General features: G+C 38.4%; 1 protein-coding gene and 1 long non-coding RNA gene across 6 annotated transcripts; both read right to left on the reverse strand.

Moving 5' to 3' along the window:
- Positions 1 to 3,891: 3,891 nt before the first annotated feature.
- On the reverse strand, positions 3,892 to 13,779 carry LOC107767537 (uncharacterized). Of its 5 annotated transcripts, none has more exons than XR_001643933.2 (6): positions 13,660 to 13,759; positions 13,477 to 13,513; positions 12,325 to 12,422; positions 12,065 to 12,173; positions 11,874 to 11,936; positions 3,892 to 5,233 (listed from the first exon to the last, which is right to left on the reverse strand). It is a non-coding gene; the product is annotated as an uncharacterized LOC107767537 (long non-coding RNA). The 5 variants fall into 5 exon arrangements; XR_012710245.1 differs by having other exon boundaries at positions 3,892 to 5,034; positions 5,101 to 5,233; positions 11,874 to 12,173; XR_012710246.1 differs by having other exon boundaries at positions 3,892 to 4,360; positions 4,449 to 5,233; positions 11,874 to 12,173.
- A 1,549-nt stretch (positions 13,780 to 15,328) lies between these two features.
- On the reverse strand, positions 15,329 to 16,300 carry LOC142181717 (uncharacterized). Its single transcript, XM_075255163.1, has 3 exons — positions 16,035 to 16,300; positions 15,762 to 15,945; positions 15,329 to 15,670 (listed from the first exon to the last, which is right to left on the reverse strand). The coding sequence occupies exons 1-3, from the start codon at positions 16,298 to 16,300 to the stop codon at positions 15,329 to 15,331; spliced, it is 792 nt and encodes a 263-aa protein (XP_075111264.1).
- Between the last annotated feature and the right edge of the window lie 55,789 nt (positions 16,301 to 72,089).

Genomic DNA, 72,089 nt, shown 5'->3' on the forward strand with positions numbered 1-72,089 from the left:
TCGATGATATGGTTTTGCATACTACGCGACCCATCAAACTTCATGGTCATGAGTTCAGCCATTAGTGTACCAGCGAGAGACTTATCTGCAGAACAAAAACGTTCTTCCACAAACGTCAGGTATTCTCTGTCACTTTCTGTTTGTGGAATAGTACTCTTAATGTTGTTGGCAATATTCATTCGCATAAACATAAGGCTTAGCATGTTATAGCGTTCTCATGCTTTATAGAAAGACTTCTCATCCGCACTGCTCGAATCAGTAATGATAGCGGGCTTATCATTCAGCAGAGCCAAGTCAAGATCCATCACACCTAAGTGGAACTGGACTTGTTCACGCCATTCAGAGAAGTTCAATCCATTGAACATAGTAACAGACGAAGCAAGCGAATGAAAAGGAATAGCTGCAAAATAGATAATACATGCTCACAAATCAATATGGATTCAACAAAACAGTTAAAGCATATCGCAATTCTCCTTTGGGTAGATACTACGACACACTATCATAATTTAAATGTCATTTAGTCTATAATAGGTAATTAAATATTTTTAACCAAATATATATGCCATCTTTGGACAGACAATATATATTTGATTAAGAATATTAATTTACCTCATCATATTCACTATTCATAGAATAATTGATTCACCTTTGGGTAAATCTTTAAGTTCTAGCAATAGTGAAAATTAATTTATCCACTATTTTTTTATTATAGGCATTTCATTAATTTCATGGATAAACTACAATTTTATGTATGCGTATTTTCATAAACAAACTAGTTTGGTTACTTTGGTGACTAACAAACTATATAACATAAGTGCACACACAAAAAAGAGATCATAAGTTTATATGCATGTGAATACTTTAAACAATCTAGTTTGGTCACTTTGGTGACTAACAAACTATATACACATTGATCACATACATAAAATAAACAATAAATCGTTTCACCAACCTAATAGCCCAAAACAGATTACTATACTGTCCAAGAATTTTAAAAAAAAGTTTCAAATCAATTTATGGCATTAAGGCATCATTAACGTTACTCCCGTATCATCAAATTCTTGCGTATCAGTATAATCGTTATCTTCTAATATCATAACCTATATAATACAAAATTTATTCAAGTACAGAGAAACAATTTTGTTTCTCTCGGTCAATAAAGAAGATGTTGCCCAAGGTCTTTAATGACTCAGGCGTTGAAGAATTATTTCACTGGTTGCACCGATGATTTAAAGCATGATTTCATAATTACCGTAGGTATACATAATTTCAAAACAGCAACTCATTCGCGAAGGTTTATTATTTTTAATGAAGATTATCAATTCAAGTAATCCAGGCTCATGATACCACATGTAAGCATAAACTTTAATTTATACCAGGATCTTGAATATGATAATCTTACATGTAATTGCCATAGAAAACATACCTGAAGCGGAATCCATTATCTTGAAGCGGAAGCGTTAATTCAAAACTGGTTTCTCGCCCCTTGCCCTAACTTTATGTTACCGCCGCCTTTAGAGATGGAAGAGAGAATAAAAATACGGTAACCCTAATGGGTGGGGAGAGGACCAATTTATAGAGGTTCTCACTTAATCCGGTACGTCCATCAAGTAACCGATCGGACGGATGAGATTTGCTCATTAATTAATATTAATTATGGGCCTAATCTTATTGGGCCACATACACGTAAGAAAATAGTTTACAGCCTTATGCTGCACTTGGTGCACTTTGATGTCCTAGCCAATTGATGTGTTGCTTAAGTTTAGTTGTTTTACGTCGGAACAAATTGAAAAGCTGCATGCTTCAAAGACTTACTATTAACACTCGATATTCAGATGGGGAGCAAGAACCTAAGACAATGCTGCATTGAGAAACAGAACCATATTGGTCTCATCTGAAAAGGTCTTTCGGCATAAAGGGGAAATCTGAAAGGTTCTCTAAATCATCACACAGGCTGCTCACCTGTACCATATTATTATTTTCAAGCTTCAAACCCTGAATCAACCTCTAGTCATCCACAGAAAAAGGAAAAAAAAAATTCACCCGCTCCATAACATTTCTATCCCCAAAAACATCGTTTATGTTCCTTCATCTGTTGAATGTTGATGAAGAGCAAAGCTCTCTTCAATGCCTATTTTCTATCACAACAAAAACCAAAACCATAGTAAACAAACAAAAGTGACCAATACTAAGGAGTCCAGTAAATGACAACCACATGATACCTAAATAAATTAAAATAGAAAGACAGAAAGTTCCTCATCTAAAAATGGTTAAGAGAATTTAAGAACCAAGGAGTAGTTAAACAAAATGAGTAGAACTCATTCTACTGTCAATTATTTCCTGTTTCTAATGATATGGAAAATCCTTCCTCTTTTGAGAAAAAGAAATTATGTTAAAACAGCACGATTCCACGTCTCAGCCAACTGGCCCAATCCAAAAGACACAAGACAGAATGAGTACTCAATGCACCAAAAATGCTTGGTCAAGTTAAACTTTAGCCGGGAAGAAGCATCAGAAATATTCTTATAGTTCACAACAACTTCAGTACATACCTGCCTTGCAACCATCAGTAATTTGAACCTCGTAAAATTAGATTAAGCCTGCAATTGATGGTTTTAAGCCATTTGATAACATGAGCACATCTTATAGTATGTGACCTGTCATTTTAGTTTCTTATATCTTCCTTCTTGAAATAATTTTGTGGCATTTTATGATAATTGTTTAACCCTTAAAATACTTTTTAGGGTCAAAGCAATTAATTTTATATTTTGGGGCACTATAACAACATATTTAACTCACTTTTCCAAATATAGACAAGATAAAAAGGAATAACAATTGAACAAAATAATTGAGAGATAAAAGGAAAGAGAAATCTTATTGAGGTTAGTAGCACTTCTTCCGTGTAACAATATTGAATTGCCAGAAATAGAACAACGAGATTCAATAATGTGATTGAGTAGTTTTTGGATGGGGATACAATGTAAGGAATAGGGGTATAGTATTTCTATCCATAACTGATTGCCTTGTCCAGCTCCTGTTTGTTACTGTCATTTATTACATTTATTATACGTTATATAACTGATGCTAAATCGATGGCGCAATAATAGCAAATCCCGTGCAATCCGGGATTAAATGATTCTTTCCTTATTCGTGTTCATGAACGACCTTCCATAACATGCTCAAGGCTTTTCCTTCATGGTCAGTTCCGGAACTAATAGTTACGGTACTAATATACATTAGCTTTGAATGTGTTTTACATGTCATTCTTCAATAACTTTACTGCCAAGTGTTGCAATCTAATTGATCCACGTGGTGAAGTTATTTTCCACTAATATCTCAACTGAATATTAGAGAAGTGGTAAGTTATTTATGGCGAGAATATTTGCCGCCTCTTCCCGAGATCATAATGACGTGCTGCAAAAGTGAAGAGACATGTGCCGCCTCCATTTAATGCTCGAAACACGTGGCAATATGATTGGTTCTAAGATTTGTAGCGGTTTTCTAGGCACTGACGGCTCTGTGACAGTCCAACGATGTAACTCTTTTCTATAAATATGAAATCATAAACCCTCAAAACCTTTTTCTACTTTCTTTGCCTTTGCCTTCCTAGAAATATTTTCTACTTTTTCGTTCTTCGCTTTCAACCACTTTCTTTATCTTTGCAATGACTTCCAAATCTTCTACTTCTTCTAACCCTACTACATCTCCACGCCGTGATGTCATAGTTAACGTACTTCCTAACGTGGTAGCTCCAGTTAGGTCTAGGAGAAGAGAAGGAAAACTCCATAGCCTTTGCTCCATAGCGAGTAGAGACGGTACTACTTCCACTAAGGAAAGTTCTTCCAAAACTCCTTCAACCTCCAAAACTTCTTCTAAGGGAAAAACCAAATATACCACAAAAACTTCAGTTGAGCCTTTAATCTCTGAAATTATTCTACAAGATTTTTTTTGCAGCCGACTGTGCTGAGCAGAAAAAGAAGACTAGTCAAAAGGATGGTCGTAGTCAGGTCATCTCCCAGTTGTTCGCAAAGAGTGCCATTGGAGATCCAATTTTCCAGTCGAAGCTCCTCGTGAAGACGAATGAATAACTAGCTACTGCGAATGTTATTCATTCGTGTATACTTATTCGTTCACCCTCGGGTTCCAACCTGCATAGATCCGGTGATCATAGAGTTTTGTTGAAACTTCACCTCTGCCTTCGTAATTTCCAGCTCTGAAGTCATCACTTTGACTTGTTGCTGAAGAAATTCCTTTTCTTTATCTGATTCTTCTTTGTCAAGTTGAAGGCTTTCCGATTGTCAGCCTCCACAGACAATTCTTCAACCCGATGCTCATACCAAGCAACTCTCTTCATCAACTCCTTACCAGTCAAGTTAAGTTGTGTTAAAGAAGTTTAAAATATTAAGCAAATTTAAGGAAAGAGATATAAAAAAAAGAAGGAATCATACCTTGAGAGCTGAATGAACCATGTCATTCGCGAGGGGTAATTGAAGAGTAAGACTTCAATCTGTTCTTTTCAATTGGACCAATGAGTAGTAACCAAGGGGCAGCCTGGTCCAGTCTTTTCAAGAGATTGACGTCTTTCGAGATATCTACTACAACCTGCCGCATTTTTCCTTTTCTCGAAGGACCAGCCTCATCATGAACAAGAATGGAAAGGACTGGTACCAAAGCTACGGTATATTGGTTACCGCTAGTAAAACCCGAAAGATGGTCTTCACCATCGTAATCACCAAATTATTGATCAAATACATCCTCAGTTGACACAGGGACTGGTTCAACACCTTCATATCCAATGCCACCACAGAGGTATCCTCAATCGCATCAACTAACTGAAACTGAGTTTCAGAAGGGTGAACTCAAGATTGGTTCGACCACCTTCCGACTCAATTTGTTTTCTACTGGAATGGGGCCTCTTTTTGAGAGGGCTAAAGTCTTCCTCCTCTTCGGAAGCAGGCGCCCCTTTATTTTTTCTTTTCGATGAGAGAATGCTCAAAATACGTTTCTGAGCTACGTTGACATTAAGTCTGATAGCTGGACCAGAAGGAATGGTTACAAAATAAAAATGCAGAAAAATATGCATGATATAGAAGAACTTACCGTGGGTCTTCACTTTCCCACCATTTTATTTTGGAAATGGACTTCCAAGTTTTTTGCTCCATTGGAGCGTAAGATAACATTAAAGCAACATAATCATGGAAACTCTGAACTTCCCCAAATACTTCCATGGTCGCTGCAAAAGGTATATAAAAAAGTAGCATAAATAAAACAAAAGCAATTTAAAGACGGCGAAGGAAACTTACGTCTATAATCCCACTTCTCGAGAAATGGAAGATTATCATGTCCTACCAATTCTTGGGTAGAAACAACTACAAACTTGTTGTCCCACCACCTATCATGCTCGTCCTCGGGATTGACGATAACTCGTTTGCTTCTTGTCGTGAGAGTAAATACAGCGACACGAAAAAGTTTGCGAGCGTATAAATGGAGAAGATGGCAAAGAGTGAAATTTGTCGAAACTAAACTTGACAAAAAGCCAAGGCACACCACTACTCTCCAAATTACCGGGTCTATCTGACCGAAACATACGTTAAAGTTTCGGCAAAACCCTATGATCACTAGATATATTGCAGGTTGGAACCCGAAGGTGAACGAATAAGTATACACGAATGAATAACCTTCGTGATAGCTAGTTATTCGTTCATTTTCACGAGGAGTTTCGACCGGAAAATTGGATCTCTAACATCACTCTTTACGAACAAGTGGGGGATGGCCAAACTGATATGGGAAGGGTAATGGTCAGTTGGATCATTATGGCCATCCTTTTAACTTATCTTCTTATCCCACTCGTCATAATCGGCTGCAAAAAAAAATTCTTGTGGAATAATTTTAGAGACTAAAGGCTCAACCAAAGTTTTTGTGGTATCTTTCGCTTTGGTTTTGCCCTTTAGAAGAAGTTTTGGAGATAAAATGAGTTTTGGAAGAACTTCCCTTAGTGGAAATAGTACTGCCTCTACTCGCCATAGAGCCAAGGCTGCTGAGTCTTCCTCCTCTTCTCCTAGACCTAACTAGAGCTACCACGTTAGGAAGTTCGTCGACTATGACAGCCTGACGAGGAAATATAGAAGGTTAGAAGAAGCAGAAGGTTTAGAAGCCATTACAAAGATAAAAGAAGGTTGAAAGCGAAGAACGAAAAAGCAGAAGAGATTTTTAGGAAGAAGGCAAAGGCAAAAGAAAATAGAAAAAGCCTTGGAACTGACCAAGAAGGAAAAGCCCCGAGTTGAACACAAATAAGGAAAGAATCATTTAATCCTGAATTACACGGGATTCGCTATTATTACACCATTGATTACGCATTAATTATGTAACGTACAATAAATGCAATAAATGATAGTAACGGGTAGGAGCTGAACAAGGTAATCGGTTACGAATTGAATTACTATTTAAACCCATTTTGCCTACACTGTATCACTATCTAAACACTATTCACTTATTCTCGCAATCTGATATTGAATCTCAATATTCTATTTCTGGTAATTCAATATTTTGCTTACATGGAAGAAGTGCTACTAACATCAATAAGATTTCTCTTTCCATTTATCTCTCAATTATTTTGTTCAATTGTATTCCTTTTATATTGTTTATATATGGAAAAATGAGTTAAATCGATTGTTAGTGCCCCAAAATATAAATTAAGTGTTTTAACCGTAAAAACTATTTTTAGGGTTAAAGAATAATGTAATTGCTTATTTCTAGTCCTCAGGCACCTAGAAAAGATAAGGATGTGGTTGATGAATTGAATGAGTTATGGAGTAATGATATAGAGACATTTGGTGCATCAACTATAAAGCACTTCTAGATGCATGACCACAAAAGACTTTCCAACTTACAGTAAGGGCTTAAATTTTTTGCCGTCCATGATGCCTAAATAATACTCCCATTCAGCGTATGAGGGTCAAATTGACTTTTTTTTAAGTCGAACATAGTATTTTCAGAATTTTTGAAATAAAATTAACATATTTAGAAACTACCTAAAAAGTACTTTAGGACACAACAGTTAATAATTCAAAATATTTGCAGAAAACCCGGTCAAACAAAATCTTGTTTGACTCCCCAAATGGTAATAGATTCAGATAAAGTGGAACATATGGAGTAGTAAATTAGAAAATTTTATATTTCATTGGTATAATACTTGCAAGTTGTATATAGTTAAGTTATATAAACTACCTTTTAACATATATTATTTCTTATGAATCATGTAATTCACATGAATGGAGCACTAAAGGATACACGGAATGTATATTTGAAATTAGAATACATTTTTATAAAAGTTGAAAGTAAGATTTGTTACATGGGTCACAGTCGGTATCTTGAACCCAATCACAAGTGAAGTAGTGGAAAATTTGTGAAAAGTAGAAAAAACTTGAAACCAAAAGAGCTATTAGGAAATGATGTCATACAACAATTAGATTTTTTTATAACTAATAGATCATGCAAAACACCCAAATAATAAGAAAAATAAACACCATCCTGAAAGTCAAATCAAGTGAGGAAAGTATTTTGTTTAAGTTACCATACTGGGAGAGTTTGAAGTTACGATATAATTTAGATGTCATGCACATAAAAAAAAATATTTGTGAGAATCCTTTAAGAGCATCATTCAATATTGATGGAAAAATTAAGGACACATATAGAGCAACACAAGACCTTAAGGATATGAATGTAGGAAAAGAACTATGGTTGCACCATAATAGTTCCAATTATACGATGACACTTGTTATTATATGTCAAAAAAAGGAAAAGGAAAAGAATTTTGTGCAATTTTAAAATATGTAAAATTTCCTAATAGTTATGCTTCAAATGTATCGTGGTGTATAAGCATGAATGATGGTAACATGACTGGATTAAAAAGTCATGACCACTATGTCCTTTTACAAATTTCTAAATACAAATAGGCACCATTCGTTACAAGTGGACATGATAGTTTTGCTCAATTATCTTAGCATCATTCACGCTTACACACCGCAACATTTTGAAGCATAACCACTAAGAAACAAATTTAAGAATGCACAAATCTTTTTTTCCCTTTTTTGACATATCATAACAAGCAAATAGTCCAGTACAAATGGAAACATTTTTTGCAACCATAGTTCCTTCTTATGTTCATATCCTTAAGACGGTGTTGTCAAAGGCAAAATCTCTAAAAAACGCTCTAGGTCAATTGGGCTTTAAGAGCAAAGCGCAATTTAATTGCGGGCTTTAGTTAAAAAAGGCACAATGCAAAAAAAAAATATATATGTAATTCAAGAGAAAGTAACAAATTCATTCCTATTGTTTTCCTTAATAACTAATACACTTATTTGTCGATTATATTTGTAGTATAGCATTACCCCATTCAAGATAGAACTCATGAGCAATAAGGGGTACGTCGTGATGCCTTGCCTATGCTGAAGCACAGCTTAAGTGAGGCGAAGCGTCCTCCCTGAGATTTTTTGAGCTTCAGGGCTTAACCGCGCCTTAGATGAGCCTTTGACAACACTGCCTTAAGATCTTTTCTTGCTTTATACGTGTTCTTAATTTTCCAATCAATGTCTCCAGAACCCCCATACAAATATTATTTTCTATGTACATTACATCTTAATTATGTTGCAACTTCAAACTCTTCCGGTATAGTTGTTTCAAATAAAATACTTTTCTCACTTGATTTGACTCTTCAAGATGACGTTTATTCTATTTTAGTGTTTTCTTGATCTATAAGTACCTATAAAGTTTAGTTGTTGTAAGATATTATTCCTAAAAGAACTTTTGGCTTCAATCTATTTTCTATTTCCCCTTTAAATTTCTTACTTCTCTATATTTAATTGAGTTCAAGATACCGATAGTGACCCATGTAACATATTTTACTTCTTAACTTGTGTGAAGACATATCCTTATTGCAAATAGGACATGCCATGTACTCCCTTAGTATTTCATCCAAATAAATTACCTAATGGTTGATTCATATGAAATAATATATGTTAAAAAATAGGTTTATAGTTGCGCTGTATAAAACTTACAAGTATTATACAAGTTAATTATATACACTTTTCTAATGTACTACTCCTTTCTTTCCCGTTTATGCGACCATATTATTTTTTAGTCTGTTTCAGAAAAAATGACCACTTTCTAAATTTGAAAACAATGCAACTTAATTTTCCCATTCACCAATAATGACAAGCTTTCATAGACAAACAAATGTTATAGTATGTTTAATACCAGAAGTTTCAAAATCATTTCTTCCTTAAACTTCGTGTCCAGTCAAACAAGTTACATAAAATAAAACAGCGGGAGTGTTATTTAGACATAACGATAAAGAATTTAAGTAGTTACCATAGGTTAGAAAGTTATTTGCAGTCCAAAAAACAACAGCACGTATCTTGAAGCACATCATGGTTGATGCTTCAAATGTCTTTACACCGTCACTCCATAACTTATTCCATTTATCAACCATAGGATTCAAATAAACATCAATATCCTTTTTAGATACTCGAGGATTAGGAGTAAGCAGTGACATTATTATAAATGGGTCCTTAAAACATTTCCAAGTAGGAAGATTATAAGGAACTAAAATGACTAGCAACATATTATAAGATGTTCTCACGTTACCAAATGGATTTAAACCATCGGGTGCAACGTCAATTCTAATTTTAAGTGGTTCTCGTGCAAACCACAGATAATTCTCGTCAAACTCTTGCCAAGCTTCAGAATCAACAAGATACCTCAACTCATTTGCCTTCTCCAATTTTTTTTTTCATGCCACCTCATGTCCATACTTGTTTTTCCACATGTAAATAACATTTGATGTCTTTGGGCTCTTGGCTTCAAGGGAAAATACTATAAGACTTTATAAGGAATCGTTTTATCCTTTCCCTTAAAAACTTTCCACGCTAAAGTACCACAATGTCGACAGCTTGTCTCCCTAATTAGGGGAAAGGCAATACCCACTTACACCCAAACTTGAGTCAAAATGTCAGTTACACACTTGTTCTTTGGCGGTCCTTACCCCATATATTTGTTTGAAGATCTACAATCTCCGGGAATTTATACAGGAGATACAAATTAGTTAGGCATGTTAGTCTATTTAGTTTATGTCCAATGTTTGCTAAGAGTTTTTTAGTCCTGTTAGAAGTTTATACACCACTAAAAAAAGAAAAGAGCCTCTTCTACTAACAAAAAATTTATAGTATTGGACTAAGAAAAACTTTGTTTTATAAAGTAATACAATTTATTAATGTTTGACCAAAAAACCATGCTCATATATAAGAGTATAGAATTTCTCTTGGATTAAGAAGATTATATGGAGCGATATGAACAATGAGGATTGATACAACTGACTCCAATTTGCTATAGATTGAGGCATAGTTGTGCTGTTGTGCTAATTTGACGAAACTAGTGAAGGAATCAACCACAAGTCAAAATTGTGGAGATTAAGACAAATCAACCACAAGTCAAAGAATAAGGATTTTATGGCTATTAGAATTAAACCAAAATATATGCACTACAAGATTGCAACCATTAAAGAATAAAGGTTAAAGGAGATAGACAACATTGTAGTGCATTAATGCAAACAATTCTTGGATCAATATTCGAATAGATTATAGGATAGACAAAGAAGTAACATATAAAACTATAACATGATGACCGTATAAAAGGAGTTACATTGGAGTGTTGCAGGATAGCAGAATAGAAAGATTACCTAACAAAAAATTAACAGTAGTAAAAGAAAGAAAAGGTCTATAGAACAATTTTGAGACCACTAACACTACATAGAAGTAAATGTTGGACATCCAAGGTCCAACATAATCACAAGAAGAATGCTGTAGAAAATAAGAACGTTAAGATGGACATATGTTTGAGCAAAATCAGAAATGATTACATCCTACGAATGGAGCATATAGCATAGAAAGGATAAAATGTGAGGATCTTAATATGTTTGACTATGTTCTACGCACTCGATATGCATCAATCATTTGGTGCGAGAATATGAAAATCGAAGGTAATAAAATGGATAAGGTAAACCTGAAATTACTTGAAGGAAATTGTTTCAACTAAGACTGCAACACAATGGAAGCAAACAATCATCTAATCGGGTTTAAAGCATAGTTGTTGTCATTACACTTACATAAGGCCAGATATTTGTTAAGGATCTTTTTATTTGGATAGAGACTAGTATTTCCTGGCTGTAGTAATAAGAGTGAGATTTAGATCTAATTCCAGAGAACCACTTAAAAGACAAATTTACTATTAGAATGTAATGGACCTTAATAGAGGTTAATGGCTATGGAAGATTAATATATAACCAAAGTGAACTATTTTAAATTGAGGCGTAGTTGATTGAATGATATGGTATTTGAAAAACTACTTACTATAGGTTAATATATTTGTAATCTGCAAAAGCATTCCTAAAACTTTAAAACCTGCTCAAAACATACCAAAAAGTAACGTAGCTGAAAGACCGGTTTATTATTAAATATAAGAATATGTGGCATGCAAAGGCGAACTACTAGTAAATATTACACATCACATATCGGTTTAGACGGATGCCAATACTATGTCTATTTTCTTAAGCACCGCCCCCATTTTTTCTGATGCAATCAAGATCCAAATAGCTCGTTCAAACTATTCCCTAGTTCAACCAGAAACTCATAGAATTGATATGGAGATTTTGTTATATGAAAATAGTGAATGAAGATACAGATTTTTCCTCAGAAAAGAGGCAGGATAAAAGCTGACAAAAAACACAGCTATCTGTAAGGTTCTCAGAGAGTTCAAACATTCAATCAAAAGGTTAAGCATATAGTGCGCTTCACAGATTCAGAGACATAGTATAAAACCTGATTAGGGTGCAAAACTAGAGTGTTCACAACTGCTCGACTTTCATATTCCCTCTTAATGACCTGGTGCATATACTCAAAAGATTCAAATATATTTTTGATAACCTCAAAAGATTCAAATATATGTTGACTTAAAAGAGAGATGGAAGTTGGAAAGATAGCAAACCATCTGTCTCTGATATCTACAATACCTCAAATCCCAAATTTTTACAGTGCCAACCTCAGATCCTGAATACATCCAATTTTCATCACAATGGAATCTTACTGCCATCACAATGTTAGTGTGTGAATCAAAGCTATCTGGAAAAAGAGGGTGACAAAATCTTTGTTTAGCTTGGGGAACTCAAATCAACACAAAACTAGATATTTCAGAGCCACAACAAAGGAAAGCACTAGGTAAAACAAAAGCGCATTAAGAAAGGAAATAATAAAGAATTAGTCTATAACCTACCGGCTGAGGAATGTTCGAGTTAATGGTAAATAATCGAATGTAAGGATCTCCAGCAGCAGTCAGGAAGTGATTATCCAGAGTAATTTTGAGCAGATTGACTTGTATACAGTTCAAGAAAGGGAAAGGAAGTAAGTAAAGGCAGATGTATCACATAACTGGTCCAATAAAAATAAGTTGATTTAAAATGCAAATATTTTTCCATGCGATTTGACTGTCCATAACACCTTTCCCACCAATATAGTTCGTTTGGGCAGATGAAAAACAACTCAACTATTTTGGGGGTAAAGTTCACATACTTGATAAAAAATGAAGCTTGAGTTGGTTTCCCATTTCGCAAACTTGGCATCAAATTTACCCCGTAATGACATATGTCACATATATGCGAAAAGGCAATTTGGCAAAAACATTTTATATAAAAGCTCATTCATCTTAATTTCATTTTTCCTCCAAAAGAAAAGAAGTTATAGTCTCAGAGCATTATGCCATCTGCTAATGAATAATGATAAAGCACCCACCTCCAATAATGACCATATATAATGAAACTAGAAGTTGGCAAAAAACATCTAGGCAGCAGCAACAACAGTGAAAATAGATTGCTGCTGAATCAGCCATACTTATCCAGACATATAAGAGTCTTAATGTTACTATTTGAACAAAGCTCTTAACACACAGAAATCTCAAATGTTACAAGGATCGACCAGAAATTCTAAGAGTTGATCTATGCTTTAATCATCAACATATTATCTGTGTACATATCCATGTATAGAACAGAGAGGACCACATATAGAGGGGCATTAACAAGAATGAGGGCAAATTCCTGAAAGAAAGCAAAAGCATAACACATGAATGTGAGACCATGTGCTCCGACCTTTGTGTACAAATTTACCCAACATCCGTGCAAATGGAACGTAGTAGGGACTCAGTGGAATAGTCATAGTCAAGGTGCACGCAAGTTAATGGTATAGCATTTATAACCAAAAAAACAAAGAAAATAAAAAAACCAAAGAAACTAAAACGACCAAATATAAACTGAAAGCAAATATCTTACATGATCCTTCTCTCATAGATTAATTAAAGATAACATAAAAAAATATTTTTTACTGTTAAATACAAATAAAAGTGGTAAAAAGAATTGAAGTTAAGGAGACATACTAATACTGGGTACTGGAGGGATCTTTATTCCTTCTTTCTATTCAAATTCACACACAAAACAGAAAAAGAACTTTTCAGGCATTGGTGACCAAAATATTTGGCGTTTTCAACTTTTTTTTTTTTGGGGGGGGGGGGGGCGGGCGGGGGGGGGGGGAGGGGGGATTGTTACATAATATACTGTACCTGAAAAATTAGGGATCAGATTAGATCATTGATTGATATAGCACTAGGGTTTTGCAAGATTTTGTGAGAGATACATACGCAATAAAAGGTTGAGTTGGGTTTGAACTTTGAACTTTGAAACCATTCTAATTTGTAGTGATGACAAATAAATACATAACGGTTATGCCGGTATGGCCCCTTCACTAAGATAAGTGGTACTTTAGTACCTTATGTATACTTTAGTTACACTTCAGCTCCCTAAGCTTTAAGTGGGCTTTGAGTTGCTCGGAGAAAAAGTCCAAAATAGTCCTTAAGGATGCTGGTTCCTTTTCATATGGAGTACTAAGAAAGTATCAACCCTTCAGCTTTTTATAATGGATTTATTTTTAACTGAAATTAGCTATATGATTTTCCTCTGACATGTTTCCAACTTTAATTTATCTAAAAAGAGAAGAGATAACAATAGAAATAAGTTAAACATTGGCACCACTTACTAATTATTAGCCATTAAGTAATGATATCAAAATAGCTAGAATAGAGTTACGAATGATATACAATATTCAAAAAATTTAGACAAAAAAGATCTCTTTAATGGTATAATTGAAATTCAATGAAAACATATAGATGAACCAATATAGAAAATTTGAGTAGGATTGGACATGATCTGGACTGATTTGGAGTCAAAATTCATAACCAATGATATATAACATTCAAAAAAACTAGGAAAAAGAATTTATTTTCAATTGGCATGGTTGAAATTCGTTAAAAATAATAGAGGAGGCAAATTTTAAACTTGAGGAAAATTAGAGGTTATTTGGACTGATTTGGAGTCAAGATTCATAGTTAAAATCGACTAGAAAATTTTCTCTGCGGGACATGTACTCATATTTATCTCACATGCAGATATACTGGATACACATTTGATACATATGGGATACACAGATGATACACGAGATACACATCTCATCTTTTTTAACGTTTGTCTTTGATTTTGATTTTGGCTCAACTTCAATTTAAACCACCTCAAATCTCTATAAGATTGTCCAATAATTGAAATTTAAATTCCTTGAAATGTAACCAATCTATTCAAACAACAGTCACTCGAAATTTCAAAAATCCAAAATTTCAAACTCAAGTTTAAGAGAGTCTCAATGGCTTTTAATAGTAAACTCAGAAATCACACAGGTATGCACATACTAGGAACACAATAAAATGGCATTATCGTAGGAACTTGGGACAAATCTCAGTTCGTAGTGATCAAATCGAGGATAAAACCTCCAATTGTAAATCTCAATTTATGATTTTTCTTGTATTTTTAATCCTACATTGAATAAGTAGTAATATATTTCAGCATTCGGGGTTGTTAGCTAAATTGCAAGAATTCAATCGAGAATTCGAGGACTAAGCAGTTGAATTAGGAGCTTTGCTGAGAAGCTCGAGAGGATCCGCTATGGCGATGGGAAAAGAAGATGAATCTGAGAGAAATGAGAGGATTTGAGAGAGAAATTGTAATATCTGTATATTGATAATTGTAATATGTAAAATACACTAATTTATAGAGAATATAAGTTCCCACAATTCAGTCTCGATTCTCTCCTCTTTCAACTAACAAATTGACTATTTGTTGTAACACTCTAACTAACTTTTAACTAACTCTGCTAACAAATTTTCGGAAGACTATATTTGTTTATCAATACTCCTCCTGTAGAAGATCCTTGACCACAAAGACCAAAGTTGGAAATCTTTTCTTGAGCACGGTAAAGTATTCCCAAGTAGGATGATCTGCTGATAGGCCTGACCATTTGACTAGAACATGTGCAACTGCTTTATTACCCTTCTTCACCATCCTTCTTTGCAGAATAGATTCAGGGTAGGGGCAATGGGGGCTAGCAATATCAATGATAGGAGGGTATGAAATCTGAGCAGGTACCTCATAACACTTCTTCAATAAGGACACATGTATAGTAGGACGTATCTTTACTAAAGAAAGAAAAAGAAGAGTGTAGGGTGTTGATCCCACCTTTCTTATGATCTGAAAAAGGGCCATAATACTTAGTAGCTAGTTTGTGAAATGGCTAAGTGGGTAGGGTAATCTGTCTGTAAGGTTGGACCTTCAAATATACCCATTTTTCCACTTCAAATTGTCTTTCACTCCTATGAGAGTTAGCTTGTTGCTTCATTCTGAGTTGGGCCCTCATTAGGTGATATTTCAGTAGTTGCAATTTGAGTTTTCTGTTCAACAATGTGTTATCAACATCAGCTGATGCAGATTCACCTGGTAAGTAAGGCAAATGTAGAGGAGCTGGCCTTCCATAGAGTGACTCACAGGAAATAGTTTTAATAACAGAATGATAAATGTATTGTACCAATATTTTGCCATAGCTAGATAGGAATACCAGTCAGTAGTTTTATCATTGCAAAAGCAACTCAAATAGGTTTCTAAACACCTATTCAGAACCTCAGTCTGAGCAGATTGAGGATGGTAAGCTGAAGAAGTATGCAGCTGTACACCATGTATGGAAAAGAGTTCATACCAGAAAGAACTCAGAAAAATTGCTTCTCTATCACTAACAATTGATTCTGGAAGACCATGTAATTTGAATATAGTGTCCATGAACACCTTAGCTACAGATTGACTTGTAAAAGGATGTTTAGTGACCATATTTACTAGGTCTATCCACTATCACTAGTATTACTTCATAGCCATGAGATTTTGGAAGCCCATTAATGATGTCACGACTGGAAATCCCAACATCAGGGTCGTGATGGCACCTAATATCTACTTGCTAGACAAGCCAACATGAAATAAGTAACTAACTAATTTTAACAGTTAAAAACAACAACAACAACAACAACAATAACAATGACAACAACAACAACAACATAATACCCAGCATTATCCCACACAGTGGGGTCTGGGGGTAGTGTGTACGCAGACCTTACTCCTACCTAGTGAGGATAGAGAGGATGTTTCTAATAGATCCTCAACTCAGAAAAGCATAACCACCACATTAATGAAAATATAGATAAGAAGGAACAACACCAAAAATCCATATAAAAGTAGAATAAAAATAGCAAGATAGTAAGGTGATAAATAATGAAAGAAAACAACGGTTAGTCATAAAAACCTACTACCAACATAAAACGGGACAAACGTGCCAATACTACTGTTATGAACACTCTAGACTACCTACTTACCTTAATTCTCGACCTTCATACCTTCCTATCAAGGGTCATGTCCTCCGTCAGCTAAAGTTGCACCATGTCTTGCCTAATCACCTCTCCCCACCTCTTCTTTGGCCTACCTTTACCTTTCCGTAAGCCCTCCAATGTCAACCTCTCACACCTCCTCACCGGGGGTTTGTGCTCCTCCTACTCACATGACCAAACCACCTAAGTCGCGTTTCCCACATCTTGTCCTCAATAGGGACCATACCCACCTTACTACGAATAACCTCATTTCTAATCCTATCTACCTGGTGTGCTTGCACATCCATCTCAACATCCTCATCTCTGATATCTTCATCTTCTGGACATGAGAGATCTTGACTGCCTCACCTCCCCTTCCCCTTTTGAGTCTCACCACTGAACTTACACTCCAAGTATTCTATCATAGTCTTGCTCAACTTGAAACCTTTAGACTCCAGGGACTGCCTCTATGTCTCTAACTGCACGTTCACACCGCCTTATGTCTCATCAATCAACACAATATCATCTGCAAATAGCATGCACCATGGCACCTCCCCATGGATGTGGTGCGTCAGTACGTCCATCGACAGGTCAAACAAAAAAAGGCTAAGTGCCGACCCTTGATGCAACCCCATTATAAACGAAAAATGGTCTGATTCCCCAATCACCGTCCTCACTCGAGTTTTTGCTCTATCATACATGTCCTTGATCACCCTAACGTAGGCAACAGGTACGCCCCTAGCCTCCAAACATCTCCACAAAACCTCTCTCGGAACTTTATCGTATGCCTTTTCTAAGTCGATGAACACCATATGCAAGTCCTTCTTCCTCTCCCTATACTGCTCCATCAATCTCCTTATAAAGTGGATGGCTTCTCTAATAGAATGCCCCGACATGAACCCGAACTGGTTCTCGGAAATAAACACTTAACAATTAAAAGAAAAATAATGATATTCAATAAGAAATAAATTCCAAATCTAACACAATGCGAATATAAACAATGTGATACGGGCTACTCCCAGAAATCAGGAGTCACGAGTACACGAGTATCTAGAAGTCTAGAAACATAGTTTGAAATAAATATAATTGTTTGAAAGAGATAGACAGTAAAGGTAGAAAATGGCAGGAGACTTCAAGGTTTGCGAACACCAGCAGATCTACCTTGAGTTTCCGTATGAAAGTAATCCGAGCCGATGCACCTCTAAGCACCACTAGGACCGATACCAGTATCTGCACAAGAAGTACAAAGGTGTAGTATGAGTACAACCGACCCAATGTACTCCGTAAGTGTTGAGCCTAACCTCGACGAGGTAGTGATGAGGCTATGACAAGACACCTACGTAAAAACCTTGTACAATATGAAGCAGCAAAATAACAAGAAGAATGATAAAATATTAACTGGGAGGAGACATGCGATAGGGGAAAATATCATGAAAACAGTAAGTACGATATCCCGACATATTTCCTCGCAAATGTGAGGTTACCCAATCCCAGACCCTGCTCGCAAATGCGAACTCTTATTTGCAAAAGCGAATCTCTCAATTGCGAGTCACACAAGATCTACAGCAGACACTAGAGCTGGTATTGCACCAACAATCTTCACCCTAGAAAAACTCATTTGAAACACGTTCGAAACTCACCCTAGCACCTCAGGCTCCAAACCAAACATGCTCACAAGTGTAATAACATCATATGAACTTGCTCGCACAATCAAATCACTAAAATAACATCAAAATTTACAAATAAATCCTCAAAACAAATGAAATTTCAAAGTAAAACTCAAGAACACTAGATTCACATCTAAGCATCCGAATCATTTCAAATCAACTCTGTTTTGCACTAAATTTTGCAGACAAGTATTAAATAATAAAATGAACCTATACCAAATCGCGAAACCGAAATCCAAACCCGGTAACAACAAGGTCAACCTACGGTCAAACTCAGGAATTCTTTAAACCTTCAAATTACTAGTTTTCAACAAATCATGCCAAAACAAGTTAAGGACTTCCGAATTCAATTTTGGGCATACGCCCAAGTCCAAAATCATGATACGAATCCACTAGAACTGTCAAAATACCGATCCGGGTCCGTTTATACAAAATGTTTACCGTAGTCAACTCAAATCATTTTAAAGGCTAAAATTCATATTTTTTTTCAGGTTTTCACATAAATTTTTTTTGGAATAAGATATAGACTATGTACGTAAATTGAGAAATGCTAAATGGAGCTAATAGATATCTCGAAAAAATAAAAATAAAGGCTAAAATTCAAAATGACCTATCAGGTCATCACATTCTCCACCTCTAAAACAACCATTTGTCCTCGAACCGACGTAAAAAGGTACTTGGACTAGTGAAAAGGTGTGGGTATCTACTTAACATGTTAGACTCGGACTCCCACGCAGCTTCCTCGATCGGCTGACCTCTCCACTGCACTCTAACAAAAGGATAACTCTTAGACCTCAACTTCCGGACCTGCTGTGCTAGAATGGCTACCGACTCCTCCTCGTAAGTCAAATCCTTGTCCAATTGGACTGAACTGAATTCTAACACATGTGACGGATCACTGTGATACCTTCAGAGCATAGAGACATAGAACACCAAGTGAGTTGTTGATATGTTAGGTGGAAATGCAAGCTTGTAGGCCACATTACCAACTCTCTCGAGTATCTCAAAGGGCCAGATATACCTAGGGCTCAACTTGCCCTTCCTTCCGAACCTCGTCACACCCCTCATGGGTAAAACCTAGAGTAAAACCCTCTCTCCAACCATGAATGCAACATCACGAACTCTACGATCGGCATAACTCCTCTGCCTAGACTGAGCTGGCGAAGTCGATCCTGAATTATCTTGACCTTTACTAAGGCATCCTGAACCAAATCGGTACCCAACAACCGAGCCTCTCCCGGCTCAAACCAGCCAAGTGGAGAATGACATCGCCTCCCATATAAGGCCTTATAAGTAGCCATCTGAATACTCGATTGGTAGTTGTTGTTGTAGGCAAAGTCCACAAGTGGTAAAAACTGATCCCATGAACCACAAAATCCATAACACAAGCACAAAGCATATCCTCCAATATCTGAATGGTGCACTCGGATTGTCCGTCCATATGAGGGTGAAATGTTGTAATCAACTCAACATGTGTGCCTAACTCATGCTGTACGACCCTCCAGAAGTGCAATGTTGTTGATACCCAATTTTTCCCTATATATTTTTAATATACATAAATACTTTCAAAATAGCATACATATGCATATATAGGCATGCATGAGGTTTTTATAATTTTCTTATAATTTTAAAGATTTTAAAGTGATTTATTTCCTCCCTTTTTACTCATAAAATCCCCAATAATTATACTTCAAATTATTGTTGGGATAATTTAATCATCTAAATTCTATATTTATGCCAAAATACTGTTAAAATATTTTTAGTACATTTTTATAATTGCATTGTGTATTTTTAAAGCCAATTTGCATATAATTACAATATTAGCTTTATTAATGTATAATTACATTTATATGCATAAAATTGATCTTCTATATTTTTAAAATGTTGAATATCTATTTTAAATCATTTTAGTACATGAAATTATTTTGTAGAAATTATTTACTATTTATTATAAATTATATGGGATTAAATTGGCTATTTAAAATATAGCCAGATTGCATTTCGATTTTAGCCTCAATTTTAACCCAACCCAGCCCAATTCCCAATCGAAATACCCGACCCAAGCTCTAAACCAGCCTACCCGATCCAGAACCAATTAAATCATGGCCGTTGATCTGAGAGATCAACGACCCGTATTAAATCCCAGCAATTCAAACATTGAGCCACATGTGCAACTATATATTTCTTTATTTTTCTCCACCAATAATTTTGTCTCAAATCCTAATACATCTTGGCGGTACCCGGATGAATGGAATACCGTAAACTGTAGGCCTCCTCAATAATCAACTCACGAAGCCCATCCATATTGCACACACAAATCCGACCCTACATCCGCAACACCCCATCATCTCCAATAGAAACCTGCTTGGCATCACCGTGCTGCCCCGTGTCCTTAAGGACAAGCAAATGGGGGTCGTCATACGGACGCTCTCTGATGCGCTCATATAAATAAGACCTAGAAGTCGTGCAAGCTAGGGCCTGACTAGGCTCCGAAACATCTAACCCCACAAACTGATTGTCCTGGGCCTGAACATCTGATGCTAGCGGTCTCTCACCAATTAGAATATATGCAAGAATACCCATACTCACAGCCTTCTATTCAAGGCATCAGGAACCATATTGGCTTTCCTGAGATGATACAAAATGGCAACATCATAGTCTTTCAACAACTCCAACCACCTCCTCTGCCTCAAGTTGAGATCCTTTTGATTGAACAAATACTGTAGACTTCGATGATCAGTGAATACCTCACACGACACGTCGTAGAGGTAGTGCCTCCAAATCATCAATGCATGAACAATGTATGTCAACTCTAAGTCATGAGCAGGGTAATTCTTTTCATGAACCTTCAATTGCCACGATGCGTAAGCAATCACCTTGTTATCCTGCATCAGCACTGCACCGAGCCCAATACATGATGCATTACAATACACCGTGTAGGACCTGAACTTGTGGGAAACACCAACACTAGGGTTATAGTTAAAATAGTCTTGAGCCTCTGAAAGCTCAACTCACACTCATCGGACTACCTGAATGGAGCACCCTTCTAGGTCAATCTAGTAATAGGGCTTCTATGGATGAAAACCCCTCCACGAAACGACGATAGTAACCCTCCATACCTAGGAAATATTACATTTCTGTATCTAAAGTATATCTAGGCCAATTCTGAAATGCCTCAATCTTCTTAGGATCCATTTTAATGCCCTCGACTGATACGACATGTCCCAAAAAGGTAACCGAGTCCAACCAAGACTCACACATTGAAAACTTTGCATATAACTGACTATCTCTAAGTGTCTGAACTATAATCCAAAGATGCTGCTCATGCTCCTCTCGACTGCGGGAGTAGATTAAGATATCATCAATGAATACAATCACAAAAGAATCCAAATAGGACTTAAATACCCAATTCATATAATCCATAAACGTTGTTAGGGCATTGGTCAACACAAATGACATCACTCGGAACTCATAATGCCCATACCGAGTCTTGAAAGCTGTCTTAGGGACATCCTATGTCGTAATCTTCAACTAATGGTAGCCAGATCTCAAATCAATCTTTGAAAAAACTTTGGCACCGTGAAGCTGATCAAATAAGTCATCAATCCTTGGCAATAAATACTTGTTCTTGATAGTGACTTTGTTTAACTTCTGATAGTCTATACACATCCTCATCGAACCATCCTTCTTCTTCACGAACAACACGGGCACACCCCAAGGTGAGACACTAGGTCTAATGAATCCCTTATCAAGCAAGTCTTGCAACTGCTCCTTCAACTCACGCGGGGCCATACGGTGTGGTGGAGTAGAAATAGGCCAAGTGCCCGGAGCCAAGTCGATATCTCTATCAAGTGGCATCCCGGGCAGATCCGCAGGAAACACCTCTGGAAACTCACGTACAACTGGTACTAAATCCATGGAAGGAGTTTCCGCACTAGAATCACGAATATAAGCCAAATAAGCTAGACACCTCTTCTCGACCATACGCCAAGCCTTCACATAAGAAATAACTCTGTCGGTAGAATGGCCAGGAGTCCCTCTCCACTCTAATTGAGGCAACCCCGACATAGCTAAGGTCACCATCTTGGCATGACAATCCGATATAGCATGATAAGGTGACTGCCAATCCATGCCTAAAATAACACCAAAGTCTACCATATTAAGAAGAAGGAGGTCTAAACTAGTCTCAAGACTCCTTATAGTAATCACACACGAGTGATAAACATGGTCTACAACAATAGAATCTCCTATAAGAGTGGATACATATACATGAGCACTCAAAAAATCATAAGGCACAACAAGAAATAAAGCAAAATAGGATGACACGTATGAATTAGTAGAGCTCAAATCAAATAGAACTAAAGAATCTCTATGGCAAACTGGAACAATATCCGTATTAATGGCGTCAGATGACTCAGCCTAAAGTCTAGCTGGGAATGCATAAAAACGGGGCTGAGCCCTACCACTCTAACCTCCGCCTCTCGGACAACCTCTAACTGCCTGGCCTCTACCTCTAATAGACTGACCTTTACCTCTAACAGCCTAACTCCCGCCTCTAGCTGGCTGAGCGAGAGGTGAAGCAACTAGTGCCAGAACCATGGCACGAGAACTCTACTGTGGCATGCCTTGTGACCTAGGGCAAAATCTAGCAACATGCCTCGGATCTCCACAAGTACAATAAGCCCTTGACTGCTGCGACTGCTGACCCTGGAACTAGAACTGGCCATGTTGACTTGCATAGTCACCCTAATAGCTTTGGATCGGGGGTGCACTAATAGGAGCTGATGATGCACTATAGGCTAGCTGCTCAAGATGAGATACATAAGGACCACGACTACCCGAAGCACCATGGGATACTTGAAGCATTGACTAAAATAGCCTGGGAGGATAGCCCCTACCAAATGAACGTCTGCCTCCAGATGAGGCCCCACTGAAACTATCAGAATGATGAGGCATCTTATCAGATATCCCCCCCTCTCCTGACCATGAACCATCTCAATCTGTCTAGCAATTTCTACGGCCCTCTGAAAATGAATATCCTCTCCAGTCTCCTTGGCCATCTGTAACCTGATACTAAAAGTGAGTTCATCAATGAACCTCCTCACTCTCTCCCTCTTAGTAGGGAGTAAGTTAACTACATGGTGAACTAAGTCCACAAATCAAATCTCATACTAGGTGATGGTTATGCTCCCCTACTGAAGGCACTCAAACTGCATGCGATACTCCTCTATCAGAGTGAAAGGAATAAACTTTTCTAGAAATAGCTTTGAAAACTGATCCCAGGTAACCGAAGGTAAACCAACTGGTCTGGTCAACGCATAATCTCTCCACCATCTCTTGGTAGAACTGGTCATCTGGAATACTACAAAGTTGACCCCATTGGTCTCCACAATACCCATGTTGAGCAACACCCCGTGGCAATGGTCCAAGTAATCATGTGGGTCCTTTGAAGGCGCACCACTGAAGTGAATAGGGAAGAGCTTGGTGAACTTGTCCAATCTCATCAATCCCTTAAAAGACATTACGGGCCTCTCCCCGATTTGTGTAGCAACAATCGGTTGAACTACTCCAACTAGCTGGACTGCTAGAGTACCATCTGCTTCGGAGTGTGAGTAGCGGGATTCTGTGCTCCTCCCCCATCTTGAGAGATGGCTGGTGCCACAAAAAATGCACCAGTCTAGGCCACACTCTCCATAAGGCCCACTAAACGAATTAGAGCGTCCTAAGCACTGGAGTGGCTATGATTCCCTCCAGGACCTGAGTTGGTCCAACTGGTACGGTCCAGCTCTCCTCCTCATGATCAATATGAGGCTCCACTATGTGTGTTACTGCTCGAGCTCTAGATTGAGCTCTACCTCTGGCTCGACCACGGCCTCGGCCTCGGCCTCTACCCTTTGTAGTAGCTACAATAGGCAGCTCCGGCTCCTACCCGACTTTAGATGTTATAGGTGTTCTCACCATCTGCGAGAGAACAAGCATGGAATGATTTAAATATCAATGATAGAACAAAATCGCATGATAGGAAAATAAAAGAGTGAAATTTTTCCTAAGACTCCATAGCCTCTAAAAGATAAATACAGACGTCTACGTACCGATCCTCTAGACTCTACTAAGCTTGCTCATGACTTGTGAGATCTAAGCAACCCAAGGCTCTGAAACCAACTTGTCATGACCTGAAATACTAACCTCAAGGTCGAGATGGTGCATAACATCCACTTGTTAGGCAAGCCGACGTGAAATAAGTAATTAAATAATTTTAACTGTTAGAAAAAAGTAATGATGTTTAATGAGAAATAAATTCCAAATCTAACATAATGTGAATATAAACAACGTGATACGAGCTACTCCGAGAATTCCAGAGTCACGAGTATATGAGCATCTAGAAGTCCACAAATATAGTCTGAAATAAATACAACTGTTTGAAAGAGATAGACAGTGAATGTAGAAAATGGCAGGGACTTCAAGGTCTATGAACGCCAACTGATCTACCTCGAGCCTCCGTATGAAAGTGATCGGAGCCGACGCACCTCTAAGTACCACCAGGACCGATACCAATATTTGCACATAAAATGTAGAAATGTAGTATGAGTACACCCGACCCAACCTACTCCGTAAGTATCGAGCCTAACCTCGACGAGGTAGTGACGAGGCTATTACAAGACACCTAGGTAAATAGCCTGTGTAAATATATATGAAGCAGAAAAATAACAAGAAGAATGATAAAATATTAGCTGGGAGGGGATATGCGATAGGGGGTAATATCATAAAAACAGCAAGTACGATATCCTGAAGTAACATCTCACGAATTAACAATATAACCAAGTAAATCACCAAAAAAGGAATGCAGGTAAAGCAATGATATGAAAGTGAAAGGCACGGCATCACCCTTCGTGCTTTTACTCTCGTCCTCACTATGTAATATCATGAATATAATGGACAGCATCACCGTTCGTGCTTTTACTCACTGACACGGCATCAACCTTTGTGCTTTTACTCACCAGCATGGCATCACCTTTCGTGATTTTACTCTCAAATCTCCTAATATATGATTATAATTGAAAATAAGGCATGACAACATCCTTCGTGCTTTTCTCTCTTCTTCACCAATAATATAAATCTGAATATAAAAACAAGGTGGAAAATAATTTCACTTCAAATATGGTGCCATGATATCAAGCTTCAACTTCAAAATATTCAACACCTTTAAAATAAATAATAAATACGAAAAAAATAATTAAAAGAAATAATAATCTAATTAAGCATGGATAAAATAATTAACGAAATAATATAACACAAGAAACAATTTCCACTCGCATGCTAACCCAACAACCACGATACTCGTCACCTCACAATTACGCTGTCCCCATACATAAAACACGTAGCACCGAGACTAACAAGTTCTAATCCCTCAAGTCAAGGTTAACTACGACATTTACCTCGCTCCGCAGTCAAAGAATCAATCAACCGCGGTTATACCTTTTGAACAAGCCTCCAAACCAACCAAAACTTGCAAATTATCGATCAAATGGTTCAAAATAAGCTTTAGAAACTACCCCGCGAATAAAAAAGATTCAATCTTTAATGTTTTGGAAAAATCAACCCGGGACCGCTTGGTCAAAACTCGAGATTCAGACCAAAGTACCTATTCATCCCCGAGCCCGGTTATGTGATTTATTTTGAAATCTGACCTCAATTTAAGGACGAAATCTAAATTTTATAAAAATACCCAAATCCTTAATTTTTACCATGGAAATCCTAGATTTAACGTTAAAAACACATGAAAAGTAATGGGTAATTGAAAAGAAATAAATTAAAGTTGCTTATCAATGATTTTTGGAAGAAAAGTCTCTTGAAAAATCGTTTCTTGAATGTTTAGGGTTGAGAAATGGTGTAAAATGAGCTAAGTCCTGAATTTTCTTTCTTTCACCAGCTGCAGGTGTCGCAATTGCGAAGTCATGTTCGCAATTGCTAACATCGCAAATGCGAGACAAGGGTCGCAAATGTGAACCCTACCTCAGAGCCACAGAAGTTGCAAATGCAACAAAAATATCACAAATGCGAAGTTCCCACCTTCACAAATGCGACCAGCACCTTTGCAATTGTGACCAGTACCTTCGCAATTACGAAGGTATACTATATTGCTAGGCATCGCAGATGTGACCAAGTGATCACAAATGCGACCAAGATCTGTTTGCAATTGCGTACCATTTCCACACAAATGCGAGGTTATCCAATTTCAGACCCTGCTCGCAAATGCGAACTCTTGTTCTCAAAAGCGAAGTTCGCAATTGCGATCCAGACCTCGCAAATGCGAGATCTGCAGCAAATACCAGAGGTGGTATTGCACCATCAATCTTCACCCTAGCAACACTCATCTGATACACGTCTGAAACTCACCCGATCCCCTCAGGCTCCTAACCAAACATGCATACAAGTGTAATAACATCATACGAACTTGCTTGCACAATCAAATCACTAAAATAACATCTGAATCTACAAATCAATCCTCAAAACGAATGAAATTTCAAAGTAAAACTCAAGAATACTAGAATCACATGTAAGCGTCAGAATCATGTTAAATCAACTCCATTTTGCATCAAATTTTGTAGACAAGTCTTAAATAATAAAATGAACCTATACTGAGTCCCAAAACCGAAATCCGAACTTGGTAACTGTTCCACGCCCAATCATTACTCAACAATGAGTGGAAACGGTTGTTGGAAGAATAATACCCAACAATGAGCCGGGGTTGATTTACTCATAGAGTTAACTGTAGGTGTTAGAGCGTACACTTGATGAGTATAGAAGAAATAGCTCAAATACGCTTCCAAACACGATGGTTTTGTAATTTACTTCTACAATCTATGCTAACCGTGATTAAGTAGAGAAAAGAAACTAGAGATTGGTTAATTATTTTTGGTTGTTTTTCAAATAGGTAAAAGGACTATGGATGTAACCTTCACCTAGGTGTTAGCCTGATGGGTTAATTATGTTAACACTTATTTTAGTGATTGGGCTATATTATAACTCTCAACATTAAGTTATCCACTTAATACCTCTCGGTCATAAGTAATTTTGCCCAATTTGGATTTCTCAAGCCCAAATGGGTATCAAGTCAAATAGTTGATATGAGCTCAAATCGGGTTTTCCCTCTCTCTAATTCAAACCCTTTAATTAGGCTAGTCAAAACCTTAACTAGCCCAATTTCTTGTTAGTCAAATTTTTCTAAACTAGGTCACTCTTTCTCAAGTAAAGACCAAGTCAAAAAGGCATGAATCAATGTTTGCAACCATTAATTCTAGAATTAAAGCATGAACAAGGCTCAATAAAAAACACCCATTCTAAAACAAGTGTTAGATTAATTACCCATGAGGTTTACACACTAGGGTTGAGTCACAACCCTAGAAAATATCTACCTACTCATAATAGAAATAGAAGAAAATAAAGAAGAAACACTAATTAAAGCCATAATAACAAATTAAAATGATAAACTAATATGTTTTTAACCCAATTGGTCACAAATTACCAAAGGCTACAACTCAAAAAACTATCAAACTTGACCTAAAAAGTGATTCTCATGTATTCATAGTGGCCAAAATTTTCTGATAAAAATACCCTTTGGGAGGATCGACGGCTGGACAATTCCATGTGCGGTCCGCATTTCACTTGGCTTTACAGGTTAAAGACTTTGGCAGCCGCAAATTTGGTTTGCGACGGCACTTTTTCTTTTGCGGCTGCACTCTTGCCAAGGCTTCATACTTGACCATTTTGCAAACTCTCTGAACTTTTTGGATTCTTGTGACCATGTTTTGTGGCCGCACAAATTGTGTGCGGTCGGCACTTGGATTCAGTCATCTTCTGAGCATCAGTCACCAGAGCTAGGGCGCAGAGTGAATTCTGCGGTGCGCGCTTTCTTCTACAGACCGCACTTTTGGCCTGCTACGCTCTTTCTTGCCTTATGATTCGGAACACTCCTTTTGAGTTAGATTTTCTTCATTCAAGTCCAATTCTCCAACATTCCTATAATTTGGACAATTTTATTTGTTTTAGGAAAAGAAATTAACACTTTTGGACTAAACTAAAGCAAGAAGGTACTAATAAGTGGTTAAAATCCACACTTATCAGTAACAAAAAGGTCAACCTACGGTCAAACTTAGGAATTCTTTAAACTTTCAAATTACTAGTTTTCAACAAATCACACTAAAACAAGTTAGGGACTTTCGAATTTAATTTCGGGTGTATGCCCAAGTCCAAAATTATGATACTGATCCATTGGGACCGTCAAAATACCGATCTAGGTCCGTTTATACAAAATGTTGACGTAGTTAACTCAAATCATTTTTAAGGCTAAAATTCACATTTTCTTCAGTTTTTCACATAGAATTTTTTTGAAATAAGATACAGACTGCGTACACAAATCGAGAAATGCTCAGATAGAGCTAATTTAGGTCTCAGAACATGAAAATAAAGGCTATAACTCAAAATGACCTATCGGTTCATCACAAATGAAGTCCATGCTGATTTGAGACCAAACCATATCAGGGATTGGTGATGGTTGTTAGAGACCACGATAAGCTGCTAAGTCAGCTTTACTTCTTTGGCAAGCATTACATTTCGGCACAAAAATTTTCACATCATCCCTTATTTCCTTCCAATAGAATAATGTCATTACCCTCTTCAATGTTGCTTCAATTCCAGAATGATATCCTTGTGGTGTGGAATGCCACAAAGCAATTATATCCTTTCTCAACTGTTGATCCTTACCTACTACTAACTTTCTCTTCCTTCTCATTAGGTTATTGTACCAAGTGAAGTGAGGGTGAGTTGTAGGATTGGCCTGTAACTGTTCAATGATGGTCTTCAGGTTAGGATCAACATCCCAACTGTGAGTTATAGCTTGCATCAAGTCTGAGCTTGTCGTAGAAAGCACCAGAGCAAATAGCTCAGCCCCAGATACTCTGGAAAGAGCATCTGATACCTTGTTTGTAATTCCCTTCTTGTATTCAATGACATAATCAAATGATATCAACTTGGTTAGCCACATCAGTTGAGAATTTTTGTGAAGTTTCTGTTCCATTAAGAATTTTAGAGTTTCTTGATCAGTTCTAATAACAAACTTCTGGCCAAGCAGGTACTATGACCATTTGGTTACTGCATGAACTATGACCAATAACTCTCTGTCATATATTGAGAGAGTTGCATGCCTAGGTGAAAGTGCTTTATAGATGACAGTTATGAGATGTCCTTGTTGCATAAGAATAGCCCCTATCCCATATCCACTAGCATCTATCTCCACAATGAATATTTTGATGATATTTGGCAACACTAGGATAGGAGTTTTGGTTAAAGCTTCCTTCAGTTGATCAAAAGCAACAGAGGCTGTAGGGGACAACTTGAAACCATCTTTCTTTAGAAGGTTTGGTAAGGGCTTGCATATGATGTCAAATCCTTGTATGCATCTCCTATAATAACCAGCTAGACCAAGGAATCCCCTTAATGGTTTAACAGTAGTTGGAGTGGGCCAATTTCTTACAGCTTCCACCTTTTAAGGATCAGTTTGATACTCCTTCCTTAGCAATAAAATTGCCTATGTACTCTACTCTCTTTATTCCAAAGAAACATTTGCTTTTCTTAGAAAAGAGCTGATGCTCTCATTTTAAGGAACACTGATCTGAGGTGGTATAAATGTCTTCCATGCTTTTATTGTAGATTAGAATATCATCAAAGAATACCAAAACATATTATTTCCTAAGGAAAGCATGAAATATTGAGTTCATCAAGCCTTGAAAATTAGTTGGGCGTTTGATAATCCAAAGGGCATCACTAGGTATTCATAGTGACCTGAGTGAGTCCTAAAAGTAGTTTTTGGTATATCTTCTGTTACTATCTTAGTTGGTGATAATCAGACCTTAGGTATATCTTCGAATTTCTTTTAGATCCTCCTAGTTAATCTAACAAATCTTCCACCACTGGTATGAAAAATTTGTTCTTCATAGTGTGTTTGTTTAAGTCCTTGTAATCTACACATAACCTCCATGTGACATTGGCGAGCGCAAAATACAATACAAAATTGATACTCGCTAGTGAAAGATAGTATATTTAAATTATCGTCTCAACATGGATTGGATTTAAATAATGCTCTAGTAATTTCTGGTTTAACTACTATTTAGGATTATCAAAACTGGACTTAGAATGATTACGAACTACGACTAAATACTAAAGTAAAGCAATTGACAATTGACTGCAAAGAACTAGAGATTAGTAGAGTTAGTTTCTTATCTATGTGATAAATAAGGGTTTGACATGATAGGTGCAAGATTGTTATTCTGGATATGATGTTGTTATATTTTACTTTTGAGGTTCTATCGATTCTCACAAATTTAACAGGCGACTAGCTTATACTTCCGATTCAAACTCCTCTCTCGATTAAATCTAAATTTTTCAAATAAACTAATGTGAGGTGCAGTGAAACTTACAGAAATTTATTGGTAGGACTAATCTAAGAGAAACTTCTCGCGAATATTTATCAAACTTAATTTAAATGGTAACTCAAGTATCTTTCTCGATTACTTCAAAGAATTACCAAAATAAACAAAGGTATACGCTGCAGTGATACTCAAGAAGATGTTCCTCTTCCAATCAAACACTGTAAAGAATAAAATCACAACTATAGTAAAACTCCTCCAATAAATTCAAGCAATTAAACATTAGTCAAATCCATAAACAATAATCAAGTCACCAAATCATGTCAAACCTTAAGGTAAACTACTCTATAATTATGGAGGAAGTCATCATAAATATAATTAAAGAGTGAGAAAACATCAATCTAATGTTACAATCCAAACTCCCGTATTGAATTGATGGAAAGATGATAAAATCTTGTATCTTGTAGCCTCCAATTCTCTCCCAAATCTTCCTAGGTCAAACGCTATCTAAAATTATATTTTTGGTGTATTTATACCATGTAGGAATGGGTCCGAACGAAACTACCCGTTCTAAACCGAAACAAAAAAATACTCTAAGAATTTTGTACATGCGCATTGTGCCTAGCACAGCACCATGCGGTGCACTAGTGGGGATGTTCAGAGAGCAGTTTCTAACATACTACAGCACCAAAGTACTGTCGCGCCACCCCATGCGACTCGACTGTCCATTTTTTGACAAAGTAAAATTATTTCTTCGATTTTTGATATACAGACGCGGTCCTCAAACCCTGAATACAATCTCGGTTCCATCCCCTAGGATTTCACTCAGACTTCAAAACTCCAACTTATTTGATTTAGCTCCCGATTATCTTTTTAACTTGAAATTACTTCTTGCGAGGCATAACACACATAATGTGCATATCACTATCATTTAAGCTTAGACACGAGTAAAATACAGTAATTAAAGTACATACTATGACTAAAATACGGGTTTCTAGCCTACCATCAGCCATCCTACTTCCCAATTAAAACCAGAGGTGCAACAAAAGGGCTGCAACTTGGTTGTATATCCCTTGATCTAACATTTGTCCAAAGACTTCACATACATCCTTTTTTTACTGAAGGACATCTATAAGGCCTCTTATTTATTGGTTCAGTTCTATTCTATAGCACTATTCTATGATCAAATAAACCTCTAGAGGGTGGTACTTGTGTAGGTTTAACAAATAATTCCTTAAACTCATTCAATAAGGCTAGCAGTGTAGGATGCTGATTAAGTTCTTTAGATTCTAATGAATACTATTGTAACTCATTACAAATGGTAGGTACTACTTCAATCATACAGAGTTGAGACTTATTACCTGAAATTCTGGCTAACTTCCCAACACCAGAAGATAATATTTGCTTTTCAGATCTCCTGCGGACATGCTTCCTCCCTTGATAATAGAATTTCATTGTCAAATTTTGAAATTCATCTTAATGTCACCCAAGGTTAGCAACCCCCGGACCCCTAATACTACTCCACAAAAACCCCACGGGTAACAGCAAAAGCTCAGCAGAAAACATAACTCCTTGTAGCAGCCAAGAAATTCTGCACACCTTGTCAACCTTCATCATGTTCCCATTAGCTGCAACCACTAATTGAGGGGTAGTTGGCATGATAGGACATTGTAGCTTCTCCACCAACTCTTGATCAATAAAGTTGTGAGAACTCCCAATGTCTACCAAGATATGCAGTGGCTTCTTAGAATGGTAGTCGGTTACTCTTAATGTTCTGTAACACAATGATCAATTCAAGGCATGAATGGAGATTTCCATTTGTTCCAAAGATTGAGCTAACTCTAACCCTTGATAATCCATATCATCATACATCTCTTCTGTGAACATGTGATTTTTGCCCCACATGAATTACTCCTAAAGAATTAGATTTTTCTTTAAATTGTTTGCCATTTTAGGAATTATTGTAGAATTTTCTTAATTGTTTGCATTTTTCTGTGCATGTTTAATTTTATTTAATTCATGAAAAATATAAAAATACATTGCATGTGCATTTAGAATTTATTTCTTACATTTTTAGGTTAAGTAGTAAAATAGTTATTTTATAAAAATGAAAATCACAAAAAATAACTCACTTTGCATTTTAACTCTTTAATTTTGAAATTTATAGTTCTTCTTTAAATTTAGGATTTAATTAATTATTGTAAATACTATGTTGAGTAATTAGTTTAATTTGGTAAGTTTTTATTTTTTTATTTATTTAAAAAGTTATGTTAGTTTGTTAATTAATTTGAAAAAAAAGAAAAAAAGAGGAAGAAAACATTTAGAAATTGAAAAGAAAAGAATTAGAAGAAAGGCTAATTTTGAGCCAATTTGGTTTAGCCCAAATCAAATTCCACCCCAGACCCGTTCAGGCTAATTTTGAGCCAATTTGGTTTAGCCCAAATCAAATTCCACCCCAGACCCGTTCAGTCCAGCCCAAATCCACGGCCCTAACCCGATCTACCCTTTTTATTAACCAAACGACGCCGTTTGGAGTTCTTTAAGTTAAATCGATCTGGGCCCTTCGTTCCATCTTAGCCAACGGCCCCAAATACTTTCTCCATTTTAATTAAATATGTCTGAATCCCCTAAAGACAACCCTAGATTCGTTCCTACCTTCGTTTCCTCATGCAAAAGGTCTGGTTTGATTTTCTCTAAAGCATAGGGATTTCGACCTGAAACAAGTGTTAGACGGTTGTTCTCACAAGAACAACCCGACTAACACTCGTTTTTGGTTCAAATCAAAACACCAAGAGTCCGTTCAAGCCATTTTCCACCCGTTTATTCTAGGTATTTCGGTGCTTTCCTCATTTTGTCTTTGTTTATTCTCATTCTCATCTACTTCTACTTCCTTCCTTTTCTTTCTTATTTTTTATGTTTTTCCAAATCATTTTAGTCTGCATGCTAGTTTTAGATTATCTTTAGTCAAGCACGTTTTCTTTTAGTTTATTTGATTTTTGTTGTTTAAATTTGCTCGAATTTCCATCTATTTCTTTTTGTTTCTTTGTATTACTGGCTTCAGAGGCTCCTTAGAACTCTGTTGGCCCAGTTGATGGACCTTTTGTTGGTTTTTGGAATCAAACTTTGGGTTTTTCGTAGGATAAAGGCCCAAAGAAGAGGGGGAGTTAGTCCGGGTTTGCAAGACCAGGTTTGTGATTAATATTTGGGTCAACTTGACCCAGGTTGGTTCATGAGGGTAAACAACAAGAGGTATAAGGGTAGTTTAGGGAAAATAATTAAGAGAATCTCTTATAACAGCTTTGGAAATTTCTTGGAAGGTGGGGAAAGGTTGTAATTTAACAAGTAGGTTAGAAATGCTGGGTTAAAAATGAATAAATTAAAAATTAAAAAGGGGTAATGAGTAAATGGCAGAATCATTTCTTCTGCCCTAAGAGGCTTTCTATAAAAGGCATTGTTTCTTTCTTCTCAAGTCAGATTTGGAGAGATTGAAAACCTGAAAACTTAGAAACGGCTGAAGAAAATACAAACATTAAGAGAGTTTGAAAAATCGGAAAAGAAAAATACAAAAAAAAAGTCACCATTACTGTTCTATTGAACTTGACACTCATTTCTCTAGTTCTTGAAAATTGCTCTATGTTTCTGGGTTCCAAAACATGAAAAGTTGATTGTTGAGCTATTGTTGGTTGCTGTTTTAAGACATGCTGTTGACTACTATTTCCCTGTTGAATTACTGCTGATTTCCCCTTCCTCTTTTAAAATTCTGAGGCATTTGCGGTTGTATTCAGGTACATTTTCAGACCTTTTGGAGTGGATCTGTTGATTGTTAAATGAAAAATGGTGTTCCAACTCCTGAATCTCAACCTTATCCCAAGCTTGATTTTTAGTATTCTTGTTATAGTTTAATAATTGTTAGTTAGTTTGTTTACATGTTAGCTGAAATTTGGTATAATGTCATGAAGGTTATGTAGTCTGGTAATCATAAATTTATACTCTCAATTTAGTTTTCAGTAGTTTCAAATGTATGTGAGTAAGCTTCTAGTTCATTATTAGTGGTCTGATGATATACTACTGCTCGATTCATCAGTCTTATGTGTTGAAACTAAGGTTTGAATCAGCCCTGATGGTTGTGCTATGTATGTCTTGAAGAACCAATGCCTCTGCTTAAGCTGATGTCTGCTTAGAGAATACTGAATGTGGACATCTTTGAATGTTTGGATGTGGTTGTAGGCTTGTCCACTAGTTGGTCAAGTCAGCAGTCATTAGGCTCAAGCAAGTCTGCTGCTAATGTAGTGTAAAAATCGACAACCCTATTGTCATGTATAAGGTTTACTTTTGTAGAATATATGAATTTGGGATTTAGTATGTTTAACAATGCAATGTTTAACGTGTATGTTTGGTTTAATAAAAGGTAATGGACTGTTACATGTTGTAGTGTTAATTTTAGTAATGATTCAAGGTTGTTGTGTATTGTCGAAAGTCAATCAGGCTTTTGCTGTTATCCTCGAATTTCAAATGCCTCTTATATGCTGAAGGGACTCGATCTCGAGTCCTGCATTCCCCAGCCCCATTTTTTCGAGATATTTGGTTTTTCTTTAGGCCAGGACTTTGAGTTCGCTCCGAAATGTGGAGATTTGCATTCCCCAGCCCCTTTTGGCCTGCGTTCGAGCCTAGTTACCTTTGCGCTTTGATATGGAAGCTTTCAAAAGGGACAATTGAGCCTGCTCTCAGATTGGGCCTTTCAAATAGCCAAATGCTGATTTCTTTAACACCAAGCCTTTATCTTATTAGCTTTAGCTTGAACATTAGCTTAAAAAATAAAAAATAGAATTCCCATAGTCTTTTAATAAATTAATTAGACTCCTCTAATTAGATCGAGGTGCGCCGTATTAGCCAAACATACAAATTATGGCCCTAAAAACCAAATTTAGAAACCCTTTTAATAGAATAATTCGAGGCGTGCCATGCCGAATAAAATCTCAAAACCCATGACCCTCATTTAATTAATTTTAACTCTTTTAAAATCGAGGTGTGCCATCAATTGAATTTTCCATGGCCCTCGCAAACCTCTTATTAATTTGAACCATCGTAGTTTGATTTAGGCCCGATTTAGATTAGTATTGCGATTATATATACGTTCGCGTAATATAATTGCAAATTTAACTCTAAAAAGACTCGAGGGATGCGTTCGCGCACCTTCAACCAAACTTTCTTAATAAATCAACAAAAGTGTTATTAATCGTGGACACATTCACATGACATGATTTTGACGTGCCAAAAGAAAAGAGTATACGTACGCGTAACTCAATTCTTTAAATACACATAAGTTAAGTGATTTAAAAGCGGTAAAAAAATAAACGCACATAGGTCCTAAAATAGGTAATTAGATAATTTAAGCCAAGTAGTAATCACTAAGCGACCGTGCTAGAACCACGGAACCCGGGAATGCCTAATACCTTCTCCCGGATTAATAGAATTCCTTATCTAGAATTTCTGGTTCGCAGACTTCAAAAGGAAAGTCGAAATTTCCTTGATTTGGGATTTAAAATAAATCGGTGACTTGGGACACCATTAAAATATTCCAAGTGGCGACTCTAAGAATTAAATAAATAATTCCATTTCGAATAATGTCACTTAAATTGGAAAAACTCCCTTATATACCCTCGGGGTGTAAAAAAGGAGGTGTGACAGCTCTGACGACTCTGCTGGGGATAGGAGAACCTAGAATCTCTGGTTCAGGGTTCAATAATTCGAGCTTGTTAATGCAATTTTTATTTGGCTTTATTATTGATATTACTGTATTTTGCAGACTTAATGTGCTAATTGTCATTTATCGCTTTGATATTACTTGAACTGTATTTAAATGTCTTTTTACGCCACCCCTCTGAGTTTTATGAAAATGGTGCACACGTTCGCATGGCCCGCTTTTTTCTGTAGAAATTATACCAAATCGATCGAGGCTGGGCCAGCAACAAGGCCGGGTAGACTTTTGTGCTCCCGGTACGTTTCCCTCTCTTCGGCCCCAGTTGTCCGCTCGGGTAACCCAAGTCTAAAACACAAATCCCAGGTTTTAAACCTAGAATAATGCAACCTCATTCCGGATCCCTAGTAGGAACGATTATTTGCATCACGTGCATTTGACCTTGGGGACTCAACACAGGGGTTGGGTCCGTCTAGGACAGGTATACCCAAAATAAAGACCATCATGATGCATCCTACGTGCTATGTGAATATTTATTTGTTTCGGCTTGCATGTTGACCGGCTAGGAAAAGGAAATAAAGAGAAAAACCAAGAGTGAGGTAGGAGAGAAAATTTACCCAGTTTCTAAAAATATCGGTATTTGAAAATGTCCCGAAACTCTGTCAAATTTTTGAAAAAAGAGAAAAAGAAAAATGTATTTCAAAAGAGTGAGTCAAATATCATGTTTTTATGTCAAAACTGACCGAACTACGCAGGTCTGATTCTCACCGGATGTAGGATACGTAGGCATCCCACAAAGGGGTCGACCTCATTTTTACAAATAATAAAATAAAGTGTGGGCTTTGGTCAAAATAATAAACCGACCCAACTTCGGTTGTATTTTAAGCCGTTTCTTACTGGAACAGCCTTAGATTACCTTTTAATTGTTGAAAGGCTCTTTTCGGGAGGAACGGGTAGGTTGGTCTAAAATGTGTTTTTTCCAATTAAATACTTACCCCCGACCTCAAAATTTGTTTGGAATTATGAAGGGGCCACGTTTGCAAAAACGACCATTTTTGCTAAAGTAGCATAAAAGGAGTCTTTGTCCGTTGATTTTCTTTAGAAAACTTGTTTTGCAAAAAGAGTCCACAAGAGTCAACCCTAACCTTAACCCTCCGTAGGTACAAATGAATACTGTCCAGAACCCGTCACAAATGAGTACTGCCCAGGACCCATCACAATCTATCATAGAATGGGCTCAGTTGCAGCTTCGTAGGTGGTGGGGTGATTTAGATGAAGATGGTCAGGATTGGGTGAAAGAAAAGTTGGGTTACCTTATATACATTATGCGCATCAAACCCCGGGAGGATTTAATTAAAGCCTTGGTAACCTTTTGGGATCCCGTCCACAATGTTTTCTGTTTATCGGATTTTGTGCTCACCCCCACTCTTGAAGAAATGGCCGGGTATATTGATTTTGGCCAAGAGTTAAGAAAGCAGCAACTCATATTCCCAAAGGCTCCCTCTATACACAAGTTCTTTGATCTTCTGAATATTAGTAAACAAATGAATAAGGCCCAGGTGAGCAAAAGGTGTTGTTCTTTCTACTTCTTGTACTTCAAGTTCGGGCACTCAGCCGGGTTTGAAACACATGAAAAGGGGTTGAATAACAAACAAGACAAGAGCACATGGCAAATTCATCGTCGGTTTGCTTTTATCGTGGCATTTTTAGGAGTCATGGTCTTTCCAAATGCGGAAGGCACAATAGACACTCGTATGGCCAGAATCGCACAGATCCTCATCACCAAAAAAGATCACACACTTGTCCCGTTAGTGCTGGCAGACGTTTACCGGGCGTTAACCTTGTGCAAATCTGGGGCTCAATTCTTCGAGGGTTGCAATATTCTTCTTCAAATGTGGATGATCGAACACCTTCGCCATCATCCTAAGTTCATGAGATATGCTTCGGACAGGAACAATTTCATCAAAAATTATGAGGAAAGGGTGGAAGACTACAAACCGCCAGAAGGAGTTATAGCTTGGGTCTCCTATTTAAGAAATCTGAGAGCAAATCAAATTGAATGGACCACAGGATGGCTTCTGGTAGCAGAAGTCATATACATGACAGCTTCTAAAGGCTACTTGATGATGATGGTATTGAGGAGTATCCAACCATATGTACTACAAAGAGTTATGAGACAACTGGGAAGATATGAGGTGATACCCGAAGATGCAGATCTAAGTACCCAAGTCATTGAATTACACCCAGAAGCAACGCAACCCGAGGCTTTAGTTCAACGGGATTGGAATGGTTGTCAGTATCTAAAAAGTGACACCCAGGTACCAGACCCGGCTAGGGGCGAAGTTGACCCCAATTATGGTGCTTGGTTTTAAAGAAGGTTTTATGTGAACAGTGAGCCAGAGCCTGAGCCCGAGAGGCCTGCCAAAAAGGCCCCATGTTCAAGATTTTTATGACAAAATTCAGGAAAGGTTGGCCTGGTAAGAAAAGGAAAAGAAATATTAAGCCATCATTCGTGCTTTGCGAGAAGAGTTGAGAAATGTCACCTTCAACAATGATCTACAGGCACAAGAGGCCGAGGGTGAAAGAAAAAGGCTAGCCTAAGAAAATGAAGCTCTTAGAGCCCAGGTTCGACAATTGAGAATAGCAGCCGAGAACCCGGCAGAAACAGAAAAGATGAAAGGCTCATCTACAACCTTACACAAAAGCTACGTGATTGTGAAGATGATTTGCAGAAAACTGAGTGTGAGCTAGCAAAAGTACGAAGAAAGTTGGCTAAAAATGCAAAAGGACGGGCAGCTTTCGTTCAATAGATGAAAGAAAGATATGAAAGAGGGGTCACAGGTTGGGAAAAGGATATTAGCAACCTCGAAAGTAAAATGGCTAAACAAGCCAAGAGCTTCAAAGCCGAGAGAGAACATTGCTACGCTTTGATGGCACAGCTAGAGGGAGACCTACAACATTTGCAAGAACAGAATCATACTGCCATCCAGGTCTTAGAGGCTAGATCCCAGCAGATTGGGCGTTTGTTGCAAAAAAAGGGCATCATAAGGGAAAAGGTCAGAAGAATCGCCGACTACATCATGATGAAATGCAGTGAGTGTGAGGACATGACCAGGTCCATGTTCTTCGCCACGGTAATGATCTTTGTCCGCCAGATAATGGAGGATCTCTATCGTCTCCAAGATGACATGGCACGTAGGCCCGCAGCAAGACCAGTTGGTGTTCCTAGGACAGGGTTGGAGGCACTGATGTACTCTTGATTGTATTTCCTTTTTCGAGTCTGTATTTTCATTTTTCAAGTATGTTTCGAGTATGTTTGAAGTTTTAAATTCCTAGAAAAAGTATGTTTCGAGTCTTTTGTAATTCAGTAAAGTAGAAGTTTTATTAATGAAAATTTGAAAACCCCCAAAAATTGTTTCTTTATTTTTCACATTTATTTCTTGAACTACATGATGATCTGATTCACGCGGCGTCGTGACACGTAGGCAATCCTTATAGGATCCGGTCATGATTTTGTAAATAACTCAAATAAAAAAAAAAAGCTGAAGAAAAACCAAAAGAAAAGCGAGGAAAGCAAGAAAAGAGAGGAAAACAGGAATAAGAGGAGAAGCATTAAAGAGCCAAAGTGGAAAAAAGGAAAATTGGGGAGATAAACAAAAGCCGGGATGAAACACACAACTATTGCAAAACATGTAGAAACACATTTAACTATATATGTGCATCACACCCCAACATGCAACAACCTATGTGTTAATTGTCTCACACTAACTGGTTTGTTGTGTTGGCTATCATTTAGGTTCTATATTAAGGTGGTTGGTTTTGTGGTAATCTGGCTTCACATCCGTACTTCACAAGATCAAAAGGAAGTGTTGAAATATTGTCGGAGAGTCACTTGCCAACAGTTCCTATCCCAGAGAATAGCCTGATCTCAGCCATCCCAACTTCAGAATCTGCAGCTGCTGAGGAAAATAGAATTCTGCGTCTCTGCATGATGTAAATGTGGGACGCCTGGTCCAATGGTAGAGAACCACCAAGTGCGATACCTGGATTCCCTGAGCTACTTCCCAGGGCAAGTGGGACCTCCAACGTCCCAATAAGTTACCCCAATACCCCACTGGGATATCCTACCATCTCAGCCCACTTTGCTGGAACACCTTCTAAGGTTCGCCCCCAGGTGTTAATTTTAGGTGCGGCCTCCAACATATTCACTGTGCCACCTTCTTCGTCCACGGCACAACCCACTTTGCCCAGGCCTAGCTTTGATTCGTCATCCTTCACCTTTCAAGTACCATCTTTCCCACTGGAACCTACCCAGTTCATTACCAATGCTTACCCTCAGCAACCTCGGTACGAGTTTACCGCGGGATAGGAGAAAACCATAAAAAACCCCGAACAAGAGGAGATTACCCGAAAAATGAGGAGCATGGAGTAGAGCCTAAAAAATATACAGGGTTTGAGTGGACAAAAGAGCGTATCTTATGCTGATCTGTGTATGTTCCCACACGTGTACCCTTGGGTTTCGAAACCCCGAAGTTTGAAAAGTATGATGGGCATGGGGATCCCATGGCCCGCCTCAAGAGGTACTGCAACCAATTGCGGGGAGCAGGTGGAAAAGAGGAGCTTCTCATGGCTTATTTTGGAGAGAGCCTGGTAGACATTACTTCTTAATGGTACATGGATCAGGATATATCTCGTTGGCATATTTAGGATAACCTTGCTTGGGATTTTGTCACGTAGTTTCAGTATAACATCGACATAGCTCCTTACAAGTTTTCGTTGTCGAATCTCAAGAAGAAGTCCTCAGAAAGCATCCGAGAGTATGCTGTCAAATGGCGCGAACAAACGGCCAGAGTCAAGCCTCCAATGGATGAAACAGAGATGGTTAGTGTTTTTCTTCAAGCCCAAGAGGCTGATTATTTTCAGAATATGATGTCCGCAATGGGGAAATCGTTTGCCGAGGCCATCAAAATTAGTGAAATGGTCGAGAATGGTCTAAAAATAGGGCGCATATTGAGTCAATCTGCTATAAGGGCTACCTCCCAAGCAATTCAAGGCGGGTCTGGAGGTGTAGCGAACCGAAAGAAGAAGGAAGAAGTGGCAATGGCAACTTCAAGTGCAAGAAAACCCCGTCCACCCAGAAATTACTTCTCTACAAACACCCCACAACATTACTATCCCCATCAGGATGTGGCCTATGCTATGGCCCCTCATCCATACGCAGTGATGAATGCCCAGCCCTACGCTAGGCCACAACAATAATTCAACCAAAATCAAGCTCCATTTACCAGAAATCAACCTCCTCACCAAGCTCAGTATAATCCCCGACCTCCACAAAATAACTTTCCCTACAATGCCTGTGCACCCGAGCCACCAAGGAGAATAAACTTTACACCCATGGTGAGTCATACTCTAGTCTTTTTCCCGAAACTTGTCCAGATTGGTCTGTTGCAGCCCGTACCCCAAACCAGGCAGAACCTAGAGTCGCCCTCCTATAGAGCCGGTACTCGATGTGCTTACTATTCGGGAGCGGAAGGGCATGATACAGACGACTGTTGGACCCTGAAAAGGGCTGTTGAAAATCTCATAGAACAAAAGAGGATAGTGCTAAAGGATGAAAACATTCCTAATATGACCAACAATCCATTATCGACTCACAACAACGGACCGGTTATTGGGATGATTTGCGAAGATAAGGAGTTCAATCCTGCTTTAAAAGACATAATTGCAATCGCTGATGTTGAAAGGAAGCCAAAGGCTGTCGCAAAACAAGACAAAGGGGGAGAAGAAGAGTAAACCCACCCCTCAAAATACAGAAAAGAAAGTGGAAACCAAAACTGGGGCAGCGCCCTCAAAAGATGTCGTTCTCTATGTTCCCCGGGGTCACATGAAAGGACAAGTGACATTGAGCCCTCCAAGAAGGTTTGAGCTAAACAAGGGATCTAAAATGTATGTGCCTAAAGGGACCTATGTGGTACGGGGGCTAGTAATTTCACCAAGGCTGAATGAGCCCGTGGTTATTGGTCACGCACCGTAGAGGCCTATGACAGATCCTACTGCCATCCCATGGAATTATAAAAAGGCGGTAGTAACCTACAAAGGAAAAGAAGTCCTGGGAGAAGCAAATGAAACTAACCCGGTGGAGAAATACCTCAATCTGGAGGAAGTGAATAAAGCCACGAAGAAGTGTTTCCTACTCAAGAAGCCAGTTAGTGCTGAAAAAGCAGAAGAGTTCTTCAGGAAAATGAAAACTGCGGACTATGAGATAATTGACCAACTCCGAAAGTCTCATGCTCAGGTCTCTTTATTGTCTCTGTTAATGAATTCAATGGAGCATCAGAAGGTGTTGATAAAAACCCTCAATAAAGCCTATGTCCCAATTGAAACCACTGGTGAGAAACTTGAAAGGATGGCAGAAAGATTCTTCGCAATCAATCTGATCTCCTTCAGCAAGAATGATTTACCCCCGGAAGGGGTCGCCCACAACAAAGCCCTCCATCTGACAGTTAAATGTGAGGGGTACTATGTGAAGAGAGTCATGCTAGATGGCAGGTCCGGATTTGATATCTGCCCTCTCTCAACTTTGCAAAGAATGGAGATTGGGACTGAAAGAATTAGGCCTTACAACTTCTGTGTGCGTGCCTTTGATGGTATTAAAAGAGACACCATAGGTGAGATCGATCTAATCTTGACTATTGGTCCTGTGGATTTCGAGGTGACCTTTCAGGTCCTAGACATGGATACTTCCTACAATTTCCTCTTGGGAAGACCTTGGATTCACACAGTAGAGGCTGTACCTTCCACTCTCCACCAGATGGTGAAATTTGAGTATGAAGATCAGGATATTGTAGGCCATGGAGAGGACGAGCAGTCGATTTATCGGGACCCGTCAGTCCCATGTCTTGAAGGTAGGGAAGGAAGTGAACATATAGTCTATCAAGCTTTCGAGGTTGTGATCGCAGACAATTGTGAAGAAGGAGGCCCTTGTCCTTAACCCTTTCTCTCAAATGTGTCAATTATGGTTGCCAAGGAAATGATCAGGCATGGTTATAAACCCGGAAAGGGGCCCAGGACGTCATTGCAAGGAATCACGAAACCTATCACTCTGGCTGCTAGCGAGAAGTTCTTTGGTGTGGGTTTCCAAGCCATGCTAGCTGATGAAACATAGGCAGATGAGCGAAAGAACAACGGTTGGGTCTTGCCTCAGCCGATCCCGCATCCGTTCGTAACCTTTGTCAGGCCCAAGTACAAGGAAAAAAAGAAGATAAGGCCTTTACGGTCGAGGAAATTGAAGAAATCTGTGGGGTTATGAGGCAGATATTGTATGAAACCCACATGATTCAGCTGGGAGAAGGCTCGAGCACCCGTGAGGTGCTATACATGGGGCCCGATGCCAAGTTGCAAAATTGGAAGGCTACTCCGTTTCCAGTCAGGTGGAAATCCCGGTAGTCCAGTCTTTCCACCTTTTTTGCATCACGAGTTATTTTTGGGTGTAACTCGAATGTTTCTTTTAGTTTCCTGTCTTTAAATTCCAATGTAAACCCTGTTATCTTCAAAATGCAATGAAATGAAATCAATATTTCATCGTTCATCTCTCTTTATTCTTTCTGATTTTTGTTACTTTTTCCTATTTCTTTTTTCAGTCCTAATAATGCAGCTTTAAATAATATGACATGCTTGCGAACTTCATGCCCAGATCCAAACACACTATCTAATTGTGAAATAATGAACCAAGAACTGGAATATGATGAAGAAGAGGCTTTCAGGGAAATAAATTGAGAATTTGAACAATTTGAGTATAAGCCTAAGCCAAATCTAAATGAAACCGAGCCGGTAAATTTGTGTAATTCAGAAGAGGTCCAAGAGACCATGATAAGCATTCACACAGATGAAAGAACTAGGGATACCTTGATCCAACTTTTGTTTGAATTCAAAGATGTGTTTGCTTGGTCCTATGATGACATGCCAGGATTGAGTGTCGATTTGGTGGTCCACAAGTTGCCCATTTACCCCGATTATCCCCCTGTCCAGCAAAAGCAAAGAAAGTTCAAAATTGATATTAGTGACAAGATCAAAGAAGAAGTCTCCAAACAGTTGAAAGCGGGGGTGATCCGAGTGGTCCGATACACCAGACGGCTGGCTATATAGTTCCCGTACCAAAGAAATATGGGAAAACTCGGCTGTGGTTTGACTATCGAGATCTGAACAAAGCAAGTCCCAAAGACAACTTCCCTTTGCCAAACATCCACATCCTCGTTGATAAATGTGCCACACATGAGATACAGTCTTTCGTGGATTGTTATGCTGGGTATCATCAGGTCTTAATGGATGAGGAAGATGCAGAAAAGACAACATTTACAACACCTTGGGGCACTTATTGCTACAGGGTCATGCCTTTTGGTCTGAAGAATGCCGAGGCAACTTACATGAGAGCCATGACTGCCATTTTTCATGACATGATGCACCAGGAAATCGAGGTGTATATGGACGATATGATAATCAAATCCAGAACACAGAACGACCATGTTCGAGACCTGAGAAAATTTTTGAGTGGCTGCGTAAGTATGATTTGAAGAATCCGGCTAAATGTGTATTTGGGGTTCCTCTGGCAAACTATTGGGATTTATAGTCAGCCGAAGGGGCATCGAGTTAGATCCAATGAAAATAAAGTCTATTTGGGATTTTCCTCCTCCGAAAACCAAGAAAGAGGTTACGAGCCTGCTGGGAAGGTTGAATTACATCATCCGATTCATTGCTCAGTTGACTTCCACATGTGAACCCATCTTCAAGCTATTAAAGAAAGATGCAGCAATTAAATGGATAGATGAGTGTCAAGAGGCCTTTGACAAAATAAAAGACTATCTGTCGAATCCGCCGATCTTAGTCCCACCCGAACTTGGAAGACCTTTTGTTTTTGTATTTGACAGTCTTGTAGAATTCTTTCGGCTGTATCCTCGGGCAACATGATGTGACCGGGAAGAAAGAGCAGGCAATCTACTATTTGAGTAAAACGTTCACAAGCTATGAAGCTAAATATACCTTGTTAGAAAGGACTTGTTGTGCCTTAACTTGGGTCGTCCAACAGCTTAGGCATTACCTGTTGGCCTACACCACTTACCTCATCACTAGGCTGGATCCTTTAAAGTACATATTCCAGAAGCCGATGCCCACAAAGAGGTTAGAAAAATGACAGATCTTGCTAACTGAATTTGACATAGTCTATGTCACCCGCACAGCAATGAAAGCCCAGGCTCTAGCGGATCACCTAGCTGAAAACCCTGTTGACGACGAATATCAGCCCTTAAATACTTACTTCCCGAATGAGGAGGTGAATTCAGTTAAGGTAATATCAACATGCACAAATGCTTGGAAAATGTTCTTCGATGGGGTTGTGAATGCAAAAGGTGTCGGGATTGGGGCAATTTTGATCTCACCCACTGGTCAACACTATCTAGCCACAGCCCGGCTTCGGTTTTTCTGCACAAACAACACTGTCGAGTATGAAGCCTACATTATGGGTATGAATATGGAAATCGACCAAGATGTTGAAGAACTATTGATTATGGGAGATTCAGACTTGATTATCCGACAAGCTCAGGGTGTATGGGAAACCCGGGATGTCAAGCTTATTCCATATAGGCAACATGTGGAGGATCTTAGTAAACGGTTCAAGTCAGTCGAGTTTAGGTACATTCTTCGTTTTCACAATGAGTTGGTCGATGCACTCGCTACTTTGGCGTCGATATTGCCATATTCAGGCAATCTCCACATTGACCCGTTGGAAATCCAAATCCGAGAAAGGCATGGTTACTGCAATACGGTTAAGGTAGAATCAGATGTTCAGCCATGGTATCATGATATCAAGAGATTTCTGAAAACTAAAGAATATCCTGATCAAGCTAGTGGAGACCAAAAGAGAACTATTAGATGACTTGCAAGCGGTTTCTTCTTGAGCGGCGAGGTCTTGTACAAAAGGACTCCAGATCTCAACTTGTTAAGATGTGTTGACGCCAAAGAGGTCGGAAAAATCATGTATGAAGTGCACGCAGGAGTATGTGGACCCCACATGAATGGGTATGTTTTGGCAAAGAAGATCCTTTGAGTAGGCTATTATTGGATGACTATGGAAAAGGATTGCTTCAGTTTGTCCGGAAATGTCATCAGTGTCAGGTGCACGGTGATCTGATCCATGCACCACCTATAAAACTGCATCTTATGTCAGCACCTTGGCCATTTGTTGCCTAGGGTATGGGCATCATTGGGCCGATCGAGCCAAAAGCTTCAAATGGACATAGGTTCATATTGGTCGCCATCGACTACTTTACAAAGTGGGTTGAAGCAATTACTCTTAAATCTGTCACTAAGAAAGCAGTGATAGACTTCGTGCACTCCAATATCATCTGCCGTTTTGGTATTCCTGCAACTATCATTACGGATAATGCTGCAAACTTGAATAGTTATTTGATGAGAGAGATATGCAAACAATTCAAGATAACGCATCGGAACTCTACCCCTTATCGGCCTAAAGCTAATGGTGCTGTTGAGGCAGCAAACAAGAACATCAAAATGATTTTGAGAAAGATGATCCAAAGTTCCAGGCAATGGCATGAAAAGTTGTCGTTCACATTATTGGGATACCGCACTACTGTGCGCACATCAGTCGGAATGACCCCATATCTTTTGGTTTATGGCACTGAAACCGTGATACCTACAGAAGTTGAAATCCCTTCTCTTCAGATCATTGTTGAAGCTGAGATTGAGGACGATGAATGGGTTAAAGCCCGTTTGGAACAATTAACCCTGATCGATGAAAAACGTATGACCGCAGTCTACCACGGGCAGTTGTATCAACAAAGAATGGCCCGTGCCTACAACAAGAACGTGTAGACTAGGAACTTTGAAGTAGGGCAACTCGTTTTGAGGCGTATTCTCTACCAGGAAGCAAAAAGAAAGTTTGCTCCTAACTGGAAGGGCCCATACATTATCAGAAAATTGTTGCCAAAAGGGGCGTTATACCTGGGAGACATCGAAGGAAATGACCCCGAAATAGCTGTAAATGCAGACGCAGTCAAAAGGTATTATGTCTAGTCTTACCGCAGCAACAACATTATCCGATTGGGGTGACGAAGGCTTTCATTCTCGCTACCCCAAACACTCTAATCCTTTGATAACCCTTTGAGCCGGTTACCTTTCTTTCATTACCCTCTTTGGAACTGGAAAACGTTTGTAAAAAAAATCATCCAAAACAAAAGAAAAATAAACAACAAAACAAAATGTATTCCCTGAACTATGTTCGACTTGATTTCGAAAGGATACGTAGGCAGCCTCTCTCTGGGGTTCAGTCACACCAAAATAAAAATCCAAATTCCCCCAAAAGTGAAACTGGGGCAGATATTATAATGGTTCGGCGATAATCCCGCCTGAACGGTTCCAAAGTTGTAATTTGATCCAAATTCTTTTTACCCAAACCTTGTTCAAAGTCCTTTTGATCAATCAGTGAAAGGTGTTCAAAATTGAAGAACGCAGCTGTTTGGATCCGATGCAATCAAGATGAGAAAAATAAAATGAGAGAGTCTTATTGATGAAAACCCAAGGGCACCTTAAGGTGATGGTGAGCAGAGAAACTGAAAAATGAGAGAGTCTTGTTAGTGAAAACTCGCAAAAAGCACTATTAAGGCGACGATGAGAAGAGAAATGACAGAGGTCGATTGGTGAAAACCCGCAAAGGGCGTCGTTGATCGAAAAAAGAGAATCGTTAGCAACCATTGGCACTGAAAGAGTCCTGGCAAGGTTTCCCGATTTTAAAATACGGTTCATCATGGGTTTATGAAAAGATGGATAGTTGCGCGAATCAGGTATCCAGTCCAAGAAGCATGTCATGTCTATTGAAGTCTGCATGCACTCCAGATAACTCCTTATTCCCCTCTCCGAAAGGGACACTTCTCTTTAAATTCATTTTCCCTTTCCTTTGCTTATTTTTCTTTCAATCCCTTTCGGTTTTATTTTTCTCCGAAGCTAATATAAAGAACAGATGGCGAGATTGGTTTACAGGTTTCTGCTTAAAAAAAGCCAAATCTATAGAAAAGCACCTAGCCTCAGCTGGTGCATCAAGTCGATCCCGACTGGCCATGATGGCCAATGCTCTGAAGTCAAAATTATTGAAAATGAAAGAAATCCAAAGTCAAATGCCCATAGAGGTAGAATAAGATGAAAGGGCCAAAGCCCCACACGAGTGAACCGTCATGTGAAATTTTGTAAAGTTGAGTTCCTCGGTTGTAGAAGAAAGATCAATATTCAGAAAGTCAGCAAGCAACAGAGGTTCTCGCCAAAGCGTTGGGCCGAGATCAAGTGATCAAAATAATCAAGGCCACAAAACTAACCACCGTTTCAAACTTACAATTGTTCTTTGTTTGAAAACTTAAAACAGGTGCAATCCAAAATAACCGTGTAAGAAGCAGGTGCAACCAAAAAATAAATGTGCAAGTGTTAGAAACGGCTTTGCAGCAACAATCCATAAAGTGGGAAGTTCCCTCTGAAATTCTTTCCTGCATTCATTCATTTTATTTAAAAAAAAAGAAAGAAGAAAGGAGAAAATAAAACAAAATAAAAGAGATAAGAAGAAAAATTCAAAAACAAATGGTAGCTTAGGACCCCCAATCTCTACTTTTACGCTTTTCAAACATAGGGACTCCACTCCCTAGTTGAGTTTATTTTTAGACATAGGGTCTCCACTCCCTAGTCGCCTTTTTCCAACATAGGGTCTTCACTTCCTAGTTGAGATTATTTTAGACATAGGGTCTCCACTCCCTAGTCGCCTTTTGCCAACATAGGGTCTCCACTCCCTAGTTGAGATTATTTTTAGACATAGGGTCTCCACTCCCTAGTCTCCTTTTGCCAACATAGGGTCTCCACTCCCTAGTTGAGATTATTTAAATATAGGGACTCCACTCCCTATTCGCCTTTTCCAACATAGGGTCTCCACTCCCTAATTGAGTTTATTTTTAGACATAGGGTCTCCACTCCCTAGTCTCCTTTTGCCAACATAGGGTCTCCACTCCCTAGTTGAGATTATTTTTAGACATAGGGTCTCCACTTCCCTAGTCGCCTTTTGCCAATATAGGGTCTCCACTCCCTAGTTGAGATTATTTTAGATATAGGGTCTCCCTATTCACCTTTTGCCAACATAGGGTCTCCACTCCCTAGTTGAGATTATTTTAGACATAGGATCTCCACTCCCTAGTCGCCTTTTGCAACATAGGGTCTTCACTCCCTAGTTGAGATTTTAGACATAGGGTCTCCACTCCCTAGTCGCCTTTTGCCAACGTAGGGTCTCCACTCCCTAGTCGCCTTTTGCCAACGTAGGGTCTCCACTCCCTAGTTGAGATTGTTTTAGACATAGGGTCTCCAATCTCTAGTAACCTTTTGCCAACATAGGGTCTCCACTCCCTAGTTGAGATTATTTTAGACATAGGGTCTCTACTCCCTAGTCGCCTTTCCAACATAGGGTCTCCACATAGTATAGATATAGAGCTCCACTCCCTAATCTCTTTCCCAAGGATACACAATCCTTATTTTATCGCTTTCAAATAAAGAAATAGTTTAAATTTTATTACAATAACTCACGAAATTTTCCTAGTGAAAACTGGGGCAGAAATTTTTTTTTCCGTTTGTTTGCTTTGGTGCATGAACAGGTTTTCACCGTGAGGCACAAGGTTGGAGATGGCCAAAAGAATGAGTCTCAATCCAGAATAAAGAAAAGAAGAAAAAAGAACAAAAAGAAGTGAACTCAAAGTGAAGAAGCAGAGAAAGATGCGGACTGCTCAAGATATGATTGAAGTCATAAGCTTCGCAGGTCCCGCCTTGATCCAAAAGCTGAAAAATAAACCACCATTTGCAGCTAATGAACATCAAGAATCAGATCAGAGTTTGCAGGAAAAACCAGTCAAGACTCAAGATCGAGCTTCAGCAGATTTATAGATAGGAATCTTGTAACTCGTAGTTGATAGGATTAGCTAGTTTAGCTTCTTATCTTTCATTTTGGTGTAATAAGGAGCTTAGCAAGCAATAGCAGCATCAGCAGCAACAGTGAAATCACAGCTTCCCGGTAGTCCTAGCTACCACAACTTCCAAAACTACACTAACCTGCTTCCTTTGTAACCAAGGATATGTAGGCAACCTATTAAGCAAGGTTCGGTTAAGCTCTTTTCAAAAAATGCTTCTCATGGAGTTTCAAACGGGCAAAAATCCCTCATAATTGCTCATTTTATCTTTGTCCGAAAACCCTTCGTTTTTCCGAGCAAAGAGGGGTAGCTGTGAGCACGTGAATTTTGCCCCACATGAATTACTCCTAAAGAATTAGATTTTTCTTTAAATTGTTTGCCATTTTAGGAATTATTGTAGAATTTTCTTAATTGTTCACATTTTTCTGTGCATGTTTAATTTTATTTAATTCATGAAAAATACAAAAATATATTGCATTTGCATTTAGGATTTATTTTTTATATTTTTAGGTTAAGTAGTAAATTAGTTGTTTTATAAAAATGAAAATCACAAAAAGTAACTCACTTTGCATTTTAACTCTTTAATATAGTTCTTCTTTAAATGTAGGATTTAATTAATTATTGTAAATACTATGTTGATTAATTAGTTTAATTTGGTAAGTTTTTATTTATTTATTTATTTAAAAAGTTATGTTAGTTTGTTAATTAATTTGAAAAAGGAAAAAGAAAAAAGGGGGAAGAAAACATTTAGAAATTGAAAAGAAAAGAATTAGAAGAAAGGCTGATTTTGGGCCAATTTGGTTTAGCCCAAATCAAATTCCACCCCAGACACGTTCAGTCCAGCCCAAATCCACGCCCCTAACCCGGTCTACCCTTTTTATTAACCAAACAACGCCGTTTGGAGTTCTTTAAGTTAAATCGATCTGGGCCCTCCGTTCCATCTTATCCAACGGCCCCAAATACTTTCCCCATTTTAATTAAATATGTCTGAAGCCCCTAAAGACAACCTAGAACAAACACCCCTCTTCTGTCTCTCTCATCTCCTTCGTTCCAACCCTAATTCCGCCTTCAAATTCCGCCATTCCCACCGGTTTGAAGCTCCAATCAACCCCAAAAATTCACTACACACTCCCCATAATCCCTCAAACACTAAACCACCATCAATTTCCCGAAATCTCCTCCATTGTTCTCTAATTTCAGATCTTAAATGGAACCCAGGATTCGTTCCCACCTTCGTTTCCTCATGCAAAAGGTCTGGTTTGATTTTCTCTAAAGCGTTGAAGAGATTTCGACCTGAAACAAGTGTTAGAACAACCCGACTAACACTCGTTTTTGGTTCAAATCGAAATGCCAGGAGTCCGTTCAAGTCATTTTCCGCCCGTTTATTCTAGGTATTTCTGTGCTTTCGTCGAGCACGTTTTCTTTTAGTTTATTTGATTTTTGTTGTTTAACTTTGCTTGAATTTCCATCTATTTTTTTGTTTCTTTGGATTGCTGGCTTCAGAGGCTCCTTAGAACTCTGTTGGCCCAGCTTATGGATTGACCTCCTGTTGGTTTTTGGAATCAAAACCTTGGTTTTTCGTAGGATAAAGGCCCAAAGAAAAGGGTGAGTCAGTCCGGGTTTGCAAGCCCAGGTTTGTGATTGATATTTGGGTCAACTTGACCCAGATTGGTTCATGAAGGTAAATAACAAGGGGTACAAGGGTAGTTTAGGAAAAATAATTAAGAGAATCTCTTATAACTGCTTTGGAAATTTCCTAGAAAGGGGAGAAAGGGTGTAATTTAACAAGCAGGTTAGAAATGCTGGGTTAAAAATGAATAAATTAACAATTGGAAAGGGGTGTCGCACCTCCTTTTTCCGCGTCCGCAGGGGCGCATGGGGAGTTATCTCCAATTGAAGGACATTCGAAACGGGATTTGTTTATTTGTTTCAGAGTCGCCACCTGAGAATTTTAAGGCGTCCCAAGTCACCAGTTTTAATCCCTGAATCGAGGAGAATATGACTCTGTTTGATATTCTGCGAACCAGAAATCCTGAGTAAGGAATTCTGTTAATCCGGAAGAAGGTGTTAGGCATTTCCGAATTCCGTGGTTCTAGCACGGTCGCTTAACTGTTCTTATTCTTGGCTTAATTATCTTGATTTACTAAATACCCTTTTTCTTGCTACTTGATTTTATTACCGCTTTTGTTTAGATTGTTTACAATTATATAAACGAATCACGCGTACGTATATTCGTATTATATACCTTTTATAATCATAGAGAATCGTGCCACGCATACGTGTACACAAAAAGGTTGATAATATTTTTTATATTTTTATTATAAAAAATACCATACGTTCGAAATTTAAAATAAAATTAAGAACATCGTCGCCCTTGTATGATTAAACAATGAACTGCACATCTCGAGTTTTTAGGAAATTAATTTGCTATTCTCCGAAAAATCCCTTTTATTAAATATTCGCTCGAAGTTGTGCGAACGCATAATCCGAATTGCTTTTAGAAATATAATCAGGTTACGCGAATGTATCCCTAATCATAAAAATATTCTTGATGGTAGTATAAATTTGTTTACAGATTGTTTATTATATCCACGTATTTTTATGTGAACATCATGAGAAATAAATATTCCTCTAGTCTCTAAATTCCTTGAAAAAATTTACAATTTATTGGACGTTGATCGCAAATTATATTTTTTCGCGTATGAATTATATTCCTCAAACCATTCGAATTTAAGGAGTAAAAATAAACAACGTGTGATTAATACTACCATTTAGTGAATACAATATTTACCTACCCAAATAAACAACGTGCAAATTACGTATAAAAATTGGGAAAGAATTGATGTAAGAAAGGAAGTGATATTTTCGAAGAATTTTCATTATTCTATTTGAGGCGAATGCTATTTTTATATTTTTAAAAAAATGTTATAATCTATAAACCTAATCACCTTCTACATTACTTGTTTTTAATCCAAAGTTGTAATCGTTTGGTTAATTTGTTTACGATGGTAGATAGGCATCAAGTTGATAAGAAAGGGAATTATTATACAAATCGATTCAATAAAATTTGCCTTACATGCAACATAATTGTACGTCTGAAACATTCATAAAACTCTAACCTCGTAACGAGCTATATCAAATCACCTTCCACTTATGGTTCTATATATACCTGTTATCATGCCATATATGAACGTACAACTTACATCATTCAATACACAACTAAATCAGATATTAGAATAAACTAGCAATATGGTTTTTGATATTTTCATACTATTCTTTATTCAACTAGCAATGCCACAAGGCTTAATTAATGGCCAATCTTTATGCCATATTTTCCTATCTTGGCAATCCAATCATAACTATGCTTTTAATGAGATTCCGAAATAGGCAACATTATTACTACGCTCATACGAATTTCAAAAGAGAAATGATCAACTAATAGTTATTCTATCAAGCATATTACTATATTAATCAGTATGAAACAAAACTGAAATTTAAAATAATGAACTTAGACGAATGGAAAACAGAATTATAATTCCCAAGCTTCATTTATTTGTCATGTTGAAGCTTTTCACAACATGAGTTTAAAAGATATGTACCTGGAAATGAAGGTAGAAGGAGTAAATTTCAGCAGTAATAGCAGCAACAAAACACCGGCAGAATATACCAATAACACAGCAGGTCTGAACAAGACCCGTTAACCCAGATGAACAGTGACAGAAATTTGAGAAAAATTTCAGATTTAAACCGAACAATATCCACAGACAAACAACGGATAGATTTTTGAAAAATAACATTTCAGATTTCAGTTTCTTTCTTCTATCTGTTTCAGCTTTCAGTTTCTTTCTTCTATCTGTTTCAGATTCCTATTTCTGATTTTTCTCTTAAGTTTTCCTCTCTTAATTTCTGTCCAGATTTTCTCCTATATGGTTCTGTGTATTCCTCCAGATTTTTTTTCTCTCTCTTTTCTCTTAATGTCTCTCTTCTGTGTATTCAAAAATCTCTCTCTAAAATCTCATCCAATCCCCTCTATCTTATACAGGTCTGCCTCTCTTTTTGCAGCCTACTATCTGGACCCCCTTCTTTCTTTTAAAAATCAGAAAATCCCACTAAAATTCTGCTTTTACTACTTTAAATCCCATTAAGTGAACTTTTCCTGATTTCCAGCATTTCCATTACCCTTTGTTTCCCATTATTTCATTAAACTAAAAGCCATTAACACTCCACTATTAGCACACTACTATTATCATATTACCCTCACTGTTTCATTCCAGAAATACCCCTGAAAATCCCTTAATATTACTGTTATTACTGCCCCAGACCAAAACTGCCTAAACCTTAACAAAATTATCTGAATTAAACTGTTTAGCAGCTAATAACCAATTCCTAAATCAAACAAACATTCTGTTTTTTCACTGATAGCTAATTGATCTAACAAACCCAATGTCTAATAGCTACTGGATAAAAGCTAAATTCAGATTGAACACTGATCTTGCATACAAACATAATAACAATATACAGAACTCAACAGAACATTTCAACTGAAATTCAAAACTGAACAAAGAGCAACAAATGCAGGCATTGTCAGTATTGACACTGCCCTGAACTTAATGCTCAGAAATCAACATACATAACACCTATTTGATGAACTTACTGATTTGCAAACAAACATGATTTAATTTACGATACTAATCAACTGACTATCTACAATGATTGTCAACAAACAATCCATAAAAATAGAAACAGATTGTTTCAATCAGTATTATCATAAACAAGAATTCATAATATAACTAATCGATGAACTTAATCGAGTCGATTACACACATTGTAAATAATCGCAACCAACAGAAACAATTCATATTTTGATCAAGTAGACGGGTATGAGACAGAATCACAGAATTAAACAAACAAAAATATGAAAAATTACACAGACAACTAAAATAGGCAACAATATATGTAGTAAACAAAAGAAAAATAGGAAAAAATACCTCGGAATCTTTCAATTATGTGGACCCAAACTTGACTTTGAATTCAGACCTTTTTTGAAATCAAACAGACCTTAGTCGAAGTATTTTCAACTGTAAATACTTCGACTAAGGTCGATTAGACCCCAATCTTCTATTTAATTCGGGCAAATTCCATGTTTTTGAAATTTTTAGGGGTTCTGATTCTTGGATCTTAAATTCGAACACTTCTGGGCAGATTCGAAGGGAACCAAAGATGACACAAGGGTGAGGGAGGCCTAGGGGTCATTTGGTGTTAGTTTGGAAGGAATCTGAGTGAGTTCATATTTGGCTTGAACCTTCAAAAGAAGATCCGAAGAGTTCTGAGGTGATTCGAACCAAACCAACACCAGATCCACAACGAGGGTAGTTAGGGGAAGCTATGGTGTTAATTTGGGGCTGGTTGGTTTAGATTTGAGTTTGGCTCGAATCTTCAAATGAAGATTCGAGAACCTTCAGGAGGATTCGAGCCAAGTGGCTAACATATTTGGATAGAGGATGGTCAGGGGGTTCCGGGGTGTTAAGGTGGTGACCGGCGACGTTGTTGCCGCCGGGTTTCAGGCAATGGGGAATGAGGGCGGCTAGGGTTAGGGTGTGTTTTTCCGGAGATGATGATGAACAGTGGAGAGGGGGGTGTTTAGTTAGGGGGCCGGGGTAGGGATTTGGATTTATATAGGGATGGGGTGGATTGATACTGGCCGTTAGATCAGGCAGAATGGATGGCCAGGATCTATATGCTTACATGAACGGCGTCGTTTTGGTTTAGTTGGGGAATGGGTCGGCCCGAGTACTGGATCGGGTAGGGATCACGGGTTAGGTCAAAATCTTGGGAACCCTTGGATCAGAAGTAATGAACGACCCCGATCTATTGCAACCATACGACGCCCTATGGTTTGCATTTGTAATTAAATGACCGGGCATCATCAAACGGCGTAGTATTTTCCCTATACTACGTCGTTTGATGGTTTTTGGGTTGACTGACTTGGGCTGGGTAAAATGTATTGTTTTGGGCCTGAATATTTTTGTCAAATAAATGGCCCAGTCCGTTTTTCTTTACATTTTAATCAACTCATTTCAATTTCCAATTTTATTCTTTAATTATTAAAATCCTAATTAAAATTATAAAAATAAAATTACTCTTAAAAAATATTAATTACTTTTAACAACTATTAACACATAGACAAAACATTAATAACACAGTGAAACATTTAAAATAGAATAAATGCATATTTTGTTTTGTGATTTTATTTTAATTAACTCTTAAATGCATAATTAAATCCTAATTATGAATGCAACATGTGTTTTTTATTTTATTTTTCATTGTAACAAACAAAGTAGACATTTACGGACATAACACAAATATTTAATAAATGCCACTCAAATTCTAAAAATTGCACACCAAGCAAAAAATTGTTTTATCATTACTTTTTTTTTTATTTTGTTTTGGAGTAATTTTCGTGAGGCAAAAATCACGTGCTCACAGCTGCCCCTCTTTGTGCGGAAACTCGAAGAGTTTTCGTGCAAAGATAAAGTGAGCGGATACGAGCGATTTTTGCCCGTTCAAATACTCCGTGGGAAGCATTTTTTGAAAGATTTGACCGAACCTTTGCTTCAAAGGTTTCCTACATATCCTTGGCTATAAAGGAATCAGGTCAATGTAGTTCGGGAAACTTTGGGTAGCTGGGACTACCATGGGACTGTGAAGTTACTGCTGTTTTGTGCTGCTTTTACTGCTTGCTGACCTCCTTATTACACCTTGCTTCAAAGGTAAAACAAAAGCTAAACTAGACTATGGTATATGAATTACAGAATCTTATCTAGATCATGCCCTTGCGTTTCTTGTTGTCTTGATGTCTTGGTGACTTTTGGACATCTTTTGCTTCTGACTTGTTCTGCATTTCCTTTCATTGTGTCCCGTATTTCCTTTATTTGTTTGGGACTTCTTGTTGTTCTTGCTGGGGATTTGGTTGGAATCCTCTGCTTTATTGACTTTACGTGTGCTCCTTTCTCACATGGGCGGGCTTTTGACTTTACCCGTAATGTCAAACTATATTGCCATTCTGTTCTTCAGGTGGGCGCCTGACTGCTGATCCTTCAATTGTATTTCCTTATTCTCCAGGTGGATGCCTGATTGCCTTTTCGATCCTTCATCCTTGTTATCCAGGTGGACGCCTGACTTCTTCTTAATTTTTTTTCATCCTCATTCTCCAGGTGGACGCCTGATTTCTTCTTTATTTATTCATCCTCATTCTCCAGGTGGACGCCTGACTTCTTCTTTAATTTTTCATCCTCATTATCCAGGTGGACGCCTGATTTCTTCTTTAATTCTTCATCCTCATTCTCCAGGTGGACGCCTGACTTCTTTTTAATTCTTCATCCTCATTCTCCAGGTGGACGCCTGACTTTTTTATCTCTCATCCTCATTCTCCAGGTGGACGCCTGATTTCTTCTTAAATTCTTCATCCTCATTCTCCAGGTGGACGCCTGATTTCTTCTTTAATTTTTCATCCTCATTCTCCAGGTGGACGCCTGACTTCTTCTTAAATTCTTCATCCTCATTCTCCAGGTGGACGCCTGATTTCTTCTTTAATTTTTCATCCTCATTCTCCAGGTGGACGCCTGATTTCTCCTTTAATTCTTCATCCTCATTCTCCAGGTGGATGCCTGATTTCTTTTTAATTCTTCATCCTCATTCTCCAGGTGGACGCCTGATTTCTTCTTTAATTTTTCTTGTCCTCATTCTCCAGGTGGACGCCTGATTTCTTCTTTATCTCTTCATCCTCATTCTCCAGGTGGACGCCTGATTTCTTCTTCAATTTTTCATCCTCATTCTCCAGGTGGACGCCTGACTTCTTCTTAAATTCTTCATCCTCATTCTCCAGGTGGACGCCTGATTTCTTCTTTAATTTTTCATCCTCATTCTCCAGGTGGACGCCTGATTTCTCCTTTAATTCTTCATCCTCATTCTCCAGGTGGATGCCTGATTTCTTTTTAATTCTTCATCCTCATTCTCCAGGTGGACGCCTGATTTCTTCTTTAATTTTTCTTGTCCTCATTCTCCAGGTGGACGCCTGATTTCTTCTTTATCTCTTCATCCTCATTCTCCAGGTGGACGCCTGATTTCTTCTTCAATTTTTCATCCTCATTCTCCAGGTGGACGCCTGACTTCTTCTTAAATTCTTTATCCTCATTCTCCAGGTGGACGCCTGACTTCTTCTTAAATTCTTCATCCTCATTCTCCAGGTGGACGCCTGATTTCTTCTTAAATTATTCATCCTCATTCTCCAGGTGGACGCCTGACTTCTTCTTAAATTCTTCATCCTCATTCTCCAGGTGGACGCCTGATTTCTTCTTTAATTTTTCATCCTCATTCTCCAGGTGGACGCCTGATTTCTTCTTGAATTCTTCATCCTCATTCTCCAGGTGGACGCCTGATTTCTTCTTGAATTCTTCATCCTCATTCTCCAGGTAGACGCCTGATTTCTTCTTTAATTTTTCATCCTCATTCTCCAGGTGGACGCCTGATTTCTACTTTAATTCTTTCTCCGGGTGTTTCCTGACACAAATGTTGTTTTTTCCCCTGTTTCAAATTAAAGAAAACTTCGTTAGTTTAAAACAGGGTGGTTAACTGGGGCATTCTTGCCGACGGTGGGGCTTCTCTTCGTCTTGTTTTATTGCCGTGGAATGGTTGAAAAGACTGTTATGTCCTTGTAATTGATCCTTAACTATAGGATCCCCAACTGTATGTTTTCCTTCAAACCTTTTTAACCGTAATCATATGTCTCTCCTGACATTGCTGATCCGCTTTTGATTCCACTTTTCTTACACCTATATCTTATTATTTTTTATTACCTCCTGCCCATCATGGCCGTATTTTTGTCCTATGCAACTTTGAATTTTTGTAGTATACCTTGACATTCCTTCTTATTTGTTTGGAACAAAGCTCATCTCAAAAGCTTTTAGAAGAGTAAGATTATTAGTGACGAAAACATGACGATTTCGACAATCTAAAATGAAAAGAAAAATCCAAATTTGGATGACTGATGGAGAAAAAATAAAGGACTTATCTGATTGGAGTTACTGACACCAATGATCATGGTATGCATTTTGGATTAATCAACCCAGTCTTTTAACCAACCTCTTTTCAATTGTTTCATTTTGTTTTCCCAAATTTTCCACAACCCAATTTTCTTTTGCCAATTTACAAACCTTATTTGGGTCGCTGTATCTAAAAGAGTTTTCACCGGCAAACCTTCCTCATTTGTTAATTTTTTTTTCTTTTTGCCTTATGGTGCCTGCGAAGGTTTTCACCAATAAGACTCTCTCATTTTACTTTCTCTCAACTTTCGTCGTCTCATGGTGCCCGTGTGGGTTTTCACCTATAAGACTCTCTCATTTTTACTTTCTTTTCTTGTTTGGATCAGAGTGTTATGAACCATCTTCATTTGCTCGACTCGGCATTTTCTAAGATTGGTCGAAAGGTCTTTTTGGTATGGGGTTGGAATGGAAAGGTATCAAAAGTTAAACAGTTTTGATATGGGTTTACAATTACAACTCTTGGAATCTTTTTCTTATTTCCAATATAATTCCTGCCCCAGTTTCTTGATTGGGGTCTCTTGATGTTTCTTTTTGTGCACATTATGCATATCGTGCACCCTATGACCGAGCCGTGAGGCGCCTACGTATCCTTCTTGAGGAATCAGGTCAAACGTAGTTCACTAAATAATAGTGATTTTTTTTTAAAACAATTATATTTTTCATATTTGATTTCCATTGATTCCAAGAGAGGGTAGGAAAGAAACAAATGTGGCTTAAAGGGGAAGCAAAAGGGTATAGTGTTTGGATAGCAGAATAAATTGCCTTTGTCATTCCAATCTTCGAAATAATTTAATAATTATACCAAAAAATCATGCATAATATCTCTTTACCGCATCAGAATTGATAGCCATGTCTATGCATTTGCCTTCAATATCTGTTAAACATAATGCACCATTGGATAATACTCTGGTCACGATGAATGGTCCTTGCCAATTCGGGGCAAATTTGCCTTTTGCCTCAACCTGATGTGGAAGAATACGTTTCAGCACATGTTGACCCACTTCAAACTTCCGGGGACGCACCTTTTTGTTGTATGTTCTTGCTATTCTTCTTTGATACAATTGGCCATGACATACTACGGCCAATCGTTTTTCATCAATCAAGTTTAACTGTTCCAGACGGGTTTTGACCCATTCATCATCATCAATCTTTGCTTCGGCGATGATCCGAAGGGAAGGAATTTCAACTTCTGCAGGAATCACTGCTTCAGTGCCATATACCAACAAATAAGGAGTTGCTCCTACTGAAGTGCGAACAGTAGTGCGATATCCCAATAATGCAAATGGTAGTTTTTCGTGCCATTGTCTTGAACCTTCTACCATTTTTCGAAGTATCTTCTTTATGTTTTTGTTGGCTGCCTCGACTGCTCCATTCGCCTTGGGCCGATATGGGGTAGAGTTGCGATGTGTAATTTTAAACTGTTGACATACTTCCTTCATTAAGTTACTGTTAAGATTAGCACCGTTATCTGTGATGATCACCTTTGGGATTCCGAATCGACATATGATATTTGAGTGGACAAAATCGACCACAACTTTCTTGGTCACTGATTTGAATGTTTTGGCCTCAACCCATTTGGTAAAATAATCAATGGCTACCAGAATGAACCTGTGCCCATTGGATGCTGCAGGCTCAATTGGTCCAATCACATCCATGCCCCAAGCGACGAAGGGCCATGGTGCCGACATTGTGTGCAACTCGGATGGTGGAGAATGAATTAAATCCCCGTGTATCTGGCATTGATGACACTTGCGCACAAAACTGATACAATCTCGCTCCATGGTAAGCCAATAGTAACCAACTCGGAGAATTTTCTTTGCCAATACATATCCACTCATGTGGGGTCCACAAACTCCCGAATGTACTTCAGACATGACAGCCATAGCTTGTCTGGCATCTATGCATCTTAATAATCCAAGATCTGGTGTTCTTTTAAACAAAACTCCTCCGCTTAAGAAGAATCCATTTGCCAATCGCCTAATGGTCCTCTTTTGATCTCCTGTGACTTGTGCGGGATATATCCCCATTATGATATACTCCTTGATGTCGTGGAACCATGGTTCACCATAAAATTCTTCTTCAACCATATTGCAATAAGCATGCTGATCGTGGACTTGAATATGTAGTGGATCCACATAAGCTTTGTCTGGATGGTGCAACATTGATGCCAAGGTAGCCAATGCATCGGCAACCTCATTATGGATCCTTGGAATATGCCGGAACTCTACTGATTGAAACCGCTGACAAAGATCATGTAGACATTGTCGGTATGGTATGAGCTTCAAGTCTCGGGTTTCCCATTCTCCTTGAATTTGATGTACCAGAAGATCTGAATCTCCCATGACTAAGATTTCCTGGATACCCATGTCTGCGGCTAGCTTTAACCCTAAAATACAAGCTTCATATTCAGCCATATTATTGGTGCAATAAAATCGTAGTTGAGCCGTAACAAGATAGTGGTGCCCTGTTTCAGAAATGATTACAGCTCCTATCCCGACTCCTTTCATGTTAGCAGCCCCATCGAAGAAAAGTTTCCAGCCATGTTTTTCAATTTGCTCGATCTCATCGATATGCATTATTTCTTCATCCGGAAAATAGGTTTTCAATGGCTCGTGCTCCTCGTCGACCGGGTTTTCAGCTAAATGATCAGCCAGTGTTTGGGCTTTCATTGCAGTCCGAGTCACATAGATGATGTCAAATTCTGTGAGCAATATCTGCCACTTTGCAAGTCTCCCTGTTGGCATAGGCTTTTGAAAAATATATTTCAATGGATCCAGACGCGAAATGAGGTAAGTAGTGTAGGACGACAAATAGTGTTTCAACTTCTGAGCTACCCACGTTAGGGCGCAACATGTCTTTTCCGGATGAGTATACTTAACCTCATAAGCTGTGAATTTCTTGCTAAGGTAGTAGATGGCCTGTTCTTTTCTTCCGGTGAGGTCATGTTGCCCCAATACACAACCAAATGAATTTTCCAAGACCGTCAAATAAAGAATCAGAGGTCTTCCTAGCTCCGGTGGGACCAGCACGGGTGGGTTCGACAAGTATCCTTTTATCTTATCAAATGCTTCTTGACACTCATCGGTCCATTTGACCACAACATCCTTTTTCAACAATTTGAAAATAGGCTCACAGGTTGTCGTGAGCTGAGCAATAAACCTGCTGATGTAATTCAACCTCCCTAACAAACTCATTACTTCAGTTTTATTCCTTGGAGGTGGCAATTCTTGGATGGCATTGATTTTTGATGGGTCTAGCTCGATGCCTCGCCGACTGACTATGAATCCCAGCAACTTTCCAGATGGAACTCCAAATACGCATTTGGCAGGGTTAAGCTTGAGGTTGTACCTGCGAAGTTTTAAGAGGAATTTCCTCAAATCCCCAACGTGGTCGGCCTGATGCTTTGATTTTATGATCACATCATCCACGTATACTTCAATCTCCTTGTGTATCATATCATGAAACACTGTGGTCATTGCTCTCATGTAAGTTGCCCCGGCGTTTTTTAAACCGAATGGCATTACTCGGTAGCAATAAGTTCCCCATGGTGTGATGAATGTTGTCTTTTCTGCATCTTCTTCATCCATTAGAATTTGATGATACCCGGCATAACAATCCACGAAAGATCCTATCTCATGCTTGGCACAATTATCGATCAAAATATGGATATTGGGTAATGGGAAATTATCCTTTGGACTTGCTTTGTTGAGATTGCGGTAGTCGACGCATACTCTAATTTTGTCGTCTTTCTTTGGTACAGGAACGATATTAGCTAACCAAACAGGATATCGAGTGACTCGAATGACCTTTGCTTCCAACTGTTTGGTGATTTCTTTCTTAATTCTCACACTCATATCAGGCTTGAATTTTCTCAGCCTCTGCTTGACAGGAGGCACCATTGGATCGGTGGGCAATTTGTGAACCACTAAATCAGTGCTCAAGCCCGGCATATCGTCATATGACCATGCAAAAACATCTTTGAATTCTATGAGTGCTTTAATTAACTCTTCTCGGATCCTTGGTTCAAGATGGACACTTATTTTAGTTTCCCGGATATTATTCGTGTCCCCTATGTTGATGTCTTCGGTATCACTCAGGTTAGGTTTGGTTTTTTCCTCAAAGTGAATTAACTCTTTACTAATCTCTTCAAAAGCCTCATCTTCATCATATTCTGATTCATAATCACAATATATTTCTTGAATTATTATTTCGGAACCAGATTGATTTTTAAGACTGGGCTGAGGATTCCTCATGCATGCCATATCACTAGAGCCAGCATAAAAAGAACTGTACAGAAAAAGAAGAAAAGGAAAAGAAAACTATCAGGAATGATAATGAAAAAAAGAAACTGTATTTTATTGGATGATGAAAGATAACAAGGTTTGCACACTTCAAACAAACTGTAAGATAAGCATTGGGATTACAACCCTGAGGTAACCCAAACAAACTGAAGGAAAATCAAAAATAAACTACCAAGACTCCTTTCAAATGGGGAGAGGAGTGACTTTCCAATTATTAAGCTTTGTTTCTGGCCCAACGAATTGAACTTCTGCGTTGCTACAACCTTCCCCGCTTTCCACCATATTCACATCGTTAAACAATTTCTCGAATCTTTCAATTAATTCCTCCTCAGGATTGACCAGGGATTTAGGAATTGTTGTTATCGGGCGATTTTTAGCATCGGTCTTGACAAAAGAATTTGATAGATGTGGGACTGGTTTTGGAATAACCCATGCTTTTTGTTTCAGCTTTCTGGCCTTTCTCACGTCGGCGACAGTGGGTATGAATCCCAAACCAAATGTTCCCCAGTTCTCGGGGAGAGATACTGGTTGTATAATTCCTTGCAAAGATGAGCCCAGACCTTTGCCGGGTATAAAATCATTTTTTAACATTTCATAGGCTACCATGACTGATGCAGAGGTTATCTTTGGATTCGGAAGGTACTTCCCCTCTAGAATTTTCTCTACCGACACTGTGTCGGACACCTGGTAAACCCATGGTCCCTGGTCATTCTCTATTCCTTCGACCGGTACGATCGCACTGCTGTGAGCATTTAAACTTTCTTCCCCATGCACAACTATTTCTTGATGATCCCATTCAAACTTGACCGCCTGGTGTAGTGTTGACGGGACTGCTTTAGCAGCATGGATCCATGGTCGACCCAACAACAGATTATAAGAAACAGTTATGTCCAGTAATTGAAACTCCATCGTGAATTCAACCGGCCCTATTGTCAGTTCCAACACTATGTCGCCAAATGAATCTCTGCTTCCACCGTCAAAACCCCGTACGCAAATACTATTCTTCTGGATCCTCTCCTCTTTGATTTTCAATTTCCTTAAAGTGGAAAGAGGGCAGATGTTTGCACTTGACCCTTTGTCAACCAATACCCGGGTTACTACGGAGTTTTCACATTTCACGGTGAGGTAAAGAGCTCTGTTGTGCTCAGTCCCTTCCACAGGCAATTCATCATCAGAAAATGTAATTATGTTCGCCTCAAAGATTCTGTTGGCTATTTTTCCCAAATGATTTAGAGAGATTTTATCGGGAACGTGAGCCTCATTCAGGATTTTCATCAAAGCCAGACGGTGCTCCTCTGAATGGATCAGTAATGACAACAATGAAATTTGAGCGGGCGTCTTCTTCAGTTGATCCACAACAGAATAGTCATGGAGCTTTATTTTTCTTAAAAACTCTTCCGCTTCTTCTTCCGTCACAGCTCTCTTTATTGGTATTGGATTATTTTTAGTTTTTCTTAACTCTTCGGGAGTAAAACATCTTCCCGAACGAGTCAAGCCTTGCACCTCACAGACTTCTTCCTTGACTTCTTTTCCCTTGTACATTACAGTCACCCGTTCATAGTTCCATGGAATGGCCTTATTGTTGATCACTGGTAGCTGGGTTACAGGTTTGATAATAACCCGATCCATACGGGCTCCTTCCACGAATATAATGGGTTTGCTGGCAACCCCTAGTACTATCACTTTCGGCCTTTCTTGCTTTGTGGCTACTTTGCTTGAAGATCACTTCTCGACTACCACAGATGGTTCATCATCATTTATGTTTTGCTTAGGTACTGACTTCTCCTCTGTTAACTGCTTATCCGGCTTGGCTTCATGAGACCTGATCATCATGACGGTTTGTAAAGGCTTCTTTGTCTCCCCATCAACCTGTACTATTTCTATCATATTAGCCTCTTGATGGGCTGACATTGGATTTCTGTTAATATTGGGAGCTTCAGGGGTTTGAACCTCGATTTTGTTAGTATCAATCAGCTTTTGTATTGCATTTTTAAATGCCAGCATTTTTCTGTATCATGGCCTGGTGTACCGGAACAATACTCACAGCTAATGGTGTAGTCCAGATTCTTTGGAGCAGGATTGGGTAGCTTGGATTGTATTGGTCTTAGCATGTCCAGCTGTCTCAGCCTGTGGAACAGACTAGTGTAGGACTCTCCCAATGGAGTGTAGGTTTTCTTTTTCTGTTCCCTTTCTCCCCTGAATGCTGGCCTAGGCCTGAAACCTGGTCCGGGATAGGCTCGTGGGTAAGTACCTGGTATGACAGGAGCACGCCAGTTAGCGTGTGCAGGTGGATGATTATATGCTTGTGCATGGTTGATGGAAAAATGAGGTTCCGAAGGGTGATAGTAGTGTTGAGATGAATTGTGGTGGTAAGTTGATTGGCGAGCTCGTTGTTGATTATAGTAAGGTGGTGAACCTCTGGGTCCCGACCAAATTCCTGAATCAACTACCGTTGCTTCCTCTCTATTCTTTCTTCCGATTCCTCCTACCCCGCCTTGAATAGATTGAGTAGTTGCCTTAATTGCTGAATAGCTCATGATTTTATTTGTCTTGAGGCCTTCTTCCACCATACCTCCCATCTTCACTACTTCATTGAATGATTTCCCTACCGCTGAAACCAAATGGGCATAGTAAGTTGGTTCCAAGGCTTGAAGGAAGTAGTCTACCATTTCACTCTCCTTCATAGGAGGATCCACTCTTGCTGCCTGTTCTCTCCACCGGAAGCCATACTCTCTGAAACTTTCATTATGTTTTTTCTCAAATTTTGTCAAAGATAGTCGATCTGGGATGATTTCCAGATTGTATTGGAAATGGTATGCAAATGCCTGTGCCAGGTCATCCCAGGTGTACCATCTCCCATGGTCCTGGCGTGTATACCACTCCAAAGCTGATCCGCTTAAACTTTGACTGAAGTATGCCATTAATAATTCATCCTTTCCCCCAGCTCCTCGCATCTTGATGCAGAAACCCCTTAAGTGGGCTACTGGGTCACCGTGCCCATTGTATAAGTCAAATTTAGGCATTTTGAAGCCAACTGGCAATTGCACATTTGGGAATAAGCATAAATCTTTGTAGGCCACACTGACCTGTCCTCCTAACCCTCGCATGTCTCGGAACAATTGTTCTAGGCTTTTGACCTTTCTGAACATCTCTTCTTGTTCAGCATTTTTGACTGGTTTGTCAATTTCGGTTGGGAGGTCAAAACGAGGAGTAGTTGAATGGATTTCGGAGGCCTTGAAGGTGGGCTCTGGGGGGTAATATTGATTGTCCTGGGCCTGGAATATGGGCTCACTAGGAGATTTGTGGAATGTAGCCGGGGGAGGTGCTACGAAAATAGGAGTCACTGGTGGAGGAAAGTATGGAACTGGTTTAGGAAGGGGAGACTGCGGTGTCTGAGAGGTGGTGCCTCGGTAGTGTTGGTAGATGGGGAAATTTGGGGATAATTCAGTGGTAAGATTATCCTGAGTTTGGGCCATTGATGGAGCAGGGTTAGTTGGGTAAGATGGGGGTGACTGCCCTGTAGACCAGGCCTGGTACATCTCAGCCATTTGCTGCTTGAGTTTAAACATCTCTTCTTTCATTTTCCCGACATCCATCTCCTCTATCTCAATACCTGTGTCAACATCTGGGATAGACATACTTTCGGGTATTGGTCCTTTTGATCTCGTGTGATAATGATAATATGCCAGTATACTCTTTAGAGAAACTAACTGCTTGAATTCTGGAAAATGGACAAACTTGTTAGTTTTGAGAGTTTAACACATATATAATTACACGTTGAGATGCAATGCTCCTAGACAGATAACCCATTTCTATTATGCATTTACTCGGTTGCTTGCGTTATCCCAGCTTTTCTTGGTCTTTTATTGTTGTTCACTCTTATTTTATTTTCTTATATACATTTTTATTGTATTGTGGTCGAATCTTATAGAGATTGCCTACGTATCATGCCCCCGCATGAATCAGACCTTGCGTAGTTCGGACATAAGGCAAACACTTTTATTCATTATACAAAGATGGAACAGACATTACATTTGAAAACCTTTATAAGAAAATGGTTTGAAACACACACACTCAAATCAAAATAAAAGATACAACTCTTAACATCTCACAACATGCCCCACTTTCCACTTTTGTTGTCAATCATTGGATTATCTGCTCAATGTGGGGCTTGACCTGGATGACCTCCCAGCGTACGATACATCCTTTCCAACTCCATTGCTAGATGACGGGCAAAAATGGGTGCATGCTCTGTAAACCTTTCATAATCCATTCCTTGGCAGTTTACATAACTTTGAGAGGTATAGACCGCCAGGTCGTGGATTTGTGCCCTGAAATCTTGGAGACGTTGGTCTTGGTTCCGCAATTGCTGCTGGCGAGTGGTGGCTATATCTCTGACACGGTCCTCACGATCTAAAGCTGACTCTAACTGAGCTCGGAGTCTGGCCAGATCGAGTCTTGCCTGCGCTCTTTCTCTGTCGATGTCTGCTTGTTGATGTTCTTTGTTGTATCTTCTCGCCTCTTCCAGTTGTGCACGAAGTTGGTCTTCTGAACGTATCCAATGGTCTTTTTCCTTTTTGAATTGTGCCCTGTCTTCTTCGGATTGCCTTACTTGGCGTTCCTTATTAGATCTGGCTTCTTCGTTTAATTGTTGGATTCTTTCTTTAGCTTTGCTCAACGCCCTTTCGTTTTCTGCAAGAATGGAATCATAATCTTGCATTCTTTCAAAAAGATTGGCGATGGTTTTTTTATCCTTCCAACTCCTCATTGGTGTTTCAGAAGCTCTTTTCATTTTTTGAAATCGAGCGTGAAGATTTTCATTCTCACAAGCTAAACTCTTCTTCTCGCCTTCGGCTTCTTGTGCTTGCAAATCTTTCTCCAGACTGAGGCTCCTCAGATTTTCCTTTAGGGCATGGATAGTTGCTTTGTACCCTTTTTCCTTTTCTCCCCACATCAACCGCTCTTGGATTTTATCATTAAAGTTTTGAACATGGGGTCTTTTTTTTGGCCTTCTTAGCTCGGGTTCTGGTACATCATCCATGCGAGACCGTTTCTCAAACCACCTTGCATATCCAGGATTTATCTCACCCCTTGTAGCGTCTGGGACTTGAGTATCACTTTTCAAGTATCGACATCCATTCCACATCTGCTGAATTAGAGCCTCGGGAATAGTGGCTTCCGGGTGTAATTCGATTACTTACATACTCAAATCTTCATCATCAGGAACTACTTGGTATCTCCCTAGTTGTCTTAGAACTCTTAGTGGCGCATATGGCTGGATGCTTCTCAATCCCAATAGTAGCAAATAAATACTTGAGGTTGACATGTGTATCACTTCCCTCATCGGGAGCCATCCCAAAGTCCACTCAATTTGATTTTGCTATTAAAGCCCTTAGATGAGATACCCATGCTTCTATCCCTTCTGGGGACTTATAATCTTTTATTCTTTCCTCATAACTCTCGATGAAATTATCATTGCTTGGCCCATACTGTATGATCTTGGGCTGATGTTGGAGATGTTCAATCACCCACATTTGCAACAAAATTTTGCATCCTTCGAAGACTTTTGCTCCTGATTTACATAAAGTCAACGCCCGATAAATGTCTGAGAGAATGATTGGGACAAGGGTATGATTTTCCTTGGTGGTGAGGACCTGCACAACTTTCGCGGTGCGAATATCAATTGTTCGCTCTTTGTTTGGGAAGAGCATGATTCCTAGAAAAGCCACTATGAAGGCGAAGCGACGGTGAATCTGCCAGGTGTCTTTGTTTTGCTTGTTAGTAAGGCCTTTCTCATGAATTTCAAATCCATCTGGCTTTCCGAACCTTGAATACAAGAAGTTGAAAGAACAACATCCGTTGATGACATTGCTTTTCCTGATTTGATTACTGATGTTCAGAAGACCGAAGTATCGATGTACCGAGGGAGCCTTTGTGAATATCAGGTTTTGATTTCTTAGACTTCCGTCAAAACCAGCATATCCAGCTATCTCCTCTAATGTAGGAGTAAGCTCGAAATCAGAAAAATGAAAGACATTGTGAACAGGGTCCCAAAAAGTTACTAACGCCGCAATCAGATCATCACGTGGTTTAACTTTCATAATATCCGTGAGATTTCCCAAATGCTTGACGACCCATTTTTGACCATCTTCGCCTAACTCATACCACCACATTTGAAGCTGAAATAGAAACTCGTCTGTATTTGTGGATGAGGGGTTTTGTGTGGTGCTCATTTTGTATCTGAAATTTAATTTTAATAAAATCAAGACTCATTTTGAAAATATATACTAAAAAAATCATTTTCAATTTTTATTTATTAAACACTTTTTATTTCAAGATTTAAAACTATTTTTGGGAATTTCTTAAAACAACCCATTTTATTCCTCGGCCCTCCCAATGATTTCGATTAAGCTGGTCAACAAGCAAATCCGAGGCAAATGAATGCACAGGTAGCAAGTAGGATGCATCAGGATGGTCTTTTTATTTCGGGTTCACCTGTCCTAGACAGACCCAACCCCTGTGTTGAGTCTCCAAGGCCAAATGTACATGATGCAAATAGACGTTCCTACTAGGGATCCGGTACATGGCTGGGTTATTCTAGGTGAAAAACCTGAGGCATATTGTTCTAAACCTGGCTCACCCAAACGAACAGTTTGAGCCGAAGTGGGGGCAACGTACCGGGAGCACGAAAGTCTACCCGGCCTAGTTACTTGTCCCAACTTCGTCTTATTTGGTATGACCTTTAACAGAAAGGTGGGCCACGCGCACGTGTGCACCATAAATTCAGAAGACTCAGAAAGAAGGGGGTTTCGTAGCAATTGTATATGCATAATTCAAATAATATTAAAGCAGTAAAAATATTATTTAGCATATTGGGCATATATCATGTAAAATCAGATAATAAATAAAGCCAACTATAACAGTTATTTTAAGCTCGAATTCTTAAACCCTGAACCAGTGGTTCTGGGTTACATTTTATCCCCAGCAGAGTCGCCAGAGCTGTCGCACCTCCTTTTTCCACACCCGCGGGGGCGCATGGGGAGTTATCTCCAATTGAAGGACATTCGAAACGGGATTTGTTTATTTGTTTCAGAGTCGCCACCTGGGAATTTTAAGGCGTCCCAAGTCACCAGTTTTAATCCCTGAATCGAGGAGAATATGACTCTGTTTGTTATTCTGCGAACTAGAAATCCTGAGTAAGGAATTCTATTAATCCGGAAGAAGGTGTTAGGCATTTCCGAATTCCGTGGTTCTAGCACAGTCGCTTAACTGTTCTTATTCTTGGCTTAATTATCTTGATTTACTAAATACCCTTTTTCTTGCTACTTGATTTTATTACCGCTTTTGTTTAGATTGTTTACAATTATATAAACGAATCACGCGTACGTATATTCGTATTATATACCTTTTATAATCATAGAGAATCGTGCCACGCATACGTGTACACAAAAAGGTTGATAATATTTTTTATATTTTTATTATAAAAAATACCATACGTTCGAAATTTAAAATAAAATTAAGAACATCGTCGCCCTTGTATGATTAAACAATGAACTGCACATCTCGAGTTTTTAGGAAATTAATTTGCTATTCTCCGAAAAATCCCTTTTATTAAATATTCGCTCGAAGTTGCGCGAACGCATAATCCGAATTGCTTTTAGAAATATAATCAGGTTACGCGAACGTATCCCTAATCATAAAAATATTCTTGATGGTAGTATAAATTTGTTTACAGATTGTTTATTATATCCACGTATTTTTATGTGAACATCATGAGAAATAAATATTCCTCTAATCTCTAAATTCCTTGAAAAAATTTACAATTTATTGGACGTTGATCGCAAATTATATTTTTTCGTGTATGAATTATATTCCTCAAACCATTCGAATTTAAGGAGTAAAAATAAACAACGTGTGAATAATACTATCATTTAGTGAATACAATATTTACCTACCCAAATAAACAACGTACAAATTACGTATAAAAATTGGGAAAGAATTGATGTAAGAAAGGAAGTGATATTTTCGAAGAATTTTCATTATTCTATTTGAGGCGAATGCTATTTTTATATT

Source organism: Nicotiana tabacum, chromosome 6, assembly GCF_000715075.1.
Source record: "Nicotiana tabacum cultivar K326 chromosome 6, ASM71507v2, whole genome shotgun sequence".
NCBI lineage: Eukaryota > Viridiplantae > Streptophyta > Magnoliopsida > Solanales > Solanaceae > Nicotiana > Nicotiana tabacum.

What these genes read in the sequence shown, in the direction of transcription:
- LOC142181717 (XM_075255163.1), bottom strand. Translation starts at nt 16,300, where the DNA reads ATGGTCACTAAACATCCTTTTACAAGTCAATCTGTAGCTAAGGTGTTC. An exon ending in AATGATAAAACTACTGACTG is followed by an intron (nt 15,946 to 16,034) that starts GTATTCCTATCT and finishes ACTCTATGGAAG; the next exon opens with GCCAGCTCCTCTACATTTGC. An exon ending in AATTTGAAGTGGAAAAATGG is followed by an intron (nt 15,671 to 15,761) that starts GTATATTTGAAG and finishes GCCCTTTTTCAG; the next exon opens with ATCATAAGAAAGGTGGGATC.